Source organism: Chiloscyllium plagiosum, unplaced genomic scaffold (genome assembly GCF_037043375.1).
Source record: "Chiloscyllium plagiosum isolate Xiang-an unplaced genomic scaffold, Cpla_swu_hap1 HiC_scaffold_44, whole genome shotgun sequence".
In the NCBI taxonomy this organism is placed as follows: Eukaryota; Metazoa; Chordata; class Chondrichthyes; order Orectolobiformes; family Hemiscylliidae; genus Chiloscyllium; species Chiloscyllium plagiosum.
In genome coordinates this window covers 49,165,745-49,237,833 of record NW_028270182.1, presented here as the reverse complement: position 1 = coordinate 49,237,833, position 72,089 = coordinate 49,165,745, and the positions used below count along the sequence as shown (strand labels likewise).

Genomic DNA, 72,089 nt, shown 5'->3' with positions numbered 1-72,089 from the left:
GCGGGTGTCCCGGAGATTTTCTCTGAAGAGCTCAGCAAGTAGGCGACCTGTATCCCCAATGTAAAGTAGAGTGCATCGGGAGCAACCGGATACAGTAAATGACATGTGTGGAAGTGCGGCGAAAGCTCTGATGGATGTGGAAGGCTCCTTTGGGGTATTTGGGAAGTAAGAGAGCGTTCGGGGCACAGGTTTTGCAATTCCTGTGGTGACAGAGGAAGGTGCCAGGAGGGGAGGGTGGGTTGGTGGTGTATGGGTTGTGGACGTGACAAGGGAGTTGTGGAGGGAATGGTTTTTACAGAACGTAAATAAGGGTGTGGAGGGAAATATATCTCTGGTGCTGGGGTCCATTTGTAGGTGGCGTAAATGGCGGAGGATGATGAAATGCATCCGGAGGTTAGTGGGGTGGAACATGAAGATCAGCGGGATTCTGTCCTTGTTTAGCTGTGGGAGCCGATGAGTTTGTAGAAGATGTCAGTGTTGAGTCGGTCACTGTTGATGGAGATGGAGAGCCCCAGGAAGGGGAGGGAGGGCAGTGTCCAACTGAATGTATAGCTTTGGAGCTGGTGTATGGGAGAAGGGATCACATTATAGATCACCAGAAGCTCTTCTCGGATAGGAGTGGCCTATACAAGAAGGATGGATTGCACCTGAATTGGAAGGGAACTAATATACTGGCAGGGAGATTGCTGCAGCTGCTTGGGAGGATTTAAAGTAATAAGGTGGGGACGTGGGACCCAGGGAGATAGTGAGCAAAGAGATCAACCTGAGACTGGTACAGTTGGGAAGAAGAGCAAGTCAAACAGTCAGGGCAGGCAGGGACAAAGCAGAGAACAAGGTAGGACCGAAAAATCAAACTGTATTTACATTAATGCAAGGGGCCTAACAGGTAAGGCAGATGAACTCAGGGCATGGTTAGGAAAATGGGACTGGGATATGAGAGCATTTACAGAAACATGGCTCAGGGACGGACAGGACTGGCAGCTTAATGTTCCAGGATACAAATGCTACAGGAAGGATAGAAAAGGAGGCAAGACGGGTGTGTTGTGTGTGTGTGTGTGTGTGTGGGGGGGGGGGGGTGCGTTTTACATAAGGGATAGCATTACAGCTGTACTGAGGAAGATATTTCTGGGAATACATCCAGGAAGTCATTTGGGTGGAAGTGAGAAATCAGAAAGAGATTATTACCTTTTCGGGACTGTACTATAGAGCTCCACATAGTCAGCGGGAAATTGAGAAACAAATTTGTAAGGAGATCACAGTTATCTGGAAGAATAATAGGGTGGTTATGGTAGGGGATTTTAACTTTCTAAGTGTAGACTGGGACTGCCGTAGTGTTAAGGGTTTAGATAGAGAGGAATTTGTTAAGTGTGTACAAGAAGATTTTCTGATTCAGTTTGTGGATGAACCTACAAGAGAAGGTGCAAAACTTGACCTACTCTTGGGAAATAAGGCAGGGCAGGTGAGAGAGGTGTCAGTGGGGGAGCACTTTGGGGCCAGCGACCATAACTGTATTAGTTTCAAAATAGTGATGGAAAAGGATAGACAGGACCAAACTGTTAAAATTCTAAATCGGATAAAGGACAATTTTGGCAGTATTAGGTAAGAATTTTGAAAAGGTGATTGGGTGCGGAGTTTTGCAGGTAAAGGAATGGCTGGTAAATTATGAAGTTTTCAAAAATGAGATAATGAGACAGTGTGTTCCTGTTGGGGTGAAAGGCAAGGCTGGTAGGTGTGAAGAATGCTGGGTGACTATAAAAATTGAGGGTTTGGTCAAGAAAAAGAAGGAAACATACGTTAGGTATAGACAGAATAGATCGAATGAATCCTTAGAGTATAAAGACAGTAGAAGTATACTTAAGAGGGAAATCATGAGTGCAAAAAGGGAGACAATAGGGCCCTTCAAGGATCAGCAAGGCAACCTATGTGTCGAACCGCAAGAGCTGGGGGAGATACAAAAGAAGTATTTGCATCAATGTTTACTGTGGAGAAGGACATGGAAGATATAGAATGTGGGGAAATAGATAGTGACATCTTGAAAAATGTCCAGTTTACAGAGCAGGAGGTGCTGGATGTCTTAAAATACATAAAGGTGGGTAAATCCTCTTGCTGAGATATTTGTATCATCGATAGTCACAGGTGTGGTGCTGGACGACTGGAGGTTGGCTAACGTGGTGCCACTGTTTAAGAAGGGTGGTAAGGACAAGCCAGAGAACTACAGCCCAGTGAGCCTGACCTCGGTGGTGGGCAAGTTGTTGGAGGGAATCCTGAGGGACAGGATGTACATGTATTTGGAAAGGCAAGGACTGATTCGGGATAGTCAACATGGCATTGTGCGTGGGAAATCATGTCTCACAAACTTGATTGAGTTTCTCGAATAAGTAACAAAGAGAATTAGTGAGGCAGAGCGATGGACGTGATTTATATGAACCTAAGTAAGGCATTCGACAAAGCTCCTCATGGGAGCCTGGTTAGCAAGGTTAGATCTCATGGAATAAAGGAAGAACGAGCCACTTGGATGCAGAACTGGCTTGAAGGTAGAAGACAGAGGGTGGTGGTGGATTTTGATTATCGGACTGGTGGCCAGTGACCAGTGATGTGCCACAAGGATCAGTGCTGGATCCACTGCTATAAGATTTGGGTGTGAACATAGAAAGTATATGTAGTAAGTTTGCAGATGACACCAACATTGTACGTGTAATGGACAGGGAAGAAGGTTACCTCAGAGTATAACTGGATCTTGATCAGATGGGCCAAAGATTGGTAGATGGAGTTTAATTTAGATAAATGCAAGGTGCTGCATTTTGGAAAGGTGAGTCAGGGCTGGGCTTGCACACTTCATGGAAATGTCCTGGGGAGTGTTGTTGATCAAAGAAACCTTGGAGTTCATAGATCCGTGGATGTGGAGTCCCAGGAAGACAGCATAGTGAAGAAGACATTGAGTATGCTTCCCTTTGTTGGTCAGAGCATTGAGTATTGGAGTTGGGAGGTCATGTTGCGGCTATACAGGGCAATGGTTAGGCCACTGTTAGAATATTGCGTGCAATTCTGGATTCCCTCCTAAAGGAAGGGAGCTGTGAAACTTGAAAGGGTCCAGAAACGATTTGCAAGGATGTTGCCAGGGTTGGAGGGTTTGAGCGACAAGGAAAGGCTGAAGAAGCTGCAGGTGTTTTTCCTGGAGCATTGGTGGCTGAGGGGTGACCTTATAAAGGTTTGTAAAATCATGAGGGGCATAGTTAGGGTAAATAAGGTTTCTTTGTTTAAAGCAAATGTGACATTGATGTTCCAGGTGCGATTCAGTTGGTTAAGCCACTCTGCATTAAGCCAAACAGAATTTATTTAAACACTACGGATGAAACACAAACAAAAGAAAGTGGCATTAAGAATAATTAAACGATTGGAAAACATAACCGACTACTTGATACAGTAACTTACTCATTTCCTGATCCAATGCTGTAACATCTTATAAACACACCCATTGGCAAAAAGGTAAATTCAAACTCGTATTCTTACAGGCGGAGGGAACAACACCCAGAGAAATGCCCGAGTGCTCAGTTAGGGATCATTTACTGAATTTTGCAACCTTCTCATACTCAAAACATCTTGGAATTGCTGCAGCTAATCCAAAACAAGAAGAACCTGAACTGGAGAACTGTACACTCCTTTTCCATTGTTAAACTGTTTTTAAGAAAAACCTACAGGCACTCTAGACTCTTTGGCACCTCTGCCTTTACAATCCCTCTTCAAAAAAACACAGGCCAAAGTAACCTTTTTAAAGTGACAGCACCCTCACACCACCACAACCCCCACTGCCCCTGCCCCCCCCTGACACACACACACACACTGAGTGTCTCTCTCTCTCTCACACACACACACACACAATCTCTCTCTCTCTCTCTCTCTCTCTCTCTCTCTCTCTCTCTCTCTCTCTCTCTCTCACTCACACACAGGCATGGTTTCTCTCTCTCTCTCTCACACACACACACTCTCACACACACTTAGAAGCATGGTGTTTCTCTTTCTCTCTTTCTCACTCACTTACTCACACACACACTCTCAGCCATAGTGTTTCTCTGTCTCTTATACACACACACATATGATCTTTCTCTGTCTGTCTCTCTCTCTCACACACACGGAGGCATGGTCTTTTTTTCTCTCTCTTTCTCACTCACTCACTCTCACACACACACACTTTCAGGCATAGTGTTTCTCTCTCTCTTACACAAACACACACAGATATATGGTCTTTCTCTCTGTCTCTGTCTCTGTCTCTGTCTCTGTCTGTCTCTCTCTCTCGATCTCTCTCTCTCTCACACGCAATGAACTATTATCTTTTATTCATTTTATGGGTTGTGGGTGTTGCTGGCCGGCCAGCATTTTATGTCTTTCCCTAGTTGTCCTTGAGAAGGTGGAGGTGAGCTGCCGCCTTGAACTACTATGGTCCACCTGCGGTGGGATAACCCCCAATGCCATTAGGGAGGGAATTCCAGGACTTTGACTTAGTGACAGTGATGGAACAGCATTATATTTTCAAGTCAGGATGGTACAGGACTTGGAGGGAAACTTGAAGGTAGTGCAGTTCCCACACATCTGCTGCCCTTGTTCTTCTAGATAGAAGTGGTTGTGGGTTTGGAAGGTGCTGTCTGAGGATCCTCGATGAATTTATGCAGTGCATCATGTAGATAGTAGCAACAGTGTGTACTGAGCATGTGTGGTGGAGGGAGTATACACTTGTGGATGTGGGCTGCTTTTCCTGGATGGTGTCAAACTTCTTGAGTGTTGATGGGGCTGCACCCATCCAGGCAAGTTGGGAGTATTCCATCACACTTCCAACTTGTACATTGTAGATGGTGGACAGGGTGCAGAATTCCTTGCTGCAGTATTCCTAGCTTCTGACACGCTATTGTCGCTATTGTGTTCGTGGAAAGTGCAGTTGAGTTTCTGGTCAATGATAACCCGCAGGATGTTGACATTATGGGATTCAGTGATGGTAATGCCATTGAAAGCCAAGGAGCACGGGTTGGATTGTCTTTTATTTTTGATGGAAATGTTACTTGCCACTTGTCAGCCCACGCCTTGATATTGTCCAGATCTTGTGGCTTTTGAACATGGACATCAGAATCTGAAGAGTCGTGAATTGTGAGCATAATGCAATCATCGTCGAACATCCCCATTTCTGACATTGTGATGGAGGGGAAGGTCATTGATGAAGTAGCTGAAGATGGTCGGGCCGAGGACACTCCCCTGAGGGACTCCTGCAGAGACGTCCTGGCCCTGAGGTGACTGACCTCCAACAACCACGACCATCTTCCTATGTGTCACATATGATTCCAAACGTCAGAGTTTGCACCCATTGATTCCAATTTTCCTATGGTTCCTTGAAGCCACATTCAATCGAGTGCTGCCTTGATGTCAAGGACTGTCACTCTCACCTTCCCTCAAGCATCCAGCTGTTTTGTCCATATTTGGAACAAGGCTGTAATGAGGTCGGGAGCTGACTGGCCCTGGCAGAACCCAAACTGGGCATCACTGAGCAGCTTATTGCTGAGCAAGTGTTGCTTTATAGCACTGTTCATGACACTTGCCATCACTTTACTGATGATCGAGAATAGACTGATGGGGCGTTAATTGGCTGGGTGGAATTTGTCCTGTTTTCTTTGTGTGTACAGGACATCCCTGGGCAAGTTTCAGCATTGTTGGTTATGTACCAGTGTTGTAATTTTACTGCAACATTAATAAGAGACAAAGATTATTTCATTTTAAAACCCTTAGTCTTAATCTATTATTACGCGACAATACACGCAAATTGCATCAGCTGTAACCATGCATTACTGCATTCTGTTTCAGTTCATGTACTCCTGCAACCAAATCCCTCCATCTTACAACATCCAAGTTGTGACAACACATCAGCAATTACATTTTCTCATCCTGCCACGTGAATAATTTTCAAATTGAACGGCTGCAGTATAAGCTCCATGTAAACCACCTAGAAGTGCAGTCCTTACATTTCTCCAAAAGCTTTAATGGGTTATGATCAGTACATACAATTGTACAAGACCCATTACTAACAATATAAATGTTGTAACGCCAAGCTCAAGGTCTCCTCAATCATGGAATATTTCTGATCAATATTCAGTTTCCTGATGAAATAACCAATGGGGCTTCCTATCTTCTCATCATCGTCTTGTAAGAATACAGCACCAACACCCACATCATTCACATCAATAGCCATCTTGAGTAGCTTTGTGTAATTAGGTGTAGCTAACTCTGGGGCAGTGGTTAACACAGCTTTCAGGCTGGCAAATGCCTTCTGTCATTCTACTGTCCACTAAAATATCCAGCACTTCTTCAATTAGTCAGTCAGTGGAGCAATCACACTACTACAATTTTGTACACATCTGGTAAACTTCTTCACTGCCAGGAATCATAGTCCTGCTATCATTGTCAATGTTATGGTTGGGACCATATGTCCATGCCTGACAACATGCCAGGCACATGACTCGGACTTTGGCGAATTCACACTTAGCCACGTTTATCACAGCCTGCCTCCCAAAGTCAGTTAAATAGTTCCAATAAAGGCTGCAAATATTCCTTCCTTGTGTGACTAAAAGATCACAAGTTTGTCGATGTACACCATACAATTGGATAACCCAGGAGTGACTTTATTGGTTACCCTTTGAAATGTGGCTGACACATTTTCCATACCAACTGGCATGACTTTAAGTTAGTAAAGTCCGTTCAAAAGCCGAAATAGTCTTCACTCCTTCGGATAAAAGTACCTGTCAGTATCCTCTGAGCAAGTACAAATTACAAATCTAAGTTGCTTGTCCTACCTTTTTCAATACAGTCTTCCCAATGTGGAACCGGATATGAATCAGACTCTGCAACCGCATTAACTTTGCCACAGTCTGCACACAACCATGGGTACCATCTGGCTTTGGCACCATTACTATGGCTGAGCTCCAGTTGCTGCAACTCACTTTGATGCTGTTGTTTTTGGAACATCCGTTCAGTCTGTCTTTGAACATATGCCAACTTTCTATGGCGTAAGTGTGTAAGGATATTGCATAATTGGAGCCAACGCCCCTCTCAATTTAATTATTCACAGTTCAAATATTGGTCGTTGAACTCTGACTCACTAATTTCTCCTTATTTATTTTCAGTGGTCCTCTCAGCTCATGCCCTAAAACTCATTGATGTACAAATGGAATTCCTTTATCCAGTCGTTTGGATTGTCTTGACAATAAGACCTCGATATGGTCTTCTCTAAGCTCACCAATGGTCTTTAAAGTTTAACGCCACCTTTCTCACACTCCCTTACTATGCTTGTTGGTAAGCAGTGGATAAGCTACCCATACCTTCCATGCATACATTTGATGCAAAATTTGACCCTTGATCTGATGGTATCTCTGTGGGTGGTCTTTATCGAGTTAAACATTGGGGTAACTCTTCTACAATCCTTCCAGCAGTGGTATTGCACAAATAGAATGGCCTGTGGATATCAAATGGACTCAACTATCATTGTTAAAAATACTGATTCCCACTTTTTGTTTTGTGTAGGGGTGCTACTCAATCAAGTAAGACCCTTGTAAAAGGTTCCTCAAATGCAGGGATGGGCATTAAAGTTGCCGGTTTTATTATTGCCTGACGTTTTCCGGTTACATGACATGTGTGACATTTCTGGCAATTTTCATCTCCATCTAAATGATGTCCAGGCCAGTAAAAATGTTTTTGTATTTTGGCGGGAGTTCTTCTCACTCCTACAATGACCCACAGGTGGCTGATGTGCTACCTGCCACAACTCCTTTCTATAAGCCAACTCCTTTCACTGCTGCCTCACAGCGCCAGGGACCTGGGTTCAATTCCCGCCTCAGGTGACTCTCTGTGTGGAGTTTGCACATTCTCCCCGTGTCTGCGTGGGTTTTCTCCGGGTCCTCCGGTTTCCTCCCACAATCCAAAAATGTGCAGGTTAGGTGAATTGGCCATGCTAAATTGCCCGTGGTGTAAGGTGAAGGGGCAAATGTAGGAGAATGGGTCTGGGTGGGTAACGCTTCGGCGGGTCGGTGTGGACTTGTTGGGCCGAAGGGCCTGTTTCCACACTGTAAGTAATCTAATCTAATCTAATCTAATCTAATCTAATCTAATCTAATCTAATCTAATCTAATCTAAAGCCCCCGGTAATGAATTTCCCCCACTTTCCCATCTGCCTGAATGTCTCAACAAGACATCATGTTTAAGTTAGTAACATTTGGGAATGCACTCAAATTCTCCTTCTGTGTTTGCCTTTCAATGCAATTGCTTCAGTTTTTCATCTTTCTGTTGTAGCTGATTTAATTTCTCTGAACCAAAAATATCCATTTGTTCTCTAGCTGTGTTTTGGTGTTTTGGGCAGGAAACTCCATGAAAGGCTTCTGCCCGAAACGTTGACTCTCCTACTCCTTGGATATACTACCTGACCTGCTGTGCTTTTCCAGCGCCACACGTTTTGACTCTGATCTGCAGTCCTCACTTTCTCCTTTTCCCTCGGTTGTCTTGTCTGGTCTGAAGTAAGCTGAGAGGTACAGATGCACTTGCAAGGAGTTTTGTGGTCCTGGAACATGCAGAGGGAGGAGTGAAAAGGCTGTTGTATGGAGACTTGCAGGGGTTGTTGGGTTTAATTGAGATGTGGGCGAGGGTATCCCAGTTGGAATGCTGAGATTTGGAGGTGACATGACAAATTCTTGAATTCTATGTCCTCTCAAATGGAGAATCCTTAAATCATCCAACAAGTGTGTCTTGGACATGTCAACAGAATGGAAGCATGTGACGTGTGAATTTACTTCCTGCATGGTGAGATTCCTACAGCCAGGCAGCTAGTGATGGACCAAAGGGTTCGCTTCAGAAATGCTGAAGAATGGTATGACAGCCCTGAACATCGACAATACATGGAGAGAGTCCCTACTGGCTGAGAGAAATGAATGGGAAGATTTCCATTGGTTTGACATGAGCTATCAGAGTGACCAGACATCACCTTAGACGCTAAAACTAAAGGCATAAAATGACACTCTGTAAGTGTTAGTGAGAAATCGTTGATAAAAGCTGTCTGTTATGAATTAGTATCTTCGTCAAGCAGGAACTTTACATTGCATGGAGGCACGCAATCTGAAATACATTAAAGCACCTTCCAGCAACTGGAGCATGCTGGTGGCCTCTGACAAAGAAAGTAGTTTCAAGGAAATATGATGTGCTTCACATGGCCACAGACACAGAAGTGTACATCTGCGCGCGCGCGACGCACACGCACACATTCACACTCACACCGAAAAAGAGACAGACACATAGCCATCGATATGCACAGACATACACGCATACACACGCACACACACAGACACACGCACAAATACACATACACACACACACACACACACATTCACACACACACACACACACAGAGAGAGAAATACAGACACACACAAGCAATCACAGAACAAAATTACATCTTGTGTTAAGAATGAACAAAGCTGCACCTCAACCATCACATCTTGACTCTTGGGAGGAGCTGTGTCATTGAAATTTGAGAGGTTATGTCTCCACATTATTTGTCGGGTGGGGTGATGAGTGATACTTAAATGGGAAAGCACTAATAATGTCCACGGTTTTCTCAGGGCAATATCCTCTTAAACATTGAAGATAGGAGCAGGAGACGGCCACTCAGCCCTTTGAGCCTGTTCTGCCATTCATCATGATAATGGCTCATCATCCAGCTCAATAGTCTCGTCCTGTTTGCTCCCCATTACCTTTGATCCTATTTGCTCTAAATGCTACATGTAGCCGCGTCTTCAATACATTCAATGCTTTGGCCTTAACAAGTTCCAGTGGTAATTAATTCCACAGGCTCATCACTCTTTAGGTGAAGAAATATCTCCTCATCTCCATCCTACATGATCCACCCCGAATCCTCAGTCTGTGTCCACTGATTCTGGACACACCCACCATCAGGAGCATCCTCCCTGTATCTACCCTGTCTCGTCCTGCGAGAATGAGATCCCCTCCAATTTCTTTAAACTCCAGCGAAAACAATCCTAACCTAGACAACTTGTCCTGATACGTTAGTTCCACCATCCTCGGAATCAGTCAGGTAAACCTTCACTGTACTCCCTCCAGAGCAAGAGCATCCTTCCTCAAAAAACGAGACCAAATCTGCACACAGTGTTTGTGGTGTGGCCTCACCAAGGCCCTGTATAACTGTAACAACGCATCCCTGCTCCTGTACTCGAAACATCTCTCAATGAAGGTCAATATAGCATTTGCCTTCTTTACTGTCTGCTGCACCTGCATGCGTAGCTTCAGCGACTGGTCACAAGGACATGTGGGCCTGCAGCACACTCCCCTCTCCCAATTTACAGCCAGTCAGGTAGTGATCTACCACCTTCCTTTTGTTTCCAAAGTGAATAGCCTGACATTTATCCAAAATAAACTGCATCTGCCATTGATTTGCCCACTCACCCAATCTGTCCAGATCATACCATAGGATCTCTGTATCCTCGTCAGAGTTCACCCTCCCACCCAACTTGGTATCATTTGCAAACATTGAGATGTTACATTTTATTCCTTCATCCAAATCATTAATATATATTGTTAATAGCTGGAGTCCCTGTGGCACCCCACTAGTTACTGTCTGCCTATTTGATACGGGTCCCTTCAGCCCTCCTCTGTTCCTTTTCTGCCAATCAGTTTTCAATTTATCTCAGTACACTTACCCCAATCCCATGTGCTTTAATCCTGTACAGTGACCTCTTAAATGGGCTTTGTCAAACGCTTTCTGCAAGTACAAATATACCATATTGACCAGTTCCCCTTTGTCAACTCTGATAGTTACATCTTCACAAGAATTCGAATAGATTTGTCAAGCATGATTTCCCCTCCATACCTCCATGCTGACTCTGTTGATTTTGCCACCGCTTTCTCAATGCTCTGCCAGAAAGGATGAAGGATTTGAGAATTTTCCCCACTACTGATCTGAAGCTTACGGGTCTAGAATTCCCTTTCTCTGTATCTTTCTTTCTGAGTGTTGGAGTGACAGTAGCTGCCCTCCAATCTGCAGGGACTGTACCAAAATCTAAAGAATCCTGACAACCAAAGCATCCACTATTTCTAGAATAATTTCCTTAAGTGCTCTGGGATGTAGAATTATCAGGCCCTGGGGATTTATCGGGTTCAATCCCCTCAATTTCCCAGCACCATTTCTCTACTAATATTGACCTCCCTCAGTTCTTCCCTCTCACTAAATCTTGCATTCTCCGGCATTTCTGGTACTTGATTTGTATCTTCGAGTCAGAGATTCCTACAGCACAGACACAGGTCGTTTGGCCCAAATTGGTCCATACTGACCAAATTGTCCACCCATGCTAACCCCATTTCCCTGCATTTGGTCCACATCCTTCTAACTCTTTCCTATCTATGTATTTGTCAAAATGCCTTTAAATGTGGTTAACGTACCCACCTCAACCACTTCCGCTGGCAGCTCATTGCATATGCATACCAGCCTCTGTGTAAACAAATAGCCCCTCAGGTTCCCTTTTGTACTTTTTCCCGCTAACCTTAAACTAATGCCATCTAATCCTCGATTCCCCAACCCTGGCAAAAATACTGAGTGTTTTTGGGCATAATTTGGGCAGATCTGTAAGGTCCCCTCTCAGTCTCCGAGACTGCTGAGAAAAGAAGTTCTAGCTTGTTCAGCCTTTCCTTATAACTCAGACCACTGAGTGCGAGCAAAATCCTTATAGATTTCTTCTGCACTCCTTCCAGTTTAATAACATCCTTCCTCGAGCAAGGTGACCAATACTGAACACATGCTCCAACTCAGCCTCACCAACCTCCTGTACAACTGTCCTTTTTTGTGAAGACAGAACTAATGTATACAATTGCTTAGCCGTTTCATTGTCCTTTGTTATACATTTCCCCATTTCCATCTTTAGGGACCTACATTTGTCTTCATCGATCTCTTTCTCTTCACGTACTGTAGAACCTTGTAGTGCCAGTCTTCATGTTCCCTGCAAGCTTACTTTCTTTTTTACTGTGTTTTCCCCATCTTAATCAATCCCTTGGTCCTTCTTTGCTGAATTCGAAACTGCTCTCAAACATCAGATCAATTATTTTTCTTGGCCAATCTCTATGCTTCTTCCTTCAATTGGATACTATCTAATTTCCTTTATAAGCCATGAATTGGTCCTGTTACCCATTTTGCTTTTGTACCAGACAGGAATAAATAGTTGTTGCAGCTCCCCCATGATTTCCTTGAATATTTGCCAATGCCTATCTACTGTCACACCTTTAAGCAACTTTCATTCATCTATCAACACCAACCCATGCCTTATATACCTTCATAGTTTCCTTTATTAAAATTCAGGACCCTAGTCTCCAAATCAGCTGGCTCACTTTCCATCTTGATAAAGAAGTTCTATCATGTCATGGTCACTCTTCCCCAAGGAGTCTCACGCAGCGAGTTTGGCAATGATTCCCTTCTCATTGCACAGTACCCAGTCTAAGATGGCCTGCTGTCTAGTTGGTTCATCCACATGTTGGTTAAGAAAACCATCCCATATGTAGGCCAGGAATTCCCCCTATTTGACATTGTGGCTAATTTGATTTGTCCAATCTTGAGGAAGATTAAAATCACCCATGATCACAGATGTCTCCATATCATTAGCTTGACTAATTTCCTGTTTAAGGAGAAAGTGAGGACTGCAGATGCTGGAGATCAGAGCTGAAAATGTGTTGCTGGAAAAGCGCAGCAGGTCAGGCAGCATCCAAGGAGCAGGAGAATCGACGTTTCGGGCATGAGCCCTTCTTCAGGAATGAGGAAAGTGTGTCCAGCAGGCTTAGATAAAAGGTAGGAAGGAGGGACTTGGGGAGGGGCGTTAGAAATGCGATAGGTGGAAGGAGGTCAATGTGAGGGTGTTAGGCCGGAGTGGGGGTGGGGGCAGAGAGGTCAGGAAAAAGATTGCAGGTTAGGAAGCCAGTGCTGATTTCGAGGGTTGGGACTGAGACAAGGTGGGGAGAGAGGAAATGAGGAAACTGGAGAAATCGGAGTTCATCCCTTGTGGTTGGAGGGTTCCTAGGGGGAAGATGAGGCGCTCTTCCTCCAGCCGTCGTGTTGCTATGGTCTAGCGATGGAGGAGTTCAAGGACCTGCATGTCCTTGGTGTAGGGGGAGGTGGAGTTGAAGTATTGAGATACGGGGTGGTTGGGTTGGTTGGTCCGGGTGACCCAGAGGTGTTCTGTGAAACGTTCCGCAAGTAGGCGGCCTGTCTCCCCAATATAGAGGAGGCCACATCGGGTGCAGCGGATGCAGTAAATTATGTGTGTGGAGGTGCAGGTAAATTTGTGGCGGATATGGAAGTATCCCTTGGGGCCTTGGAGGGAAGTAAGGGGGGAGGTGTGAACGCAAGTTTTGCATTTCTTGCAGTTGCAGGGGAATGTGCCAGGAGTGGAGGTTGGGTTGGTGGGGGGAGTGGACCTGACAAGGGAGTCACGGAGTGAATGGTCTTTTCGGAACACTGATCGGGGAGGAGAGGGAAATATATCCCTGGTGGTGGGTCCATTTGGACGTGGTGGAAATGATGACGGATGATACGATGTATATGGAGGTTGGTGGAGTGGTAGGTGAGGACTAGTGGGGTTCTGTCCTGGTGGCGATTGGAGGGGTGGGGCTCAAGGGCGGAGGAGCGTCAAGTGGAGGACATGCGGTGGAGGGCATCGTCGAATTTCCTGTTTAATACTATTCCAACATGACCACTGCAGTCTTGGGGTCTTTGTATGACACCCACTAATGTTTTTGTCCCTTGGTATTTCACAGCTCCACCCACACAGACTTCACATTGTCGAAGCTAATGTCCTAAAAAGAGATGAACAAAAATACGTTACCAGGAATTGAGGTATTTCTGCTCAAATATTGATCTTGGTTTGATGCTAATTAGCCTTGTCGACTTTCAATGAATTGCTTCGTAAAATCTGGGACCGCCAGCAGAAGGTGATGTGTTAGAACATTTGTGGAATTGCTTTCTCAGTAAATGAACATTGATACATTTTGTTGAGTTTTCACAGTAGATGACAGTGCTGCTCCAGCAGTTGGAAGTGAGGGCTGATAGTAGATCCTTCACCCAACACCTTCACTCATAAGAAGTTAAGGCACACAAAAGATTGACTGAGGCTACTTCAGGTCCCCCTGCACAGCAACATTCTGTAATGTTTCACCATTTTAAAGTAGACCACTCTGTTATTAATCCTACCAAAATGGATGACCTCACGTTTACTAACATTGTACTCCATCTGCTAGACCCTTGCCCACTCCCTTAACCTGTCTATATCCTTCTGCACACTTTGCTCTATCACTCATTTAAGTGTCTTCTGCGAACTACAACACACTACATTTGGGTCTCTAACGCGAAGCAATCTCCCTGAATTGTAAACAATTGCAGTCCCAACAATTGTAACCAATTGCAGTCTCAACACTGATCCCTGAGACACATCACTAGCTACAGATTGTCAACCAGAAAAACACCCATTTATCCCCAATTTTTGCGTTCTGTTAGTTAACCATTCTTCTGTCCATGTTAATGCATTGCCCGTAACAGTGTGCATCTTCATCTTATGCAGCAGCCTTTTGTGCAGCACCTTGCTGAATGCCTTTTGGAAATCCAGATACACCACGTTCACTAGTTCCCCATTGTCTACCACACTCGTTATAACCTCAAAGAATTCCAATAAATCAGTTGAAGATGACTTGTCTTTCATGAACCCATGCTTCATTAAATAAATGTAGGTGTTGCATTTTTGTCAGGCAAACCAGGGCAGGACTTATACAATTAATGGTTGGGCGTTGGGGAGTGTTGCTGAGCAAAGAAACCAAAGGGTGCAGATGCATCATTACTTGAAAGTGGAGTTGCAGGGAGACAGGGTGGGGAAAAAGGCGTTTGGCACGCTTTCGTTCATTGGTCATGACTTTAAGTGTAGGAGTCGAGATGTCGTGTCTCAGCTGTACAGAACATTTGTGAGGCCACATTTAGAATTAATACAGACAAATCTTGCTAACCGTTTCTATGAAGGATTTTGTGAAAGCTGAGAGGGTGTAGAAATGATTTCCAAGAGTGATGCTGGAACTGGAGTGTTTAAGGTATAAGCTGAAGCTGAATAGGCTGGCGCTTTTCTTTTCCCTGCAGTGAGAGAAAATGAGGCTAAGGAGTGGCCTGAACAAGACTTATAAAATCATGCGGGGCATTGATATGGTGAATAGCCAAGGCCTTTTTCCTCGAGCGGGAGAGTCCAAAACTAGAGGACAGCAGTTTAACGTGAGAGGAGATAAATTTGAAAAGAACCTGAGGGGTAACCTTTTCACGTGTATGTATGGAAAAAGCTGCTAGCGGTAGTGGTGGAGGCGGGTTCAATTACTGCATTTAAAAGGCACTTGGATGGGTGTATGAACAGGTAACATTTAGAGGAAGATTGGCCAAATGTTTGGCAAATGGTACTCAGTCAGATTGGGATATCAGGTCAGTGCAGTTGCACCAAAGAGTCTGTTTCTGTGCTGGATATCTGTATGACTATAACGTTTGTTAAAACTGAAAAGAAGCTCTATTCTTACCACAACTGGAATACTGTGACCTGTTCTTGGGACTCATATCACAAAGAAAAGGTACACTGGACTGTGAGACAATCCACACGAGGTTTAGTCGGCGGATCCTGAGGATGGAGGGACTGTCTTGAGAGTAGAGATTGAGTCGTTTGGGCCTAAACTCATTAGAACATAGAAAATTCAGTACTGACATTCAGAAACATCTATTATTTTCAGGAAACTTGATGGTGTAAATGCAGAAATGTAATTTCCCCTTGTGGGAGAGTTTCGGACCAGGGAGAAGAATCTCTGAATTCGAGGTCACAAATTTCGGGCATAAGAGAATTTTGTCTCCCAGAATGTAGAGAATTTGTGGAATTCTTTACCACAGAAGACTGTCGAGGTTGGGTCATTCAGTATTTTGAATGCTGCAATGGACAGATTTGGATTTAGTAATTGAATCAATGCTGACAGTTAAAACGCTGGAAAGTGGAGGTGAGGATTATCCGTTCAGCCATGATGTCATTGTTTGGAAGACCAAACCCCATTGGCTGAACAGGCTGCTTCTGGTTCCCTATCATTGACCTTTGCTCTAAGTTAGTCTTTTCAGAATTATATAGGCCGCATTTAAATTGACCTCCATTTCATGTTTGAAGCCCAGCTGCTTCAATCCCTCCTCATAATGAAAAAAGACAGGGATCGCCTTTCTCCCTGTTTGATGGCATTGCATTCTGCCTCTAATGCAGTGAGTACATTTATAGTCCTCCAGTTCTGTTGAATATTTGTCAAACACAACCACGGCTGTCACAGAACAGGTTAAAGACAGATGAAAACTACATTTAAACTACTATATCAAACTCAATGTCGGCATGTGTTGAATGGAATACACACATTGCATATTAAAGCTCTCTCAGCACTCATCCATTAAACACTGCAAGGGTTGTTCATAGATGATTTGCTTATGTGTGTATTTATGTCTGTGCCTGTAGATGATAATCTACTTGTCTCACAAAGTTTCGATGCATAGTGTTGTTCCCTTTTTATTCTGGTGTCAAGCATTTCAAAATCAGAAAGACAGTGGTTAGGAGTTCAAGTATATTTACACAGCTACATCAAATGTTTTCTGTGATTGTACAGCTCATGTAATGTGCTGGGTAAATCTCCCTCTATATTGTGCTGTCCAATGAAAACATGTCAAATACATTTTGGTTTAGACACAGTGTAGAGCTGCATCCAGGATTCCCTAAAAAAATCCTCCCAGGGCAGATACAACACAGAGTGGACACAGAATAAATCACCCTCTACAATATTAAACATTCCATGAGATGTGCAGTAAAGGTTAATTATAGACTAAATATGCATTGCACTGACCATTAAAACATTCCTCAGCCAAAACTAATACTGCTGAGTTACAATGAAAACACTATCACAGTAAAGTCTTGCAGCCTCATTACAATCAAGCATTTCCAGATCACTCAATACTCAGACAGATCTTTGAGAAAATCTGACTGTACTGACTCAAATCTCTCAAAAGAAATGGATGAATTTGGCTGAGAGCATATGTTGGTGAGGTGTTGGCTTCATGTTATTAAGGAAAACATTGTCCGATTGTGGAGAGGCAAAACAAGGCATCAGATATAAAGAAAAATGGGGGGAAGGCAGGAGGGGAAGAGAGAAAAAGAGAGACAGAAATATTAGCTGTGCCAATGTACCTCTTAATTGTAGTTTTTTTTTACTAAACATGACAATTGATACCTCTGTCATTCAACAATCATACAACTTATGTATTAGAAAGTCCTAACATCAATTAGTATTGGAATCCATTGAGTTATTTGCATTTTTTCCACAATTCGTGTGCTGTGCTTGTGGGGAAATATAAATTGGGGTTTTGTTGTTCTGTAATTTATTCTGAGAATTCTATTTCTGTGTTTATTTACATAAATGCTTAATTGGTTTCAAGGAAGTGATGGTGACAGCAAAGCCAGATGAAAGAAGTGATTTGTTGGTAAGATTCAAATCGAAACAAGTTTATTTTAAGAATGCTGACCATTTTCAGAAGTGAATACAAATTTATGAAGACAAATTACAACAGATTTTATTTATTTCTGGACGATAAACACAATTTAAAACTTTTATTTAAGTTAAAAATTCAGTGCTGAAAATTCTGCAATTAAACTTCAATGTTGAACTGGATCTACTCTGAATGTCCCACTGATTTATATTGTAGTCCGTTTAGACGGTGCAACATCACTCAAAGTGCATTTTAGAATATTCACGTGAAATACTTGAAATGATATCAGGAACTGCCGCAACAATTACATTTAATTGATATAGTTGTTGTGAGGTTTTGTTACATGTATTACTTTTTGGTTAGGGTCAACAATGAGTCCCTATCCCCAACTGCCCATTGAATAGCTTGCTATAGTCACTTCAGCACACAGTCAATTACTTCCCAGTGGATCTGGAAAGTCATGTCGGCCAGACCATGTAAAGGTGACAGATGCCTTGTCATTCGTGAACCATCTGTTTTTGTATTGTATCCATTGACTCGGGTTACATGGTGACCATTTGGCTTTCTTTCCGATTCCAGGCTTTCTGTGAATTCAAATTTCACCCTGGGCAAACGATGGTATTCCAAACCCCGTCCATTCAGCAGCAAACAGGAGTTTGGGAACACTAGTGTCATGTTTTCCTGTCTTCCTGGTGGTGGAAATTGAATAAAGATTCGTGCACTTTGTGTCTTTCACTGTGTCTCCCACCTGCACACACACACACCATGGGTGCTGGGGAAAAAATAAGCACTACCGCACTTAGGTGGTAGTGTGGGGGTTAATAAGAAAAGAAAAAGAAAAAAAAGGGATTCACACAGCACTGCCCTTTAAGAAAAAAAAATAATCAAAAACAAAAATTACTGGTGTCATGATATCACCACTGTGATCCTAATATTGGAAATGCACAGAAAGCAATCACAAACAGAAATGCAATAAATCTGACACTTTACATCATGAACAAATATTGGAGTGCAATACTGACAAGAACTCTCTTGCTGTTCACAGCAACATCACAGGAGGCTTTGCATCCAATCACCAATCTTAAATGTGTACTGGACTCTGTCTGAAAAGCCTGACTCACCGTCATTTGCATTTTTGAATTCTTCACTGACTTATGAAAAAGTTAGTCACATATCCCAAGAAGGTGGTACCTTTTTGAAGGCCTGCCATCTTGCTCGGCTAATTATGGTTTGATCTTTCTTAAGAAGCTTTATTACAACCAAATGGCTTCTCAGTCGAGACTGCAGTGCTGGAAAAGTACAGCAGCTCAGGCAGCGTCCGAGGAGCAGGAGAATCGACGTTTCGGGCATGAGGCCTTCATTAGGATACCTGATGAAGGGGTTATGCCTGGAACGTTGATTTTCCTGCTCCTCGGATGCTGCCTGACCTGCTGTGCTTTTCCAGCACTACACTCTCAACTCTGATCTCCAGCACCTGCAGTTCTCACTTTTTCCTGATGGGTTTCTTAGTCAGGTTCGGCACAGAAAAGGACCATCGCCTTATTGTTGAACGGGTAGGGCAGGCCAGGTAGGAAGGTCCGACATCCTCCTCTGAAGGACAATACTGAACCATATAACATGCTTCAAACCTTTGGTAGGTCTGCGATTATCGTTCATTATTCCAGCATTTACATTTCATAATCTTTTATTAATTGAAGCTACCATGGTAGGGACTGATTCTGGAACTTTACTCCAAACCTTTTGATTGCTTATTACATACTCATCATGCCTCCTCAACGACTTTATCAAACTGTCATGTTAGCTTCAATGTTTATTTATTGACTCATGGAATATGGTGGTTGCTTTTAGTTGTCCGTAGTTGTCCTTCAGCAGATGGCGGTAAGCTGCCTTTCTGAAATAACATGTTCCAAAATGGCCTGAGGGAGGAAGTTCCAGATTTTGACCCAATTACAGTAAAGTATCGGTGAATATTTCCATGTCAGGATGCCGAGTGTTTTCGAGAGTGGTTTACAGTGGTGCTGTTCCCTTGTATCTGCTGCTCCTGTCCTTCGAGATGCAAGTGGTAGTGGGAAGGTACTGTCTAAGGAAGTGGCTAAGTTACAGCAGTGTATTATTTTAGATAGTGCATATGGCAGGTACTACGAATCAGATTTGGAGGCAATGGACGCTTGTGGATGTGCTGCTGATCAAGTGGGATGCTTTGTCCTGGAGAATGCCAAGCTTCTTGAGTGCAGTTGAAGCTGCTCCTATCCAGTCAAGGGGCGAGCTGTGCTCTTAGCCTCTTGACCTCTGTCTCTTAGACAGTCAATTGGCTTTGCGAGTCAGGAGGGTGTGATACTCGCTGTCGTATTCCTAGCCACTGGCCTGCTCGTACAACATTGTATTTATGTGGAGTGTCCAGCTCAATTTCTAATGAACAATAAAACCCAGAGTGTCAATGGTGAGAGATTCAGTGATGGTAACACTATTGAATGTCAAGGGGTTTTGGTTAGATTGTCTCTCATTGTGAATGGTCATTGTCTCGCAGTTTTGTGGTGTGAATGCTATGTGCCACTTGTCAGCTCAAGTCTGTATGCTGTCCAGATTTTGTTGCGTTTGAATGTGGACTGAGGAGTCACAAAAAGTGCAAGATCAATGCAGATTTCACTTCTGACCTTCTGATGGAGGGACGGTCATTGCTGAAGCAGCTGAACATGATTGGGCCAAGGACACTTTCTTTCGGAACTCCAACAGAGATTTGCTTTGGCTGAGACGACTGACCTCTAACAAGCAGAGCCATCTTTGAATGTGTGAGGTATGACTGCAGGCAGCAGGGAGTTTGTCAACTGATACCCATTGAATCCAGTTTTGCTACGACTCCATAATATCACACTCTGTCGAATGTGAGGGCTGTCACTCTCCCCTCATTTCTGGAATTCAGGTTTTTTGTCCATGTTTAAATCAAGTCTGTAATTCAGACATGAGCTGAGTAGGCCTTGCGTAACCCACATTTACCCAGGTTAATGCTGAGCTAGTGCTGCTTGATTGCACCTTCCTACATCTAACTCATGATTGAGTATGGACTGATGGGGCAGTAATTCGCCAGGGTGGTTTGACCTATTTTCTGTGCACAGAACGTGCCTGGCCTATTTTCCACAATGTCCATGCCAGTGTTTTAGCTGTACCGGGAGTGCTTGGCTAGCACAAGTCGTCAGTATTATTGCCAGAAGTTTGTCAGCTCCCCCCTCCCCCCCCCCCCCCCCCCCCACCCAACAGTGTCTTGATTTCACATAGAGAGAAGGGAAATCCCTGCTAACAGGTATCTGTGATATTGGTGATCTATGGAAGATGCCGAGATGGATCAGACAATTGGCACTTCTGGTTGAAGATTGCTGTGAATGCTTCAGCCTTAACTTTTGCACTGATGTGTTGTGCTCTCCAAAGCAGAGCAAGGGAATATCTGTGGAGCTTATTCCTTCAAAGAGTTGTTTAATTATCAACTTTAATTCACGACTTGATGTGGCAGCACTGTGGGCTGTTTCCTGAATTAATGGTCTAGCCACAATATCTCCAGACTATACCTCCAACCCCCCAATCCATAATGTGGATATTCACAACAGAAGATCTCTTATCCTTTGTATTTGTAGATTCCAACAATGCATCCTATATTCGCTTAAATTGTTAGTCTCGAAAATGCTTTACTTCACAGACTTTAGGATATAATGTTCTGTTTTCAATTCTTCTCTCCGACAGGCAAGGTCATCGATGTCACACTGGCTTTCCTCCTCATTAATTGTAAAACCAAACATTTTTCACCTCATCTTTGAACTTACTGATCAAAATTGTTCCATTCTTGACTAGACCGTTCATATACGATGCAAACAGCAAAGGATCCAGCACCAAGTCATGTAGTAAGCCACTGGACACAAGATGTCTTCACAATGACTACCTTCGACCATTACCTTCTGCCAACAAATAAAACTGCACCAGATCCCATGAACCCTTACCATATTGAAGATGCAAGATCTGGTCAAAAACCTGATTGAAGTGAAGAAGCATTACATCCACTTTTTACACCTGATGTCACATCTAATTGCCTCTCCGGAAAACAGAATCAACCACTTCCAATATGGTATCACTTCTACCAAAGCCATGCTGAATTTTATTGCTTAAATCTTACAATTCCAACTTTTAATGAATGCCGTCTCTTAGATTTACTTATTAACTTCCCTCAAGCTTTCTATTCTTAAACATAGGTTTATGAGTGAAACTACACATTGTTATTTAGCTCCTTTCACCTGATGATAACTCTTCTTATCTCTCTGACAGATAATTTACTCTAGCTGAATAATCTTGTGTCTCTTCTGTTTCATTCTGGAAAATGGGAATGGAATTGAATACAATGTTGAGACCAACAACAATCTGTCCGTTTGTTATTGACACTTTACCTACTCTCAGTGTGTGTTCACCCTCAGAGGTAGGAAGACTGTGCTGATAATACGGAAAGTAGCACCTGATGTATCATCCTCAGCTGGCGCGCAATTTCCTGTTTCTATGTGTCAGCTGCAAGCCACACATCTCACTTCTGATCAGAAAATAAACCCAGGGGATGCAATCTGGCGGAAACATCTGCCAATGTGGCCTATATAAGGACACAGAGTGTGAAGTGATCACATTGAAGTGACATTTACAAATCGACCTTTCGATCTCTGTTTCACGGTCTGGTTCCAGGACGACATTGGACGAATCTCTCGACCATCTAACAAGCTCATTCGATTCACTAACGTCTGGAGCACATCGACATGTACCTTTTCATGTCTTTGATCTTGTACTACTTGTTACTCTCTCTTCGGATTTAATGTTCCAAGTTTTGATTCTGTCTTCTGTATCCATCACCTTCCCAGCCGAATACACTCTGTTTGATCTGCTTCCTAAATTTTGATCAACTAAACAAATAATACAGTTTTGTACAGACAGGTATGTTGGTGTGTCAGATTAACAGAATCAATATATGGAGAAATCACCTTGGCTGTATCTAACTCTGACCGACATTGAATTCAAATAAACCACAGCACTGTATGTTTTCAAACTTTGCAAATCTTCTCTCTTTGAAAGAGCTTGTTCTAACAGTTAATTATTTTCTTGATTATTTCAGAAACTATGACTAAAAATCCCTATTTTTAACAAAGTTTCAAATATTATTACAAGTTGCAGCACTGGCATTTCCTACAGTGAGCTTTGTGGTGTTTAAATGTTCTGGTCAGAAAGAAGCTGAAAATGTGTTGCTGGAAAAGCGCACCAGGTCAGGCAACATCCAGGGAACAGGAGAATCGACGTTTCGGGCATAAGCCCTTCTTCAGGAATGAGGAAAATTTGTCCAGCAGGCTAAGATAAAAGGTAGGGAGGAGGGACTTGGGGGAGGGGCGTCGGAAATGTGATAGGTGGAAAAAAGTCAAGGTGAGGGTGATAGGTCAGACTGGGGTGGGGGCGGAGAGGTAAGGAAGAAGATTGCAGGTTAGGAAGGCGGTGCTGAATTCGATGGATTTGACTGAGACAAGGTGGGGGAAGGGGAAATGAGGAAACTGGTGAAATCCGACTTCATCCCCTGTGGTTGGAGGGTTCCTAGGCGGAAGATGAGGCGCTCTTCCTCCAACCGTCGTGTTGTTGTGGTCTGGCGATGGAGGAGTCCAAAGACCTGCATATCCTTGGTGGCGTGGGAGGGGGAGTTGAAGTGTTGAGCCACAGGGTGGTTGGGTTGGTTGGTCCGGGTGTCCCAGAGGTGTTCTCTGAAACGCTCCGCAAGTAGGCGGCTTGTCTCCCCAATATAGAGGAGGCCACATCGGGTGCAGAGGAACCCACTGCGAATCCTTACAAGGATGCCTTCCTTGAAGAAGCTCTCTTCCTCCCTACCTGCTGCGCTTTTCCAGCAACACATTTTCAGCTCTGACCTCCAGCATGTGCAGGCCTCACTTTCTCCTTGTCAGAAAGAAGACTGAAACATTGGTTTCGATTAGATTACTTACAGTGTGGAAACAGGCCCTTCGGCCCAACAAGTCCACACCGGCCCGCCGAAGCGTAACCCACCCAGACCCATTCTCCTACATTTACCCCTTCACCTAACACTACGGGCAATTTAGCATGGCCAATTCACCTAACCCCTGCACATTTTTGGATTGTGGGAGGAAACCGGAGCACCCGGAGGAAACCCACGCAGACACGGGGAGAATGTGCAAACTCCACACAGAGAGTCGCCTGAGGCGGGAATTGAACCCGGGTCTCTGGCGCTGTGAAGCAGCAGTGCTAACCACTGTGCTACCGTGCCACCCATAAAGTTCCTCGAGTTCCCAGCCATTACTCTTGCAGTTCCATAATAACTGCAAGCTATTGATAAGCCCCAGAATGAACAGAATGTCCAAGCCCTGTACACATCCAAACACCATGATGTAAGCCTCGAAGCCCTCCGTTTCTTCCTGTCACGCCAACCCAAGCAGTACATGCTCAATCTCAACTACATTTCCTTTCAATCCTCCCACTTCCTCCAAACCAAAGAGGTAGCCATGGACACCTGTACGGACCCCAGCTATGCCTGCCTCTTCGTCAGATATGTGGAACAGTCAATCTTCCACAGCTACACTGGTATCATTGCCCACCTTTACCACCGATACATTGATGACTGTATCAACGCCACCTCATGGTACCACTAGGAGGTTGAACAGTTCATCAACTTTACTAAAACCTTCCACCCGGACCTAAACTTCACAGGGACCATCTCGGACACCTCCCTCCCTTTCCTAGACCTCTCCACCTCTATCTCCAGTGACCGACTAAACATTTACTCCAAGCCCACTGACCCCCACAGCTACCTGGACTACACCTCCTCCCACCTGACCTCCTGTAAAAAGGCATCCCTTATTGTCAATTCCTCTGCCTCCACCGCACCTGCTCCCAGGAGGACCAGTTCCACCATAAAACATCCAGATAACCTCCTTTTACAAAGACTGCAATTTCCCCTCCCAAGTGGTCGACGATGCCCTTGAACCCCATCCCTCCAATCGCAACAGGAGGCCTCCTGGTCCTAACCTTCCACCGCACCAACCTCGCATACATCATATCATCCTCCGCTGCTTCCACCAACTGTAAACAGACCCCATCACTCGGGGTATATTTCCCTCCCTACCCCTATCTGCATTCTGCAGACACCATTCCCTCCGCGACTTCCTCGTCAGGTCCACGCCCCTCACCCCACCAGCCCACTCCCCACCCCTGTCACCTTCTCCTGCCACCACAGGAAGTGCAAAACCTGCACCCATACCTCCCCGCTCACCTCCGACAAGGCCCCAAATGATCCTTCCACATTCCAGAGAAATTTATCTATACTTGCACAAATGTCATCCACTGTGTCTGGTACACCTGATGTGGTTTCCTCTACATCAGGGAGACAGAACACTAACTTGCGGATCATTTCAGAGAACATCTCTGGGACACTCGTGCCAAACAACTCCATGGCCCCGTGGCTGAACACTTTAACTCCCTCTCCCACTCCACCAAGATCAAGCCGGTCATATTCCTGTTCAATTTCAATGAATAAATACAAAATCACTGAGCCTGAATTTGGGATGATATTAACAGAATTTATTTTGATCTAAGCATGAACAGATTATTTTGACATAACATGTGGAGAGATTCACTTCCTGAAAATGCAGCTGAAGTGATATAAGCTGGCACCAAACCGTGTTTGGTCAATACTGAGACAAAAATGCAGCATACAGTACTGAGTGAAATAAAGAAAGAAACTATTTTAGCCCCGGAACAAGATAGAGTGTATTAAATATGAACAAAGGCACAAGTATTTTAGGATATAATAGAAAAGTAATTTATAGTATATTGAAATGCAAACAGAGATCTGAATTTGTGTCTCTACATTCTTCCGAGCTCTATTAATCATTTCAGAAATGCCTTTGTTAAATTTCATGTATCACTCGTCGGTCCATTCCACGAACCTTGCTGGGTCCTTGTTAAATTCTGAACCATCACCTTCCTGGTTCACAGTGGTTGCGAGTTTCATGTTACAGCAAATTATGAAGTTTTCCACTGTATGCCAATGTCTTAGTTAAAAATTTAAAGCAATCACAGCTCCAAACATTTACAAAATATCGCTATGGATCTTCCTTGAATCCAGAAAAAAATCCCTTTGATCAATGATTTCTGAAATTTGCTCCCATATCTGTTGTGAAGGACGTTTTCAAATAACTTGAAGTGCAAATGGTTCACATCAATCGGAATACAGTAACATTGCATGTGATACCCCACACAAAAAAAAACAATAAGCAAGTTTGTTGTCACGAGTTGCTCTAAGCAAGTCTATGATGGACTGTTTTATCAAACAAAATTATTTCCAATGTTGTGAGGGCTCGTCTATCTTCTGTGCAATGGTCTGAATTTTGAGTCTGACTGCAGGTGAAACTGTCTGATTTGGGTAAAAGTACGGTTTGTGCCTCTCACATTGTTAATGTATATTTAGTTGAATAAAGTGATGTTGTCCCAGGTATCGTCTGGCACCATTAATTAGACCATTAATTTCCACATCACTTTGGACAGTCAGGTGGAGTGTATTGATCTCATTGAAACGAATGCTTGGAATATTTCCGGTATGAATCATGTGAATTAGAGCCTCTGAACGAGACAAAGTAGGAAAGATGAATTTAGAGTAGTAGAAAGTTTTCACGACAGAGAGAGATCACTTCGCCCATCCCACCTGTATCACGTGAAAACAGAGCCTTCCAGCCAACACCCACTTTATAGCATGCTGTCCATAACCCTGCAGGTGATAGCACTTGAAGTAAACATTCGGGAACATTGTGTAGGGTCAAATCCATTATCAACATAGCTATGATCTCCAATGCTGTAAACCCTGGCTTATGGGCAAAAAGTAGAGGCAGAACTGTATCAATATTCAATATTCAAACAGGTGGTGCAACCCTGAGGAGCTAATAGGCCCATTTCTAAACATTGTTTCTCAGGACATTTTGACAATTTTTGACTTAATAATCAATTTTTGACGTAAACTGACATGAAAAAATTTCAGACACGTTCCCCAGAAATGCTGACAGCAACATACCTTTATTCAGCCAAGATGAGCAACATGAATTAAGAACGTATTAAAAAAAATCCTTTTAACTGATTATTGACAACATAGATTTCACAAAGTGCAAAGTACAGAGGGGAAGGGTGGAGGGGTGGGGGTGGGCGATGTTCACTATTCCCTGATGTCGAGTTGCGTTTGTGAGCAACAGGTGAACCTGCGAACCAGATTCAGGATGGTACTGCAGGTATTTCAGCAGATACTGTGTACACGGCCTTCTCCCATAAATCAGCAATTACATGAACGTTTATTTTTTATGGTATTTGAAGCCAAATAAAATTGAACAATATGGTGGGAAAACTTGCTTTCATTTCTTTGAACTAGTAACAAGGGACGCTCTCTGTGGACCTGGGGTGGCAGGAGGATCTTTAACAGCAGAATATGAGGGAACAGAGTCAGCGTTGGAAATCCAGATAGACTGGAACTTTTTTCACTGGAGGGTAAGAGTGCGGTGGGGCAGGAGGGGGGGGGGGGGGGTCACCTCATATAAGTTTATAAAGTGGAAAGGTGAATGGCTCTAATTGACATGAGCTGAAAATGTGTTGCTGGAAAAGCGCAGCAGGTCAGGCAGCATCCAGGGAACAGGAGAATCGACGTTTCGGGCATAAGCCCTTCTTCAGGATTCTGCCCGAAACGTCGATGCTCCTGTTCCCTGGATGCTGCCTGACCTGCTGCGCTTTTCCAGCAACACATTTTCAGCTCTATCTCCAGCATCTGCAGACTTCACTTTCTCCTCTAATTGACATGATTCATACTGGAAATGTACGAAGCTTTCTTTTCAAAAATATCACATATCAATAAACTCCACCTGACCCTCCGGCTATGATGTGGAAATTAATGGTCTAATTAATGGGTTCAGATGATGCCTGGGACAACATTCCTTTATTCAACTAAAGTCAGCAATATACATTAACAATGTGAAAGGCACAAACTGTACCTTTACCCAGATCAGCCAGTTTCATCTGCAGTCAGACACAACCTAAAATTCAGACCATTGCACAGAAGATAGACGAGCCCTCACAACATTGGAAATGATTTTATTTGATAAAAGAATCCATCATAGACTTCCTCAGAGCAAACCGTGTCAACAAACTTGCTTGTTGTTTTTGTGTGGGGTAACACACGAAATGTTACTTTAATCCGATTGATGTGAACCATTTGCACTTCGGAGTTTATTTGAAACGTCCTTCACAACAGATACACGAGTAAATTTTAGAAATCATTGATCAAAGGGGACAATTATTTGTGGACTCAAGGAAGATCCATATTTTGTAAATGTTTGGAGCTGGGACTATTTTTAATTTTTTGACTAAGATATTGACGTATTTTCCCTATGGTGGGGAATTTCAACAATAGGGAACATGTTTTTACAATGAGAGGAGAAAAACTTTAAAAAACATATCAGAGACAACTTTTTACACAGAGAATGGTTTGTGTATGGGTTGATCTGGTGGTGGATACTTACAACCTTTAGAAGACATTTGGATAAGTAAATGGATATCAAATGTTTGGAAGGATATGGGCTAAATACACACAGGTGGGATTAGTTTAGTTTGGGATTATGACTGGCATGGACTGGTTGGACCGAAGGGTCTGTTTCCATGCTGTATCACTACATGACTCTCTGACTATTTATCAATTTTTCTCAATATTAAACAGTGCTGTAGTGATCCTTGAAAGAACTGTTGATGTTTAGGTTGTGTCTGAGACTCTGCGAATATTTCCTTCAATGAGAAGAGGGACTAGTTCTCCAAGTTACACAACTGAAAAATAAACTTTCCTCCAGCATTGTTGCTGAGTAGATTTGTTTGTGCGGAGGCGGTGGTTATGGTTAGCAGTTGGCTTTCCACCAACTGGTCAACAGTGAGACAAAATATTTTTGATCCACTACAGAAACTCCACCTGCTTCCAGTAAATGAAACTGGGAACTCAAGGACCTTTTCTGCAGTCAGCTTAATTGCTGCCAACTATTGTATCTGGCCGATTAAAGGGAAAATGAATCAACTAAAGTAAAGTCCTACCAAACAAACTACATTTTCCCATTTACTCACATTGGACACATTTCACTTGATATTTCTTCTTTAAAAAGGAAAGTCACTGAATACAGCATTAACTGTATGACTATCAGAAAACAGGACATTGAATGCAGTGACGTTCTGGTTAGTTCAGCCTGTTTACTGAGTATCTTTAAAGCTCCTGAATATGAAGTTAATGGATCCAAAATTCCACATTGCAGTAACATTTGTTATTATCTCAAAGTAAATTAATAAACTTGAATTGGTTCAAACTCACGTCACTTGTTGTACCATTCTCTGATTCATGTATCTCATTAAAACTGAGAGGGCCCTTTATATATGGTTAACACTGGTGTAGTGTAACCGTGAATTTTTGCTGATTTTTATGAGTTAACTGCCCCTGTCAGAGCTATCAGTGAGCAGAGAAATGTACTGTTTATGACCTACATCCGTGGTAATGATTATTGTAATACGCTCTAATTTAACCAACCATGCCTGATGTGCCCAGACAATTACCTGCAATGGTTTAGATGTTGAGGATTTAAAACAAAACTTATGGACTGTCTGTTCTAGTTCATCAGATGCTCTTTCAAACGTTGGCAGAGATACAGGTGTCATGTATCTCTGCCAACTCACATTTTGTTTCAAAGGTTCACAGCTTTCCTTTACTTTGCATTTTAGGGTCGGAGCAATTTGAAAAAAATAATGCAAGGAGAGATATTCTGCAATGTAAGGAGGTGCTTCTAATTTCCGGGTCCAAACTGTTTAGTGACATCCATTCACATTCTGAACATAATCACTTCAGACATGCTCCATATTAGGTTGCCTAAACTGAATTTAGAGACGCAGATTAGAAATGGTATGTTATTTTGTAATGTGAGAGAAACTTTGAGTGTCAGTAAAAATAAAGTCACTAATTTTGTTGGCTAATAATATTATTGAAGTTCTTTTTAGCTTTATCTGCTTGTAGTTGAATGTAGGATTAAAGGGAGTTAATTTCTAATTGAATATTCTAAATATAATCACTTTGGACACACTCTGTTTTCAGTTGCCTAAACTGAATTTTGAAATGTTTCGTATGAATTACGTGTTATTTTGTCATGCGACAGAGACTTGCAGTGTCCAGGAAAAAAAAAAGCTCAATTGTTTTATTAGCTCGTAATATGTTTGAACTTTGATTTTAGTTTTATCTGCTTGGGAATGAATGTTGAAATGAAGGGTGCTAACTTCCAATTGAATTTTTTTAAAACAAAATACTTGCAACTATCATCTGAAACAGACCTGAAGCTACTCAAATTTACTTCCAAAGAAGCTATTCAACAAAACAAATATCCCAAGATGCGTATATGTCCATGTTTAACCGTAACCTCATGTAAATACGTGAGCCGATGTGTTCGGGCTATGCAAGCTGATAACAGGATGCAGTCTCAGCCTCCAGCACAACACCAACATGCGGAATCTGTAAGTCTGCCTCTTCCGATGGCCATATAAATCCTGGGCACTAGACCATAATTCAACACTTTTGGCGGCTTTGTTTAGAAAGATCTTGACAGAACCGTTTCCCATAAGTTATCAGAATGATTGTGTCGACACTTTTTCTCAGTTTGTTACTGACTTTCTTATCATGTGAGTGTTTTTTGTTCAAGTCTCTCTTTGTTACTGTCTCAATGTTAGTCTACCGAGGAATGTAAAAGACTCAGCCATCATTTCATCAGCATTAATGCTCATGGTTTATTTGTTTTCTTTTTAAAGGTGTCCAGTCGGAGGTTGTTCTGACTCAGCCAGAGGCAAAAACTGGCCGCCCCGCAGGCAGCCTGAAACTGACCTGTAAAACCAGTGGGTTAGATCTGAGCAGCAGCTTCATGCACTGGGTCCGACAGGTACCCGGACAGGGTGTGGAGTGGCTGGTTTACTACTATAGTTCATCCGGCAATAACTATGCACAGGCAATTAAGGGTCGATTTACTGCGTCCAAAGACACATCAAAAAACATTTTCGCTTTGGACATGGGGAGCCTGAAGATCGAAGACACCGCCATCTATTACTGTGCAATACAGTGGAGTGGCACTGCAATTCTATTCAATACAAAAACCCATTCAGTCCTATTTGTTTGAAACTAGTCAGCGATTACTTCCTCAAATCATATTAATTTGCAGTGCAGTATTAATTCTGTGGGGTTTTATACAAATATCACTGCTAATTTGTAAAAGTGATGACAATTATTGATACACCAGTTATTCATTTTGAGAATCAGCTCATGAGTTACTCTGTGAAGTATAAAATTATATAAAAACTTATCAAGAATGATCAGTATCTACTGGCGCAATTATAATGTGATGAAAATTTATCGTAACGTTATTTTGCTTGTGGTTCCGAATATGTAAAATAATGTTAGTTTTGTGTTTGTTTTATGCAGAGCTAGTTATTGTGTGAACCAGTCCAGAGACTATCTTGATTACTGTGGCCAAGGGACCATGGTGACAGTGCCTTCAGGTAAGACCCTTGAACTTTCTGAGTAACTTTTTTCTGTTAACGTTCTATCCATCGGAATAATTCCTGAATTAAATTAAACTCAGATTCTGAGCTGAGTTTGATTCGGTTCGGATTGATTTTTGTTCAAGCTGATTAAAGGCTTTAATTAAGGCTCAGCAAATAGTTAAAATGGTGTTGATGGAGTCAGATGCTCAGTGTATCTCATTTTTTGATCAGATGGGCATTCTGTGTGGCTGGGTTACTTGGAATACTTAAAGTCTCTTAATCAGGCAGGTATAAATAATGTTTAATGTCAGTGAAACCCCGACTCTGAGTCTTATTATTGACAACAAATGCTAAGAATTTAAAGATATTCAAACTTTAGCAAACATGATTAAAATATGTTAAAATCTCATTATTGATTTCTTGAGTATATTCCTGGATACATAATGTTCTTACCATGATTGTATTTAGTCATTTATTTTGTTAATTTTATTGATGACAAGCAGGTTAAAAACTGTTATAAAATTTTCTTGCGGTGTTATATTTCATTCTGTTGATTGTTTTATTTGATTCTGTTCAATTGAATGAATTCTGACTTTGTTTTAGAAGATGCGGTTGAACTGAGTTGATTGTTTCTGACTTTGATTTTAGTTGGTTTTGTTGAATTGCGCTGATTGGCTTTTGAAATTATTTTATTTGATTCTGTTGAATCGAATTGTTTGGATTCTGATTATCTTTCATTTTAATCTGTTGCTTTGAGTGGATTGGATTCTGATTTTATTTTCCTTGATTCTGTTATACTGAGTTGCTTGGATTCTATTCAGATTGTGGAATTGATCTGCGTTTTCATGTTTTCTGTAATTGGTGTTTTCTTTCTGGCGAGGAGATGGTCTCTGTGGATTACTTTTAATTACCAATATTTGTGAAGTTATTTGTTTTTCCTGAATCATTTCTGCATTTGTTAAACTTGTACGGCAATATTTTTCTGCTTGATTGAAAACATGATATCCGTTCGTAACTGTCTGAAAACCAACTTTCGGCAGAAACACGGAAGTGTGAGAAATGAAAAAAAAAACCTTTTTAGTGCATTTCAGTTCTAATTGTAAACTAAGTAAAAGTGTGTTTTGAGTAGCCTCATTCAAAATAAAATTTGGGACTAAAATCTAAAACTGCAGAATTGATCAGATTTGTAATTGAAACTAAACTTACAATAACGTAAAATTATAATGTGGCAATATTTATCCATTGAACTGATTTTGTTTTGACCTTAAAGTGATTAATCATTATATGCCTTCAACTGCTCTACTGTGCACTGCACAAGATTGACATGATTAGAAAAGGTGTACTGGGTGGAGGTAAATTGAACTGTTGCCCGAAACTTTAAAGCTTTAAGTGTTGTTAAGTAATTCCCCTCACAAACAAGGCTTCTGTTATGACTTGTTATTTATTCACTTTAATCATTAGTTTGATAGATTAGATTAGATTAGATTAGATTAGATTAGATTAGATTTAATTTGATTTGATTACCTATAGTATGGAAACAGGCCCTTCGGCTCAACAAGTCCACACTAACCCGCTGAAGAACAACACACCCAGACCCATTCCCCTACATTTATCCCTGATTAATACACATAACACTATGGGCAATTTATCATGGTCAATTCACCTAACCTCCGAAGAGCAACACACCCAGACACGTTCCCCAACATTTACCCCTGATTAACACTGACCAATTTTGTTAGATTTCAATTTGAGTTTTTTTTTTTGTGAGGTTACATCATGTTCTTGGTTCTGTTGAAAATGTTTGCAGAGCTAGTTCTGCTGCAAACACATTGGTGTTCCTCAGTGTTGTCATTTGGTGATCTTTTCTCTTTTGAGGAGGGAATATGCTTGGGTAACATTAATTTTTGTTATATTTGGGAAATCTTTTCTGGTTCCTACATTGTTTTTGTACTATTTACATGATTGGCGACAGTGAACCACTCCAGTTTCCTTATTCAATGCAATCAGCATGCGAGTTGAAATTTCATAAAGCCGAATATTATGTGAAATACAAATTGCAAAGGTTTTGGAAATGAAGGGAAAACAGATACCTTCGGGTCCAATTTTAACTTGGAAGTAACAATTAAGGATTAACCTAATCCACTCGTTAGAATCAAAATTCAGAACCGTGGGCAGCACGGTTGGACAGTGGTTAGCACTGCTGCTTCACAGTGCCAGAGACCCACGTTCAATTCCCGCCTCAGGCGACTGTCTGTGTGGAGTTTGCACATTCTCCCGGTGTCAGCGTGGGTTTCCTCCCACAGTCCAAAAATGTGCAGGTTAGGTCAACTGGCCGTGCTAAATTGCCCATACTGTCAGCTGTAGGGGAATGGGTCTGGGTGGGTTGCTCTTTGGAGGGTCGGTGTGGACTTGTTGGACTGAAGGGCCTGTTTCCACAGTGTAAGTGATGTAATCTAATCTAAACCCAGCTATCTGGTTCAATCACAAGGTCTGTCTTTAAACAGTTTATACGTCATCGAGAAATATAAATAGAATTTCAAAAGTATAGTGTTCTAATAGTTCTTACTCTTGAGAAAAAATGCCATGACTGTGTTATAATTGATCAAGAAACACCATTTAATTCCGCTGTACACTACACTCAAGTTTTCTGGCTGGATAATATCATTGGCAAAGACATTTGGAAATTCTGCTCGATTCGATGAAGAACAGATCAATTTCACTAGTTTCACAAGTAACTTGAGTGAAGTAAATTTACGTCCACATTAATCCTCTGGTTAGTTTCTCTGATGAATATAAAAATGTAACGAATATATTTGACGTGAGGAATTGAGCAGATGTATCTGCTAGGATCAAGACTGTTATACAGTTTGTTTCAGTGCTATCTCCGACTAACTTGTCAACTAGTCCTGACCATTTGTAAATTGTCCAGTTCGGATACCTGAATCTCAGACAGTTCCATTTTATGTTGCGCTTCAAAACCACTTTTTTTGCTGCCAGAAATGTAACATTTGATTAGGAGCCCTGACTAAATTGTTTCAATCAGAACCAACACTTCAGGAAAAAAAGGCAGATTGCGAAGAGTTTTGATTGGTTGTTGGCAACAAGGAATATTTGAGTGAGGCAGAGGGAAATGTGCTGCATATTTTCTTTGTGCCTCAGTTATCTGCGATATGTTTAGTGGCATAATATATAATCAGAAATTATTTTGCATCTTATTAGTTGAAAACCTATCGTCAACCTTTAATGTCACTGGCAACGGTTCTAAGAATATCATTTATAACTAATCCATAATGAATTGTTTTCCAAGCATATTTGTTGAGATTATGGATGAAAGCAAATTACTGCGGATGCTGGAATCTGAAACCAAAAGAGAATACCTCAGCAGGTCTCGCAGATCTGTAAGGAGAGAAAAGAGCTGACATTTTGAGTCTAACTGAACCTTTGTCAAATCTCGACATGATGCTGAGCTCTTCTTCCTTCGCCTTTGTGCTCACTTCTTTGGGCAAAAGTCCTCCCCCCGCTCCACAGATCATTTCATATCCCTCCAACATTCCACCTCTAATTCGACACCCCCGACAGAACAATTTCCTGCCCTTGATCTTTTCATTGACAATTGTCAACGGGCCATTGGCCGCCGTAATTTCTCTGCCCCTCTTACCCATTCCAACCTTTCTCCATCTGAACCTTTTGCCCTTCGCTCCGTTAGATCCAACCCAAATCTTGTCATCAAACCTGCTGACCAAGGGGGTGCTGTTGTCGTCTGGTGTACTGACCTCTACCTCACAGAGACTGAGCGCCAACCCTCAGATTCCTCCTCCTACCTCCCCCTGGAGCATGACCACACCACTGAGCCTCAAACCATTGTCTCCAACACCGTGACTGACCTCATTTCCTCCGGATGCCTCCCCCCACAGCTTCCAACCTCATAGTCTCTCAACCCTGGACAGCCCGTTTCTACCTACTCCCCAAACTCCACAAGAAGGACTGTTCCGGCAGGCCCATTGTATCAGCATGCTCCTGACCCACTGAACTTATTTCCTCCTACCTTGACTCCATCCTTACTCCTCTGGTTCACTCCCTCCCCACTTACATCTGGGATTTCTCTGATGCCCTGCGACACATTGACAACTTTCAATTCGCAGGTCCTAACCACCTTCTAGTCACCATGGATGTGCAATCTCTTTACGCCTCCATCCCACACCAAGATGACTTGAAAGCTCTTCGCTTCTTTCTCGAAAAGAGGCCCTAACCATTTCCATCCACCACCAATCTCCTCTGCCTGGCTGAACTTGTTCTCTCTCTCAACAACTTCTCCTTCAACTCATCCCATTTTCTCCAAACCAAAGGTGTAGCAATGGATACCCGCATGGGTCCTAGCTATGCCTGCCATTTCTTGTTCCCAGCCTACCCGGGTCCCCTCCCACAACTGCTTGATCGGTTCTTTCGATGACTATTTCGGTGCAGCTTCATGCACTCGTCCTGACATGGAAAAGTTCATAGACTTCTCTTTCAGTTTCCATCCCTCCATCAACTTCACCTGGTCCATCTCCGACGCTTGCCTTCCTTTCCTTGACCTTTCTGTCACCATTTCTGGCAATAGTCTATCCACTAATATTCATTACAAGCCCACTGACCCCCACAGCTATCTGGACTACAGCTCTTCTCACCCTACGTCCTTGAAGGACTCTATTCCTTTCTCTCAGCTCCTTGGCCTCCGCCGCATTTGTTCTGATGAGGCCACTTTCTAAAGTGGTGCTCGTAATAAGTGGTCCTTCTTCTCCAACCGTGGCTTCCCACCAACAGTTGTTGACAGGGATCTCAACAGCGTGCGGTCCATCTCCAACGCCAGGACCCTCACCCCCTCCCTCCCCTCCCAGACCAAAGTTAGGGTCCCTCTTGTTCTCACCTTTCACCCCACCAGCCTTCACATGCAAAGAATAATCCTTCGCCATTTTCGCCAACTCCAACACGATGCCACCACTAAACACATCTTCCCTTCGCTCCCCCTGTCTGCATTCCGCCGGGATTGTTCCCTCCCAGACAACCTAGTCCACTCCTCCTCCTGCTGCGCTTCTCCAGCAACACATTTCCATCTCTGATCTCCAGCATCTGCAGACCTCATTTTCACTCCTCCATCAGACCTAACACCTCTCCCTTCACAAACGGCACCTTTCCACGCAATCGCAGAAGGTGCAACACCTGCCCCTTTACCTCTTCCATGCTCACCATCCAAGGCCCCAAACACTTATTTCAGATTAAGCAGCGTTTCATTTGTACCTCTTAAATTTGGTCCATTGCATTCATTGCTCCAATGTGGTCTCCTCTATATCAGTGAGACAGAACACCGACTGGTGATCACTTTGCTGAGGACCTTCGATCTGTATGCGATCAGATCCCGGACCTTCCCGTAGCTTCCCACTTCAACACACATACCTGCCCCAACGCCCACATGTCTGTCCATGGCCTGCTGCAATTTTCCAGTGAAGCTCAACGCAAACTGGAGGAACTGCATCTCATCTTCCGACTAGGCACGTTACTGCCTGCTGGTCTCAACATTGAATTCAACAACTTCAGATGATTATCCCATCTCGATCCCTCTGTGTTCATTCTGCTCCGTAATTTTATTTCATTTATTTTATTTATCATTTTTTATTTTTAATTTTTTTTTTGCATTGTTCTGTACCTCTTCTTTAGAGTCATAGAGAGGTACAGCATGGAAACAGACCCTTCGGTCCTACCTGTCCATGCCGACCAGATATCCCAACCCAATGTAGTTCCACCTGGCAGCACCCGGCCCATATCCTTCCAAACCCTTCCTATTTGTATATCCATCCAAATGCCTCTTAAATGTTGCAATTGTACCAACCTCCACCACATCCTCTGGCAGCTCATTCCATTTACGTATCACCCGCTGCGTGAAAAGATTGCCCCTTAGGTCACTTTTATAGCTTTCCCCTCTCACCCTAAACCTATGCCCTCCAGGACTGGACTCCACAACCTCAGGGAAAAGACTTTGCCTATTTATCCTATCCATGCCCCTCATAATTTTGTAAACCTCTGTAAGGTCACCTCTCAGCCTCCGACCCTCCAGGGAAAACAGCCCCAACCTGTTCAGCCTCTCCCTGTAGCTCAGATCCTCCAAACCTGGCAACATCCTTGTAAATCTTTTCTGAACCCTTTCAAGTTTCACAACATCCTTCCGATTGGAAGGAGACCAGAATTGCACACAATATTCCAACAGTGGCCTCACCAATGCCTTGTACAGCCGGAAAATGACCTCCCAACTCCTGTACTCAATACTCAGACCAAGAAAGGAAAGCATACCAAACGCCTTCTTCACTATCCTATCTACCTGCGATTCTACTTTCAAGGAGCTATGAACCTGCACTCCAAGGTCTCTTTGTTCAGCAACACTCCCTAGGACATCCACATTAAGTGTATAAGTCCTGCTAAGATTTGCTTACCCAAAATGCAACACCTCGCATTTATCTGAATTAAACTCCATCTGACACTTCTCAGCCCATTGGCCCATCCGTTCCAGATCCTGTTGTAATCTGAGGTAACCCTCTTCGCTGTCCACTGCACCTCCAAGTTTGGTGTCACCTGCAAACTTACTAACTGTACCCCTTACGCTCGCATCCAAATCATTTATGTAAATGACAAAGAGTAGAGGGCCCAGCACTGATCCTTGTGGAACTCCACTGGTCACAGGCCTCCAGTCTGGAAAACAACCCTCCATCACCACCCGCTGTCTTCTACCTTTTAGTCAGTTCTGCATCCAAATGGCTAGTTTTCCTTGTATTCCGTGAGATCTAACCTTGCTAATCAGTCTCCCATGGGGAACCTTGTCGAACGCCTTACTGAAGTCCATATAGATCACATCTACTGCTCTGCCCTCATCAATCTTCTTTGTTACTTCTTCAAAAAACTCAATCAAGTTTGTGAGACATGATTTCCCATGCACAAAGTCATGTTGACTATCCCGAATCAGTCCTCGCCTTTCCAAATACGTATACATCCTGTCCCTCAGGATTCCCTCCAACAACTTGCCCACCACCGAGGTCAGGCTCACTGGGCTATGTGATCCTGACTTCGGTGGTGGGCAAATTGTTGGAGGGAATCCCTGGCTTGTCCTGACCACCCTTCTTAAACTGTAGCACCACGTTTGCCAACCTCCAATCTTCCAGCACCTCACCTGTGACAATTGATGATACAAACATCTCAGCAAGAGGCCCAGCAATCACATCTCTAGTTTCCCACAGAGTTTTCGGGTGCACCTGATCAGGTCCTAGGGATTTATCCACCTTTTACCGTTTCAAGACATCCAGCATTTCCTCCTCTGTAATCTGGACATTTTGCAAGATGTCACCATCTATTTACCTACAGTTTAAATCTTCCATATCCTTTTCCACAGTAAATACTGATGCAAAATATTCATTTAGTATCTCCCCCATTTTCTGTGGCTCTCTCTCTTTCTCTTGCTCCCCACTCTCTCATCATCTTTTTTTCTCTCATATTCCCCCTTTGCCTCTGCTTCACCCATCCAGTTAGACTCGAAACGTTAGCTCTTTTCTCTCCTTACATATGCTGCCAGATCTGCTGAGATTTTCCAGCATTTTCTCTTTTGGTTTGTTGAGATTATGCCTAGGCTGTTTTTGCTTTGTATTAAACCACTGATGTAGCTGAATTTGATTGTTCAATACGGTGGGAGTTCCGCTGAATCCAACACTTGCAGCAAATGGTGCTAGCTCTTCGGTTGGTCTTCAATTGCTATCTCAGAACATCCAGTACCTCTGCTAAGAATCCTTTTCCAACAAGAGTCAAGCAAACATAATCAGTGTCTAACTCAGCAGGTGTGAGCTCTTGTGCCAAAAACATGAAAACAATTTACTAAAGAGGGGGTCTCTGGATACGAAAGGTAAACCTTGCTTTCTCTCCACAGGAGCTGCCAGACCTGTTGAGTTTCTTCAGATATTTCTGTCTTTATTTTGGTTTTTAAAGCATTCAATGTTTGTCCTTTAATTGAAAAAAGTTCTTTTCGATGAAACACGTTCTTCAGAGAGAAGATGCATTTGAACAAATTACGAACGTTCGGAGATATTAAATATCAGAGAATCATTGAATTTGAGCGCCCTGATCTCGAGCTGTTGTTTCACAAAAAACTATTATGAAGTAACAACACCCTCCTGAGTGCAGTGGCTGCTGTAATTGGGTGGAAGTTATTTTGATCACTCAGATAGAGAATATCAATGATCCCGTTCCAAATAATCAACAGAAGTTTTTTTTGAAAGAAAGTGTGAAACAATTAATTTGTAGAAATATTTTAATGAAAAATATTCACGGCCAGTGCTCGCTTATTGAATGACACAATGATATTAAGGTAGGAGCAAGAGGAGGGCACTCAGCCCCTTGAGCTGTTCCACCACTGACTTAGATCATGGTGCATCTGTGAGCTAAATCCACAGGCCTCCCTTTGGCTAAAACTCTTTAACACCTTTGATTAACAAGCAAAAATGATCTCAGATTTACTGATTTGACTGCCCATAACAAAGGGAGATACCATTTCTGAAAGACATTCCAGTGAGTACTGTGACACAATGAGGCTGTAATTAATTGCTCATGAAAGTAAGCTTTTAAATCTCTGACAATTTCCAATTGAAACATCCCAATCATCATATTCCATTAATTTAACACTATACTTCCCTGGAATAAAGAAATATACTGTGTGATTGCCTTGCTAAAAATGAGGGAAGCTTTACTTCCATTATATGATTAAGAAATAGCTCTGCTCACTCAGTGAAAACACAGTCAAATTACACAGAAGGAAACCATGTCATCTTGCGTAGACACACAAGTGCCTCAAATAATTTTCAATTCTTCCAGTGGTTGTTTGAATCTCTAGACAGGTGTGGAAGTGTCCGACTTTTTATATCGCCTTGAGAAACCAGTTATCATCAGTCTATTTGAAATGCTGAAGTTTATGTGGTATTAGTACATTCATAGCGCTGTTAGGAAGTGAGTCCCCTGGCTGTGATCGAAGAAGAGGAAACGGGCAGAGAAATAGTTGAGAGTCAAGTTGAAGTCTGCTTTGGAGAAAAGCTTTCAGGTGAAGCATTTACATGCATGTGCGCCTTTTTCCACAAAGATCACAGTTTTGGGACATGCTGCCGAACAGACATGTCAGCATGTAAAATGGAAGCTGAAGAAGGCAACTCGGCCCTCGAGAATGCTATTCCATTCATGGGATCATCATTAATCTTGCTGCTCATCGATCTTCCTAACACACCGATAACATTGAACCTGATAGTTTACTGTTCAGCAAAAGAATGGTGAACCTTTGGAATTCTCCCCCACAGAAATTGATTGAGGACAAAACCTTAAATGATTTCAAGAAGGAGATAGATTCCTTCAATCCTTAAAAAAATGCTACAGATATATGGGAGAAAGGCAAACAGGCTACAATATTGGTTGAAAGCCATGAAAATATTGAATGGGGCATGGTTTGTAAGTTTGCATGTAAAGCCAGCATTGGTGGTATAATTGGCAGTGAAAGTCATCTAAACGTACAATGGGAGATTGATCAGCTGGGCCAATGGGCTGAGGAGTGGCAGATGGAGTTTAATTTAAATGAGTACGACATATTGCTTTTTGAGAAGACAGATCAGGTCACAACTTACAGAGTTAATGGTAGGGCACTGGGTAGTGATGTTGAACACAGGGCCCTGAGGGTTCAGACTCATAGATTCTTGAAAGCGTTGTCTCAAGTAGCTCGTGTGTTGAAGGTGTTTAGCACATGTACCTTCATTGGTTAGAGTGCAGGAGTTAAGGCTTCATGTTTTAACTGTCCAAAACATTGGAATGAACTGCCAGAGGAAGTTGTTAATGAAGAGATAGGTCGAACATTTAGAAGGCATTTGAACAGCTACAGGAACTGGATAGGTCTGGATGGATATGGGCCAAAGGCAGGCAAGTGGAATTAGTTTAATTTGGGAACTCTGGTCAGCATGGATGAGCTGGACCAAAGGAACTGTTTCTGTGCTGTATGACTTTTTGACTCACTGACTTTATGGTGGAGTAGGCTCAAAGTTGGAAGGTGGTGAGCAAGTGAGGGGCTAGATTGGGCATGTGGGAGAGTTTGGGCTGGTAGGCTGTGAGGTGTTGGCTGGCTGCTGGGTAAGCTTGCATGCACTCTGTCTGGCAAGGTGGCATTAAGGTAAATGGTAATGGTCACATGATAATTTGGTCGAATTGTGCTTGGTAGGTGAGGGGTAGTTTGAGCTGAAATGCAGGAGGTCTGTCTTTGCCAGGCTGGTTTATGGAGTGGTGGGCAGGATGCCAGGCTGGTTAGTGTAGAGGTGGGCAGATTGCCAGGATGTTTCGCGGATGGAAGGTCACTGTAATGAAGTGACAGAGGGACGTGTTGTCAAAATGCAAAGCTCGGAGTCTGGCAAAATGGCGGGTGGTAAAGCACAGATGCGAAAGGAGCTGGGATGCAATGTGCACAGGTTGACTTGGGTAAGATGAGAGGTCAGTGGCCAAGGGCTGAGGTCATGTCTTGGGTAGTGGGCTTTTGTCACAAATTGTGAAAATGATGGTGCCAGGTCCAGTCAGGGCCAGATTCGCCATGGACCAGGTACAGGGTGGCAAGAGTGGAACTGAGTGAAAGGCATTGAGATCATATGTCCATCTGGAATATAGAACAAAGGACATTACAGTGCAGTACAGGCCCTTCAGCCCTCGATGTTGCGCCGACCTGTGGAATCAATCTGAAGCCTATCTATCTTACACTATTCCATTTTCATCCATATGTTTATCCAATGACATTTTAAATGCCCTTAAAGTTGGCGAGTGTACTATTGTTGCAGGCAGTGTGTTCCATGGCCCTACTACTCTCTGAGTAAAGAAACAACCTCTGACATCTGCCATCTATGTCCTCCTGCTAGCCATCACTATCCAAGGAAAAAACTTCCACTCTCCACCCTCTGTTTATGTCTCAATTAAGTCACCTCTCAACCTTCTTCTCTCAACCAAAAACAGCCTAAAGACCCTCATCCTTTCCTCATAAAACCTTCCCGCCATAACAAGCAACATCCTGGTAAACCTCCTCTGAACTCTTCCAAAGCTTCCACATTCTTCCTATAATGTGGTCACCAGAACAGTGCACAATACTCCAAGTGCGGCCACATCAGAGTTTTGTACAGCTGCAGCCTAACCTCGTGGTTCTGAAACTCAGTCCCTCTATCGATGAAAGCCAACACAAAGTATGCCTTCTTAACAACCCTATCAAACTGCCTGGCAAAATTTAGGGATCTGTGTACATGGACACCGAGATCTCTCTGCTCAGCTACACTACCAATATGGATTGCCTTGGATGTGTTTCATATGATAGGGGTTGTGTGTTCCGGGTTTGAATGGGTGTATAGAAGGGAAGGGTTTGTCAATGTGAGTGGAAATTTAGGTCTAGACAGAGTAAGCGCAGTGGTTAGTCTGAGAGATGAGGTTTGGTGGTGAACTGCGTGTCAGTTTGATAGTTATTAAAGTTAAAGATTGCTTGTTCATTTCTCAAATCATATGTACGTAAATACTCAGCTGTAACACTCCAAAGTCTCTGAACCTTAATAGTCCTCCAGAATTCAGAGGCCTCCAGAATTCAGATAATTGTAAATTAGAAGTTTCAACTTCCAGACAATTGGCATGAGTTCAGCCGTGACAGCCATCCTCCCCATCCCAGTGCTCAGCTCCTGCCTGTGCTGCTGCTGCAGTGACCTTCCTCCCTGAGAGAACATTCTGCCTTGCATTGATAACTGAGGAAAGCGCACTGGACCTGATTTCCAAGTATGGGGACGGCAAACACGAGGGGACACAACTTAAAGTTGAGGGGAGATAGGTATAAGACAGATGTCAGAGGTAGTTTCTTTACTCATTGAGTAGTAAGGGTATGGAATGCTTTGCCAGCAACGGTAGTAGATTGGCCAAGTTTAAGTACATTTAAGTCGTCATTGGACAGGCATATGGACGTACATGGAATAGTGTAGGTGGGATGGGCTTCAGATTAGTATGACAGGGCAGCACAACATTGAGAGCCGAAAGGCCTGTACTGCGCAGTAATGTTCTATGTTCCATGTTCCATGATTCTCTCTGCTTTCTCTCGGGGGGTACTGCCAGCTGTTGGGTATTTCCAGCAGTACGGTACCTCGTGGGGCAGCACGCTGGTTCCGTGGTTAGTGCTGCTGCCTCACAGTGCTAGGGACTCGGGTTCCATTCCAGCCTAGGGTGATGGTATGTGTGGAGTTGGCACTTTCTCCCCATGTCTGTGTGCGTTTCCTTCCACAGTCCAAAGATGTACAAGCTGGGGGAATTGCAAATGTTGTGTTCAGGGATTGGGAGGTTGGGTGCATTAGTCAGGGTTAAATGTAGAGTAAGAGGGAAGGGGAATGGGTCTGGATGCGTTACTTTTCAGAGGGTGAGTTTGGACTTGTTGGGCCAAATGGCCTGTTTGCACACTGTAGAATTTCAATGTATTTGCATTTTCTTGGTTTGTATTTTGTGAAACTTCTCTGCTCTTCACTTGCAATCGAGTGAAAGTGTCAGTTGGTGAGATCTTCAAACAGTTACTGGGGTGGGATCAGGATGTTATTCTTCCGAAATTATATGGTAATGGTCAAGGTCGAGGGCATGTTTATAAAGAGAGAACCAATGATCATGATCAGCAACTGGTAGGAAACAAAAACAAACTCCAGTTATGCTGTATACTTCAGCGGGAGCATACTGGCAAACGTTTACAGCTGAGGACACATTGGAGTAACTGATAAGGTCAAATTAACAGAAACTAACATGCTCAATTAGTCATTCTATTGTAGAGACACCGTCTCCCCCCACGCTTTATGGCCTGGTCTCCTCCTGTCAGGAGCACAACACCGGTTCTATAATCTTTGGTTGTTTAGCGATGGACTATTCCCCTGATGTCACCAAGGTAACCTGGAAGAAAGGTGGGGAGCTGATCACGACTGGATTGAAGACTTAGCCATCAGTGAGAAAGAAGAAGGGAACCTACACCCTGAGCAGCCAGTTAACCCTGCCCGAGTCAGCAGTAGATTGCCCCAGCAAAATCTACTGTGAGGTTCAACACAGCAAGTCACACAAGAGCAAAGAAATGCCATGACTGGGTAAGTGTTGTGGGAACTGAGATAAACAGATCATCTGTGATTAACATGAATAAGTTATTATTTAGAACAGTTTTCACAGAATCACCTTATTCAGCAGAGGAAAAAAGCCCTTTGGTCCATCCAGTCCACAGATATCAATAACAGCCACCTAACTATTCCAATATCATGTGCCAGCACTTGATCCATTGCCTTGTGTGACTTGCCTTTGCAAGGATGCATCTAAATTCTTCATACTTATTATGAGGGGCTCAGTCTCTACATGACTTCTAGGCACGGAGCTCCAGACTCACACCACCCTCTGTTTGATTTTGTTTTCCTCCCAGATCCGCTCTAAACCTCCTGGCCTTACCTTTACACTGTGCTCCTGAGGCATTGATCTCTCCATCAAAGGGAAAGGTTTTGTCCAGTTTACCCTGCCTATGCCTAAAATAATTCCAGACATCATGATAATCATCTCCCTAATTCTCTTCTGCTCCAAGGAAGACCCCCGTCTATCTAATCTAGTTTCATAACTAAAACACTCCAACCCAGGCAAAAACCTGACAAATCTCATCAATGCTGTCTTCAGTGTAATCACATTCATAGAGTCATAGAGATGTACAGCATGGAAACAGACCCTTCGATCCTACCCGTCCATGCCGACCAGTTATCCCAATCAAATCTAGTCCCACCTACGAGCACCCGGCCCATATCACTCCAAACTCTTCCTATTCATATACCCATCCAAATGCCTCTTAAACGTTGCAATTGTACCAGCCTCCACCACTTCCTCTGGTAACTCATTCCATACACGTACCACCCTGTGAAAAAGTTACCCGCTAGGTCTCTTTTATCTCTTTCCCCTCTCACCCTATCACTATGTTGTCTAGTTCTGGACTCTCCGACTCCAGGGAAAAGATTTTGTCTATTTACCCTATCCATGCCCCTCATAATTTTGCAACCCTCTATAAGGTTACCCCTCAGCCTCCGACACTCCAGGGAAAACAGCCCCAGCCTGTTCAGCCTCTCCCTATAGCTCAAATCCTCCAAATCTGGCAACATCCTTGAAACTCTTTCTGAGCCCTTTCAAGTTTCACCACATCTTTCCGATAGGAAGGAGACCAGAATTGCACGCAATATTCCAACAGTGGCCTCACCAATGTCCTGTACAGCCGCAACATGACCCCCCAACTCCTGTACTCAATACTCTGACCAAAAAAGGAAAGCATACGAAATGCCTTCTTCACTATCCTACCTATCTGCAACTCAACTTTCAAGGAGCTATGAACCTGCACTCCAAGGTCTCTTTGTTCAGGAATACTCCCTAGGACCTTACCATTAAGTGTATAAGTCCTCCTAAGATTTGCTTTCCCAAAATGCATCACCTCACATTTATCTGAATTCAACTCCATCTGCTATTTCTCAGCCCATTGGCCCATCTCGTCAAGATCCTGTTGTAATCTGAGGTAACCCTCTTCGCTCTCCACTTCACCTCCAATTTTGGTGTCATCTGCAAACTTGCTAACTTTCTTATGCTCGCATCCAAATCATTTATGTAAATGACAAAAGTTAAAGGACCCAACACTGCACATGATCACTACCTTAGATTTTCTTATAAACATTGTCACTGAAACAGCACAAATCACCAGGATAGCAAACAACACCCAATGTATAACACTGTAGGTCCTTCAATAACGTGCACACAACGCTTCAGTATGGTACGGCCTAACCTGAGTTTTATTAAGTTCCAGTATCATCTCCCTATTCTTCATTGTCAATGTCTCGGATAATAAAAGCAAATACTTTCCCCACCTTCTTAGCCTCTTTATCCTGACGACACAGTACTATAGGGGATCGGTGGGTACACCAAAGATCCTCAGTCCTTTCCAGGTTTCCACCATTCAAAATATAATACCTCACAGTTTCTTCTGCCGAATATAATCACCTTACATTTATCTAGAATGATTTCCATTTGCAACTTCTCTTCACATGTAACCAATCCTTGTATATCCTCCTGCAATCTAAAGCCATTATGATCATGACTTACCAACATGACAAGTTTCCTTTCATCTGTGAATTTACTGGTTAACCCTCCTACATTTGAGTCTCAATCATTGGTATATAAGAGAAACAGCAAGGAAATCAACACCAATCCCTGCACAACACCACGAGAAATAGATTTCCATTCACGCAGACACCTAATGACCATTATCTCCTGCTCCCACCACTCAACCACTTCTAGATCCAATCTGTCAAATTAACTTGTATCCCATTGGCTCTGATTATTGCTATCATCTGGACATCGAGTTATCTCTCTGAAAACTACCATCAAATTGTTATACATGCCTTCTTCTCAATAAAACTGTGCTGACAATTGTTGATTGATCTTCCAAATGAAGACTAATTCTGTTTCTCAATAGTTCCAACAGTTTCCTTACCACTGAGACTAGCTTGACAAATCTGTGTTTTCATTGTTTATCCCTTCTTTCGGCCTGCATAACATTGCAACGTTGGCTGATCTACACTCACTTGGCACAACTGCTGTGGCCAGACAGTAACACTAAATTATTGTCAGCGTCCCAACTATTTCATCCTTTGCATCACTCAACAGCTTGGTATACATTTCATCTGCCCTGGAAATATCACCAGTTTTCATTCAGCAAGACAACACAGAACATCACATCATGTGCCCTAATTTCTGAAAGTACATCACAACACTCTTCTATGATTTCTGTCCCCACATTGTCCCTCTTACTAGTCAACACTGACACAACACATTCGTTTCGACTGCAACCTCATCCTCTGGCTCCACTCCAGTAATAACACTTAATGGGCATTACTGTTTCCCCAATTAGTCTTTTATTATGAATGAGCCTGTAACTTTTAAAAGTATTTTCTTTTATTTTGACTGCTATTATTTTCTCATGGTCCCTTTTGCTCTCCTAATACCTCTTCCTTTCAAACTCCCCCTTGCACGTTCTGTACTCCAGAATAGTTTCTCTTGTTTTGAGATTTCAGTATAGACCGGAAGTCTCCCTTGTTTCTCTTTATCTCACCCTCCATTCCTTTGGTCCAGAGCCCGCTACATTCTTGATCCCACGCAGTGGCTTCCTGGGAAACGACCTCCTTGTGCTTTTCTTATTTCTTTCTTAAATGTGTCACACTGCTCTGATTTAGATTTCCGGTCCACTCTGGTCAAATCATTACCTGATCTTCTTAACATTCTCCCTTCAGAACTTTGGGCCAATTTCAATCACTTTCCAGAACAATCTGGAATCCAACAGATCTATGATCACTGTCTGCACTGTCCATTGATGTTTTACCCACTGTGTCGACTTCATTCCCTAAAGTTAATTCCAGGTTCACCCCTCTCTGTATTAAACACATACTTTGTTAAAATATTCTCCTGGGGACATTTTCAGAATTCTGCTCCCTCTAAACTTTTGTCAAAAATGAATATCCAAGCCGACGCTGAGGAAGTTAAAAACCTCTGTTCTCATTCCCCTATTTAATTTACGATTCTCTGAAATTTGCCTGTATATTTGCACTTGGTCTTTTGGACCTACAGTAAGGTCTATCGTGCTCTCCCAGTAGTTATGTTTGCTGTATTTTGGTTTTGAAGTACTGTCCATTTGCCTTTGTTCGAGGAGGTAACCGTGATTTCATTTCTCTTTACAGCCTAAATTACCCTTGTCAGAATTGCGACAGAAGCAACATTCTGTACCACACACCCCCGCCCCCATCCTTTTCCATCTTTCCCTGTCTCCCCTGAAGGCACTAAATCCTGGAATATTGAATAGCCACTCCTGCCCCAATCTCAAAATGTCTCCGTGATAGCAACGGCATCATTTCCTTATTTATGCCGGTAATTCATCTGCCTTGTTCATCAGACTCTGTCATTAAAACGAATACCATCCAACGTTGCTATCTCCCTTCTGATGTTACCGGTCTATATTTTCTGTGCCTCCTTGACTCCCTTGTTGTGTCCTATAATTTTAGCCTTTCACATTGTCCTGCTGATCTTTCTGCGTAGATCCCAGCTTCTCCAGAACTCTGCATAATTATGATTCTTGAATCCATTAGCCACAAGAAACCTTGATATATGAGAACTGATTGTATTTGTTATGAAATTCATCAGATAATTTATACGATGTGTTTCCTAAAGGTCCAGATATTCTCCAAGCAACTCTTCTCCTAACTGTGAGCTCCAGTGAAGAAATCGCAAGCAGCAAGTTTGCAACTGTCGTCTGTTCAATCATCGATTTCCATCCGAAGTCAATCTCCGTGAGTTGGTTGAAAAATGGCCGACCCTTGGATTCTGGCTTCTTCACATCTCCCGGTGTGAGTCACCGAACTTGTCGGTACAGCTTCTCATTTCCCAACATGCCACGTATCTCATTTCAGTTTGAGTGATACATTAGCAATACTCATAATTCAAGATTTTGGCAAAACAGAAAAGCATGTTTCCCCTCTGTTGAAGATAGATATATAGACAGTGAGCTTTGTTAAATAGTTTGCTGCCTCATCATGCTGGGAGCGGCAGTCAGAGTGCTGAATCCTTGCCTGGTAGCCGCTTCAAGGATAAGTTTGGGAGTGGAGGGGGGCTATTGGAGAGATATCTGATTGAAACATAGAAAATACTGAGAGACTGAGGCAGAGTGAACGTGGAATAGATGTTTTGACTGGTAGGTGAGACTAGGACCCAAGGGCAAAGTCTTAGGGTCAAAGGGGCACCGCTTAGAATTGAGATGGTGAGGAATTTCTTCAGCCAGAGGGTGACGAGTCTGTGGAACTTGTTGCTGCAGAGGGCTGTGGAGGCCAGGCCATTGCGTGTATTCAAGCCAGAGATAGATCGGCTCTTGTTTAATACGGGGAGAAGACAGTAGAATCGCTTTAGCCCAAAACGTCGATTTTCCTGCTCGTCGGATGCTGCCTGACCTGCTGTGCTTTTTCAGCACCATTCTGATCTAAACTCAGGATTGGCCGAACAGCCTTATTCTGATCCTCTATCTTATGATGTTGTGGTCTCAAAATGACGTGTTTAAAATATGCAGTGACCCTCACTTGAAAATAAATCAAAATGCGTTCAGTGCTTCATTTCCTGCTCAGGAATAATCTTTTGGCCTTGGACATTGTACGATATCGATTTTTATCTTGTACTGAGCTCTTTAACTTCATTTATGGGATCAGACCACAGAACAAGTGGGTATCACATTTGATTAACTGGGATAAATGTGATCTCACTGAGCTTCTTTAAGATGCTCTCTGTAATTAGTGGATGAGACAGTAGAATAAATTCTGGTAAGAATGCTACAATAGAGATGAATGAACTAGGAACTCGAGACAGGCTGATTTAGCCTGGTTTGGGGTGACGATGTTTACACAGTGAGTAGTGGATGTCTATAAAACTAGTGCACATTTCAATCGCATTTGTAGATTAATTTAAGACACTTTTGCTTGTGTTTTTCTCTCCTGTTCTATGAAGAAATTTAAAAATGTTGCTTGGTAAATAAAGTGAAAGTACAGACCAGTCATGAACTAACTGAATGGAAGGAAAGTCTTAAGGAGATGGGTGTCCTTCTCGATATCCAATGCTGTACTCAGTGTCTTGTTTTCAGATCCATTCTAAACTCAGCCCACGAGGAACAATAACATAAATTAGGGGATGACATCACACCAATGACGCAAAGTATTTTCGATCACTTTAAATATAATGAACAGAATTTCTATGGTGGCCCACCGCTCCTGTAAAACTTTAGAACTCTGCAAAGAGAATAATTATTATTTATTATAATTTGTCCAAAATTTGGGATGTGATTTTGCAAGCAGCATGACCAGCAGCATTTGCACCAAGGGTTATGATCGTGGAAATTGACTCATTATATTCAGATTACTCTTGTCACAAGTATCAATAGATGGTGTTAAGTGAGAGACAACCTCTGGAAGAAAGGTAATTCCTTGGGTTACATGATGGTATCTTCGATGATTTTACTTTTTTCACAGGTTTCACTTGTTACAAAGCCAGTGTTCTTTCGGAATAATTACACAGGGTATGTTATAGGTAATCACAAATGCTTTCACGAATCAAAATACATCAACAATAATAAGCATCGTTTCAGCAATAGTTGGAGTTGCCATTTTGAAGGTGGTGACTTCACCCTGTGAGGGAGTAATCTGAAGATTGGATGTTTGTATCATAAAGAGGCATTTTTCATTGACTTTGATTTTTGTTTCATAGAAGATACCGAGTGCCACCCTAACACCATTAAAATTCTCCCACCGCCAGTAGAACAAGTCTTACTGGAGGCGACGATGACGTGAACCTGCGTTGTGTCCAATCTTCCTTCTGGAGTTAACGTTACCTGGATGCAAGAAAAGAAGCCTCTGAAATCAGAGATTGCTGACCAGCCTGGACAGAATCCCGACAGCATGATCAGCAAATTAGACATTTCTGCTGAAGCCTGGCTGAGTGGCGATACTTATGAATGTGTGGTGTACCATCAGAATCTACCGACTCCGCTGAGAGACTCCATCCACAAGGAGAAAGGTGAGCGGTGGGATTAAAACACAAATCATCCCATGTGTACTCCAGATCCAGTTACATCAATGTCAGGCTTTGATTGGTAATGAACAAACACCATTGGGGGCATTAATGATGCATCTGAAGATAGGATAGTTAGGTAGCTGATTAAGAAAAAGATGGACCAAAGGATATTGTATTCTGATTAAGTCAGATAAGGTGGGAAGAGGCCAGGGTTGTGACGTCACCATCAGCAGTGACAAATGGCCAGAATGTCCTCGTTGTGGACTGGAAACATGGAGGCAACGTTCACATTAAACTTTACTCTTTTTTTACTGAACATAATGTGTACCATTCTGCTCCTTTAGAAAACGGAAGTGAATAAATCCCAAGTTAAAAATGTTGCATTTTAATATTTAGTGAAGTTTAAATTTGATATATATTTGTCTCAAATATTCTGCAGTGATTAATCCGCTGGAGCCATCATTGTCGGTCCCCCTGCCACCAACAGAAGAAATCTCCGCTCAGAGGTTTCTCTCCCTCACCCGTTTCGTGAGAGGATTCTCCCCCCGAGAAATCTTCGTCAAGTGGACAACAATAACAAGCCGGTGAATCCCAGTAACTACCTCCTTCTTCATCTACAGCCTGTTATCCATTACAGCGGAGGAGTGGGCCAGCGATGCTTCTTACTCCTGTGTGGTGGGACATGAAGCGATTCCATTGAAGATCATCAACAGAACAGTCAATAAATCCAGCGGTAAACCGAGTTTCGTAAACATTTCACTTGCACTTATGGAAACTGTTAATACATGTCAATAAAAATCTCAAAGTTGCATTTAATAATTCAACAGAAGTAATAAAGGATTTTGTTTCCTCCAGTTGTGAGTTAAATACTGAATTAATTGTTTCCCACTCTGACTTACATTCTATCTGTGTAGTTAAAGTGGATTATTACAGGTCTAGGACGAGTGTCTTGTGCAGTTAATGTTCTCTGCTCAGATACACCCTGGGTCAGAGACAGAGTAAAGCTCACTCATTGCAGGATTCCGCCAAGTACCTTATCCATCCTAAATCCCTCTGTGATAAAATCTGACAATGTCCATCTTATGTCAAGGGTAGGGCACGAGTTTTGAACTTGGTGCTCTTGATTCCCCCGATTGGACATTCTTACAAAATTCATGTCCGTTTTAAACTGCCACATTGCACCAATTTAAAATGTAAATTTAAGACACTTTAAAATTAAATTTGATTGGAACATACCAATCGTAAAGAGTGCAGAGCAGTTTAAATGTAACCTTTGTTTCTAGGGAACTGCCAGGGATCTTGCGCCAGTGCATGGGTTGACAGAACGTATCTTCACTTTCACACCAAAGAGAATCGATAGATAAGTTGTTGTGGAGCAGAGGGGAGGGGAACGATGAATGGTCTGTCCTCTTGCTCCCTGTGCAGAGTTTTCAAGGGAGATGTCCTCTGTAATGTAACCCAGTTGCTAACAGGAACAGTCAGCTTCTTGCTTACTGTCCGAAGAATTAAAATTTCCAGGCCAAATAATACCTTTGAAACATGTTGGACAAGCTTGGACCTATTAATAAATGATTAACATTGACTCCCATAATCTAAAACAGGTGTTTGCATCGTCCCGGTTTGAATTCCATAGTTTTGTCTCAGTTTTCTGGAGCACATGGGTCAATTCTGGTATTCGAGCACCTGATATCATTTTGTTTCACATACAGAACACAAGTAGACATTTTCTGATAAACATATTCGGAAATGTTATCTCTGGGGCATTGTTGATTTGAACTCAGGCCTTTTGTCTTAGAGACAGAAATTCAATCATTGCAACAGAAGAGTTGCTCATAAAACGTTATCTCTCCACAACGATGGGAAATGTTTCCTACAACACCAAGGTCAGATCTAATTGTAGGCAATCCATTAAAATTAGAACAATAAATTAGAATAATAAAAATTGCAGTCTGGTAAAAGAGCAGAAACACACACAGACACAGAGAGATGATGACAAATACACATGCAAAGACACATATATAGGCTCTCACCTAAAGACATATTTACATGCATACTTAAATGTGAATATAGATAAGACATCACACACGCATACTCGCACAGTGTCACACATGCAAGTGGTACTTGAACACTCACCTAAGCTCTTACAAAAACTTACATACACCAAAAGGAAAGCATTTGCACAAATGAACAGGGGTACTCACACATAACCATGAGAAACATAGACACACGATAACACACAAATGGGCATGAGTACAATACATTCATACAGCACAATCCGTACAGACATACACGCATGAACACACAGATACAAATTACGAAAAATGTCCTCCCACATGTTGACTCGCACAGGCGATGACAGAAGCAGCTTAATTAGTTATTTTTAAACCACATTGATCAGCATGTATACAATATCACACCAACACACAAATTCAGAGTCTCATATGCAGACACACAAGTGCATAGATGAACAAATGGAGGGGCGTTTATTAAATAAGGATAATGGGCACAAGCATCAGCAAGCATCCACAAACAATAGCACAAACAAGCTTATCAGGTGATAGTTTGGGAAAGATTTCCACACAAGCAATCATCATATAAATATAAACATCCATCAAAACATGACATTGCATACTGACATTTATTAAGCATAAACATGAAAATAACCTAGTGTAGGTAGGATCTGAAACAGACACATAAGCACACATTTTAGATAGCACTAATGAAAAGTGAACACTCACAAAGACATTACAAGATAAGCATAGGCAGCAACGAAGTGGCATATTAGCATGATGGATGCTTACACAATGTGAAAAGACCAAAATTTAGGTACACAAACACATGAGCACACCAGCAGTAAAGGAACAGGAATATGTTTATTCATGCACAGACTCCAACATGGGCAAGAGTGAAGTAAGAGACACTCATAACCACATGCAGAAACATTAAAGGAAAACCAAACACACCAAGCTTAGATCAAATAAATTAAGGGATACATGCACAAAAACTTATTCCTAAATATACAGAGCCTACAAACAAAAATGTAAAGCAATATTCTGACTGTGATGTCACTTATATTTATGATTTGTCAAGCAATTGGTCACCAATACATAAAGATGAGAATCACATTTGAACTTTTATTCAGTGATGGCCACAATTTTCAACTAAAGTGCTGTCGCAGCCTATATTTAAATATAATTATTTAATTAAAATAATCATTCGTAATAAGCATTCCTCAAATAATAATATCCTTAAGTAATAGATTAAAAGAAAAAAATAATTTAAAATGTTCTGACATGGACAATGAAGAAAGAATATGTGCAGTTAGTATTTGTAATTTATTGCTGAGAATCAATAATGCACTAATAGATACAGATAAGAGTCACATTTGAGAAATACCTGACTGCTTTATGAAGATGTAATGGTCTCTAATTACATGACTTGGATGCAGATAGATCGATCTGGATCAATAAACAATCTAAATAGGTTTTCTAGGTTTAAATTCATACATTCAATAGATCGCACTTGGATTGAAGACTATAAGGATGATAACAGCAACATCTGGACAACTGCTTCCACGTTCATCACCTTGTTCTTCCTGAGTATTTTCTACAGCGCTGCCGTCACTCTGGTGAAGGTGAGAATGATCACATCCTTCACACGACAAGCAGCCCAATATGTTTTGTGAGATCTCTAAATGTGCCATTGAATAAACATCAAATCTGTAAGTCCCTGATCATAAATATCTGCGCCATTGCTTCATTTCTCTTTTCCAGGTTAAGTGAATGAATTGTGGACCCCTTTGATTTTCCTGCTCTGCTTATCAAGGTCTCTAAATTCCCAATCTACAATCTGTCCTGTTGCTGACTCTAACAGTGAGATTACTTCAATTTATCAGCGTGTAACTGAGACAATTATTGATGGATTTTCGTTTTTACTTTGATATCTTTGAGATGGTTGTGGTTGGGAGAATTTGTAACTTCCCAGTTGTTTGAAGCCCGTTTGTTTTATTTTTATTTGTTCCTTAGTCAGAATGGTTGCCTACCCTTTCTGATGAGCCTTTGTATTCCCTTTCTTGTGACTGTTACTGATGTACAGTAAATTCTCACCTCACAGCGCATGTGTTCTCGTCTCAATGTGGCATCCAGCCATTATATTCACTTCTGTTAGCTTTAACATCAATCTTTTGGATAAAAATGCTTTCTGAAATGGTTAATAAATCTCGAATGCACTAACCTTGAGTTTGATTAATTCTTTAAGGCCAGTCAGTAATAATACATTTTCCCACATCCTTTCCCAGCCAAATACTTTCACTTGTTCTGTTTGGTTGTGTTTCATCCAGTCATTTAGTTTAATGCTGCGCTGCCATGCAGCCCACTAATGTAAATACATCTTTCACGCGATATGCCTGATGGAACACTCCAGAGGTAGAATGATTAGGGAACATTTTCGCTTATGCACCAAGGGTCACGGCCTCGGGTCACGTAATGATGCAAATTAGGAGCTTTGCTCCACCAGAAACCTATAAAAGGCAGGCAACGGAGTTTGAAAGTTTACTCTACACTGTCTAAACCAAAAGTACTCCCAATGTCGGGACAGCCTGGGTTAATAATGCAGAAATCGCCACCTAAAGCACCCAACGAAACATTCATCAGCCAAAAATGTCAACGTTCAGACAGGTAGTCAGACACAACACGTGCACAATCCAAGGGCGGATTCTCAGAACTGGAGTTTTTCTCACACATAAATCTCATGGAGCACAAATCCCGGGATCTATTTGACACATCACACCTGTCAAATCCCAGGGAATGAGACTAAGATCTATCTGATACAGGGATATTACAGAACAGCAACCCTCAAAAAAGAATAAATCAGAGGTCGATGTTGATCAGACAAGGCAGAGCTCAGAAGTAAATATTCAGCCATTGGGATCTACATGACAGAAGATGGAATTGAGAAAAAAAATCATAGGAACTGTTAACAGAGTCTGGAAACTATCAGCAGAGGAGAACAGTTCCAATTTCTCAGAGTTGGTGAGGTGTATCATCCTGGGAATAGTGTTGTCAATCAGACACGCATCTAATCTCATAACTTTGCATTGTTTCAAAAACGTAGCACCTGAAACTGGATGCAATATTCCAGGTGAGACAAGAGACTGTTTTATTTCAGTTTAACATAATTGCTTTGTGTTTGTTCTCTACAGCGTTATTGATGAAGTAGGGTTTATTTGCTCTTCTGTCCCAGTGCCATGGTACATTCCCTGATTTGTGCACATATACATGGAGGATCCTCTGCTCCTTCACACCTTTGAGTTTACACCCTTACTATTGTATGTTCCCCTGAGTTCATCACAAAACAAAGAAGCACGTTACACCTCCCTGAGACTGAGATCTATCTGACACACCGATATTAATGAATAACAATCCTCAAAAATTATAAATCACAGGTTGATTTCGATCAGGGAAGGCAGAGATCAGAAATTCTGGAAATCCTGCTGCTTTCCATGTCCTTTCCTACAACCCCTCTGTCAAACTTGATGCTCTTATCTGTTCTTCCAATATCCTAACATTTTACCTTAAATTGCTATTAATATTTTTCTGTAATTTTGAATTATAGACCAAAGCACAGATTGAAGCAACAAGGACTCCAAACACTGAACTCTGAGAATGTACACGATAAGGCAGCCTGCATTCTGAAACGGCAAGCACCCGTTAACAAATGGTTAACAAGTACAAAACAGTGGGTAAGATTAACTTGAACTTATCAAAATAAAAGGAAAATACTCTGGACGTACAGTGGTGTAGGCAAGACCTGAGCAGACAGAATGGAGTTCGTTTTTTTAAATTATTGTTTATATCCAGAATTTTCCTTCCACACGATGTACCTTTTTTCCCATCACCGAGTCACCCATGGTACCTTTATTTTCAGTTACTAACAATCGCTGGTAAATTGAATAATTTATGTTCAAAGCCCCTCCCACCATCAAAGGTACGGCAGAAGTAGGAAGAGATAGAAGGAGATTGGAGTCAATTTTTCTTGTGGTGAAACATTACTGCTGTTCGAACGCAAGGGATTTCTGAGGGATGGTTCAGTGAAGCTATGTTGATGGAATTCATAAGTAAGAAGAGCATGACTACTTTGATGCGATTGTAATAGTCCCCCCAGTAGTCAGAATGAAATTGAGTAACAAATATGTCGAGAGATCTTATTTATATGTAAGAATAATAGGATTGTAATAATAGCAAATTTTAACCTTCCAAACATAAAGTGGGACAGCCATGGTCTTAAGAGGTTGGATGGAGAGGAATTTGGTAAGTGCTAAAGTCAATTTTCTTCATTAATAGGCAGATGTAACTACCACAGAAGGAGCAAACCTGGCCTTCTCTTGTGATATAAGGCAGGGCAATTGACTGAATGATTAATAGGGGCGCTTTTTGGGGCCGGGGTCATAATTCGATTAGTTGTAAAGTATCTATGGAAAGGATTGGCATTATATATAAGATAAAGTTCTTAATTGGACTAGGGCAAATTTTGATAGTATGAGACCAAAACTTTCAAGCGTTGATTGGAGTAGACTGTTTGCAGTTCAAGGGACGGCCGGCAAGAGTGAAGCTTTCAGAAGTGAGATAACAAGAGTTCGGAGGCGTGATGTTCCTGTTAGTGTGAAGATTAGGCTGGTAAGAGGAGGGAACACTGGGGGAATAGAGATATTGAAGCTCTGGTTCAGATTAAATATGAATCATATATTAGATATAGATAAATGAGATCAAGTGAATCTCGAAGAGTACAAGAGGTGCAGGGACATTCTAAAGAGGGAAATGAGGAGGGCAAGAAAGGAAAATGAGATAGCCTTGGGAGATAATGTTAAAGATAATCCAAAGAGATTCGACTAGTACATTAAGAGCAAAGGGGTAGTCATAGAGATGTACAACTTGAAAACAGATCTTTCAGTCTCACTTGCCCATGCTGACCAGATATCCTAAACTAATCTAGTCCCATTTGCCTGTACTTGGCCCATCTCCCTCTAAACCCTTCCTATTCGTATATGCACTCAGATGCCTTTTAAATGTTGAAATTACACCAGCCTCCACCGCTTCCTCTGGCTTTTCATTCCATACACACCATCCTCTGCATGAAAAAGTTACTCCTTAGGTACTTTCAACTTGTTCCCCTGACAGTTCTAAATTATGAAAGGTTTTGAAAAGAGAAGGTACAGAGAAAACATTTCACTTTGTGGTAGAACATAACTAGAGGTTGTCAATATAAAACGGTACCTCAAGAAATCCAAAATGGAATTCAGAAGAAACCTCTTCACTGGAAGAATTATGAGAACGGAGAATATGTGACCAGACGGAATAGTCGAAAGCAATAGTTTAGATGTATTTCAAGGAAACTAGGCGAGCACTTGGAAGGGATGGGAATAGAGAATTACAATGGGCCATTTAGATGAGGAAAGATGTGAAACATTTTGAGTGGAACGGAAGCACTGGCATTAACTGATTGTGCCAAATGGTCTGTTTTTCCTCTGTAATCCTATGTAGAAAATCACCATTGTATGAAACAAAAAGAGTATTAAGAACATCTAGAAGAATTATAAAGTTTCTCACAAAAAGTCTCAAGTGTTCAACACTGAATGTAAATAATTTTATCACATGGCCACACTTCACTATTTGCTTGATAGCACTGAAACAGCAGTAATCACAGTACTCTTACTAGGAGTAGGAGTAACCCATTGTCCATGCACCAATTGGGGGATCTTAATGACTTATTAATGGCCTCAGTAGGACCTGCCAACCTGGACCTGGGAATGTTGTGAACACTCTAGCCCTCACGGCTTCTTTCACTCACTTACTCTGATTTCCAGTTCCCGTAATGGTCGCCACCATGGACAGGAGACTGTTCCAGTATGCAGATGGGATACCCTGTTGTGAGCCATAAGGTACTTCATTAGGAGGGACATCCTGTAGGCGTGTCTCTAGGATGCAGGAGGTGGTCTCCCACCCAATGGAGGACCCACCTACAGCTAATAAACTGCCAGCATTGACGGGAACAGACTCTACATTGACCACCTGAGTGGCCATCCTTTCCCTAATTTGGGATTAATAAAATATTGGAAATATGAGAGGCACTGAAACTCCTTCCTTCCTTTATCATCTTCCACCCTATTATCCACCTAATGACTTTGCAGCCTGTCCCAGAGGGCTGATAGAGCCCAGTCCCATTCCAATATTCAAGAACATGAAGTGCTAGCAAACTGGTCAACATTGATAAGGCTTTACACAAACAGTCTTGGCCTGACTGTCAAATTCTAAAGTGTAACTTGAGAGGAGTTCAATAATAATGGCAGGAGTACCGAAACAACTACTTCCATCCATCAGAAACAAATTCCTATGATTGGGAATGGGTGGTCCGCTATTTGGAATGGAGCAGTGCATTTGAAGAGTTAATGAGGAGCAGCAAGGTTATGTGATGGATGTGTGCGCAGTTTGAAGCTGTTTGCTGATTCAGTTTTGCTAAAGGTTTGGCAGATACATTCCAATTAGAATCAATTAAATCTGCCAAAGTGGACATTAATACTCACATTTATGAGATGCTTTAACATAGAACATAGAAAGGTACAGCACAAAACAGGCCCTTTGGCGCATGACAGTGTGCCGAGATTTAATCCTAATGTAAAATATAATAACAACTTACACACACCCCAACTCACTGCTAAACATGTGCATGTCCAGCAGTCGCTTAAATGTCCCTAATGACTCTGCTTCCACCACCACCTCTGGCAGTGCATCCCATGCATTCACAACTCTCTGTGTAAAGAACCTACCTCGAACGTCTCCTCTATACCTTTCTCCTAATATCTTAAAACTATGACCCCCTCATACCAGTCAATCCTGCCCTGGGCAAAATTCTCTAGCTATTGACTTTAATTATTCCTCTCATTATTTTGTATACCTCAATCAGATCTCCTTTCTTCCTCCTTCTCTCCAGAGAGAAAAATCTGAGCCGATTCAACCTTTCTTCATAAGGCAAGTCCAGGCAGCATCCTGGTAAACCTTCTTTGCTCGCTGTCCAAAGCCTGTACATCTTTCTTATAGTAGGGAGACCAGAACTGAACACAATATTCCAAGTGTGGTCTCACCAGGGACTTGTAGAGCTGTAGCAAATCATCACAGCTCTCAAACTCGACCCCCCCCCTGTTAATGAAAACCAAAACACCAAATGCTTTCTTAACCATCCTATCCACTTGGGTGACAACTTTGAGGGGTCTATGTACTTGCACATCCAGATCCCTCTGTTCCTCCACACTGCCAAAATTCCTGTCTTTAACCATATATTCACTCGAGTTGGAACTTCCAAACTGGAAAAGGATGCACCGAATGTCAAACAGGAGAAGGTTGTTGGCATGTATCAGAAGAGTTAGGACCAATGACCAGAAACATGAAACAGGCTTTTGAGCAAGCTTTCAATGAGAGAATGAATACCAGAGGGCACCTGATGAAGTTTACCAGAAAAGTACAGGTAATTAAGGGGGCTTGATCATACTCATGGACAAGAAGATGTCAAGCAATCAGAGATACAAAGAACAGAGTGTGTATAATAAGGGGTACAAGAGACAGTGTGGATCAAGGCCTTGAAGAATTTAGAGATAGACATAGGAAATTTGAAAACTAGATTCCATTTTAATCATAGCAGCTGGATGTTGGATACTCCATTAGCAAAAGGTTCCCATATTCAAACGGTTGTTTGCAAATACAGAAATTGGGTATTTCTGTAAAATAGGACATGTTCTTTTTTCTATTTTTTGTCTTGCACACATCAGGATAGCTGCAAGAATTTTGGCATAAAAGGAAACAACATTTTATACTGAACACGAAAAGGGTTCTGATGCTTTGGAAAGTGCACAATGATTGATCGAGATGTTCCCAATGGAAAATGGATTGGTCAGATGGTGACAGACAGTTGACAGCTAAACTTTGTTTAATTTTCAATTGGCAGGTTTCCTGAGTAGACAAGGTACTTTCCTGCCAAATGAGTCAGAGATTGGACATCACCAAATCAGCCGAATCACATTCAGCATTGGCAGTTAACTGCCAACCATTACCTGGTCCATTCTCCATGCCTTTACCAATCAGCGCTCATTACCCAGATAGATTAAATGCTTTCTCCCTTTCCATTGGTATTCTTGAGAGTGTCCTGATAAGTACAATACTAAAGACTTAAATAAAAAAAAACTTTATTTTCATCAATACTCAAATTTCCATGTTGGCAGAGGTGAAACTTAACTATAATGTATCAGTTGTTGAAACTTTATTGCTGGAACAGCACAGCAGGTCAGGCAGCATCCAGGGAACAGGAGATTCGACGTTTCGGGCACAGGCCCTTCTTCAGGAATGAGCAGAGAGTGTTCAGCAGGAGAAGATAAAAGGTAGGGAGGAGGGACTTGGAGGAGGGGAGTTGGAAATGTGATAGGTGGAAAGAGGTCAAGGTGAGGGTGATAGGTCGGAGTAGGGTGGAGGCGGAGAGGTCAAGAAGAAGACTGCAGGTCAGGAAGGCGGTGCCGGGCTGGAAGGATCCGGCTGAGACAAGGTGGGGGGAGGGGGGATGAAGAAACTGGTGAAGTCCAAGTTCATCCCCTGCGGTTGGAGGGTTCCCAGTCGGAAGATAAGACGCTCCTCCTCCGACCGTCGGGTTGTTGTGGTTTGGCGGTGGATGAGTCCAATGACCTGCATATCCTCGGTGGAGTGGGAGGGGGAGTTGAAATGCTGTGCCACAGGTTGGTTGGGTTGGTTCGTCCGGGTGGCCCAGAGGTGCTCCCTGAATCGCTCCGCAAGTAGGCGGCCTGTCTCCCCAATATAGAGGAGGCCACACCGGCTGCAGCGGATGCAGTAGATGATGTGGGTGGAGGTGCAGGTGAATCTGTGGCGGATATGGAAGTTTCCCTTGGGGCCTTGGAGAGAAGTGAGGGGGGAGGTGTGGGCGCAAGTGTTGCACCTCCTGCGGTTGCAAGGGAAGGTGCCGGGAGTGGTGGTTGGGTCGGTGGGGGGTGTGGATCTGACAAGGGAGTCGCGGAGGGAGTGGTCTCTACGGAAAGCTGATAGGGGAGGGGAGGGAAATATATCCTTGGTGCTGGGGTCTGTTTGGAGGTGGCGGAAGTGACGGTGGATGATGCGCTGTACATGGAGATTGGTGGGGTGGTATCAGGCCTACAATGTATCAGGCCTACAATGAACTGGTAAAGTTCTGCACTGGCCTCAGAGGAAAGCCAGCAATAATGTCCTTGTGGAGTCATTACTTTGCCTTTGATCCTATACAGCAACAATTTCAAAGCCATTGAGGAACAGAAATAAATAGAAACAAACCACATGCACATACACGGAAACAAACCACATGCGGATAGGATCAAGGATAACCCAAAGGCATTTTATGCGTATGTGAGAAACATGAGAATGACGAAAACGAGGGTAGGTCCAATCAAGGACAGTAGTGGGAGACTGTGTATTGAGTCGGAAGAGATAGGAGAGGTCTTGAATGAGTACCTTTCTTCAGTATTTACGAATGAGAGGAACCGTATTGTTGAAGAGGAGAGTGTGAAACGGACTGGTAAGCTAGAGGAGATACATGTTAGGAAGGAAGATGTGTTGGACATTTTGAACAACTTGAGGATAGACAAGTTCCCCGGGCCTGATGGGATATATCCTAGGATTATGTGGGAAGCAAGAGAGGAAATTACAGTACCGTTGGCAATGATCTTTTCATCTTCACTGCCAACGGGGATGGTACCAGGGGACTGGAGAGTGGCGAATGTTGTGCCTCTGTTCATAAAAGGGAATAGGGATAACCCCGGGAATTACAGGCCAGTTAGTCTTACTTCGGTGGTAGGTAAAGTAATGGAAAGGGTACTGAGGGATAGGATTTATGAGTATCTGCAAAGGCATTGCTTGATTAGGGACAGCCAGCACGGATTTGTGAAGAGTCGGTCTTGCCTTACAAGTCTGATTGAATTCTTTGAGGAGGTGACCAAGCATGTGGATGAGGGTAGAGCAGTGGATGTAGTATACATGGATTTTAGTAAGGCATTTGATAAGGTTCCCCATGGTAGGCTTATGCGGAAAGTCAAGAGGCATGAGATAGAGGGAAATTTGTCCAATTGGATAGAAAACAGGCTAACCGGTCGAAGTCAGAGAGTGGTGGTAGATGGTAAATATTCAGCCTGGAGCCCAGTTACAAGTGGAGTTCCGCAGGGATCAGTTCTGGGTCCTCTGCTGTTCGTAGTTTTTATTAATGACTTGGATGAGGGAGTCGAAGGATGTGTCAGTAAATTTGCAGATGATACGAAGATTGGTGGAGTTGTGGATAGTGAGGAGGGCTCTTGTCGGCTGCAAAGGGACTTGCATATGATGCAGAGCTGGGCTGAGGAGTGGCAGATGGAGTTCAACCCTGCCAAGTGTGAGGTTGTCCATTTTGGAAAGACAAATAAGAATGCAGAATACAGGGTTAACGGTAGGGTTCTTAGTGAGGTGGAGGAACAGAGGGATCTTGGGGTCTATGTTCATAGGTCTTTGAAAGTTGCCACTCAGGTGGATAGAGCTTGTAAGAAGGCCGATGGTGTATTAGCGTTCATTAGCAGAGGGATTGAATTCAAGAGTCGTGAAGTGATGTTGCAACTGTACAGGACTTTGGTTAGGCCACATTTGGTGTACTGTGTGCAGTTCTGGTCGCCTCACTTTAGGAAAGATGTGGAAGCTTTAGAGAGGGTGCAGGGAAGATTTACCAGGATGTTGCCTGGAATGGAGAATAGGTCGTACGAGGATAGGTTGAGAGTGCTAGGCCTTTTCTCATTGGAACGGCGAAGGATGAGGAGTGACTTGATAGAGGTTTATAAGATGATCAGAGGAATAGATAGAGTAGACACTCTGTTCCCCGGGTACAACAGAGTGTTACAAGGGGACATAAATTTAAGGTGAAGGGTGGAAGGTATAGGGGAGATGTCAGGGGTGGGTTCTTTACCCAGAGAGTGGTGGGGGCATGGAATGCGCTTCCTGTGGGAGTGGTAGAGTCAGAATCTTTGGTGACCTTTAAGCGGCAATTGGATAGGTACATGGATGGGTGCTTAAGCTAGGACAAATGTTCGGCACAACATCGTGGGCCGAAGGGCCTGTTCTGTGCTGTATTGTTCTATGTTCTATGTACACACAGCACACTATTATATAAAGTAACAGAGAGAAATTCTGCACGAGCAGAAAAACTAATTGTTCTTCTGAATAGTGAATGTGGCACCAAAAGCAGCCTTGTGATAATGACAGTTTGAAAATCTAGCCCACATTGGATTGCAGCAGTTGAAGAGTTGGTCATTCTATTATGAGCCCTACTCAGTTCCGACACCAGTATGTGACCATAGATTCAGATTGTTTTTAAAGACAGATATCAATATGAAATTGCACAATGGCAGGAGCACGTCTATCCTATAGACAGCAGTAAGGAGATTAAACAAACTTTGGCTCTTTAATAAAGAAATGGGGCAAACCTCAGAGGTAGGGAAATGTAAATTAAGGAACCACTAACATGATTTCATCCAATTTGATAGTAACTGATACCTGATTGCCAAATTCAGCTGCCACTGGACAGGATGCAAGAAGCCCCAAAAGGGGATACTCCAAATTTCACTTGATTCTGTGTCAAATTATCGCAAGAGAGTTTTGTAGTTGCCTCTTAGCAGACATTATTTGTTTCCACAAACCCCATAGCTTTGACAAAGAAGCATTGGTTCTGATCTCTGATCAGAACCGAATAGTGCAGAACCACATCATAATTCATCTCGGGAAGATGTGTCAATGGGTGTTTGGGTTTACAGTGCCTCTCTGTTCTGAGCTTCGGCCCCAATCTCTCGCTGTTCCCTAGTTACTCTGATAAATTGCCGTTCCAGTCAGTTTGTATTTCATCATTGTCCCCGATTATAGAGGTTTCCGTATCAGTGAGTTCACCAGTATAGCGCGTTGGATTAATCAGCAGTGGCTCCACTGAAAAGGATTTTAAATCCTGAGGTAAATAGAACAGCACATAGTTATCACTGTTAAATGACCGAATAACAATTAACAACATTATATTTGATCTGCTATATTTCCCATTACTGACTGCAATGAATCTACCTCATGGGATACAGATACTCACCAATGTGTATATAAACCTCAAACTTTGGGCAAAACCCAGGCTATTTACTTAAGAGAATAAACTCCATACAATAATGCAACAAAGAAAAGCAGATTGAAGTCAAATGATGCACAGGTTTGATGAAGAGCAAAACCATCTCTACCCTTGCAGGAAGGCAAGTAGAAAAGTTGTGAATTTATGTAACATCTTAATGTAATCTCAGAGTATCCTAAACATCTATTTCCAGATCTCTGAAAACAAGTGCAGAACCCCTGGGGCCACTGTCAACTACATGCTATTAAACCCAGGGAATCATAGATGGAAATATCAGCATGTACCCATGTAACAGGCAAAATGTGTGTTTAATACCTCCACTCGAGTAACTAACAAAATTATTTTGATGTATGAACAATGAACGAGACTAGGTCACTTGGCCCTTCGAGCATGCTCCACCATCCAATAAGACCCTGACTGACCCGATTTGAACACGCTTATAAAACATTCAGCAGACAATATCCCACTTCAGCTTCTCTCATTCTATCATTTTAGTATATTCCACTGCACATCTATTCTAATCTGGAGAATACTTTTCTTGCTGTTAATCACTGATCCACACTGTACTCCTTTCCTTATTCTCAAATTGAAGGAGCTCATAATGCACTGTTGTTTTCCTCTGCCTATTCTTTAGACAAGATAAAATAGATTGGAACAGACTCAACTGTTTGCTGTTACTTGACACAATGTGAACTATTGAAATATTTCAATACACTCCTTTGCTGAAACATATAATTTGTTTTAATCTTTTAAAACTGGTTCAATTTGTTTTATATTTGCATTGAATAGTATTTTAGTTTGATCCAGATGTTAGTACGAATTGAAATATTACAGCACTGAACTTTGTCTCATTCTCCTCTGGTGGAAGTTGTAAAGGAGTGTTTTCTTACAGCAGAGAGTGAAGAGAGTGAAAAATGAACAGCAAAGTTGAGTAACAATACATGCAGGTTCTGACAAAGCCAATTTTCAATCAGAGATGTTCTATACAACCACCGCATGTTGTCACATGTCAGACACGTGATATCTAATTTGTGTATCATGGGAAAACCAGGAAGGAGATGATGACTGGATCATCTGCTCATTGGGATTGAGCAATAAATATTGGCCGGGACACCAAGTATAACCTCCTCACGTTAATTCAAAATAATAAAGATCCCTTTAACGGCCAGAGTGGCTTTGGTTTAATGCCTCATATATGTCTGATGTGTAGGATTATCTGAGGACTGCACTGCTGTGGCAGTATCAATTAGTCTATTCTAACCCCGAAGGTAGATCTTGAACCCTGAACGTTCCGACTTAAAGATCAGCACACTACTCAGTGACACCTTAGCAAAACACAACATTCTGACAAGTGGTTTATTATTTACATCCCCAGGGATTAATGAAGCAATTAAATGTAATTGCATCGATTCTTTCTGAGATGTCAAACAGGCCTCTTATGTTCGAATGATAGTCTCCCTACCCCAGATCAGTAGTTTAAGTTCCTAGGTTAGACTGAGTAGGCTTAACTTCCTGTGCCACCTACTCCACAGGTGTGCCATACATCGATGGACATTTTAATTAAAAAAAAAGGAAAACTTCAACCAATGGGCTGTTGTCATTTGGAAAATGGAACATGTGTAATTAGGAATCAGCACTTTGGGTCATCTAACTAATTCCCTGTGTGTTCTGTGGGAGTCAGTAATTTCTATCAGTGTCCACTGTTAAAGCTACAAAAAACCTCTAATATCTCTCCTCAATGGGTCATTCCTCCCTTTTGAATATGGGCATTCAGTCCTATCTCTTCATTAGTAACAAATGGCTACCTTGCTTCCAGCCTGCTGTCATCAATAGATTGATTTGCACTGTTAACGTGTGGCAAAACTGAGAACAACCCTCCCGCTACATGACCCAGGCTAAGATCACAAGATGCAGCACAAGTCAGTGTTTCTGTTCATAATTAGATAACCAGGAAGGATGTTCTCCATGGCTGCGGAGACTAGAACCAGGGCTCATGATGTAAGGATACAGGCTCGGGCATTTTGGACTGAGATGAGAAAACCTTTCTTCACCCTGACAGTGGTAACCTTTTGGAATTCACTGTCATAGAAATTGATTGAGTCCAAAGCATAATAGTTTTTTTTCGGGCTAAAGGGATCAAAGCTTACAGAAAGAATGATGGAACAGGGTATTGAGTTGGATAATCAGCCATCATCATTTTGAACAGCAGCGCATGCTTAAGGGGCTGAATGGCTTACTGCTCCACCTTTTTCCGTGACCATTCTGTGACTTGAAGAGATGTGTTTTGTTCAAAATCTAATCAAGATGATTGTGAATTGTACATTCCTCAAATTAAATTGAACAATGAGGAAGTTCTGGAAAACTGGGATAAACTGCTGAGTTACCTTCCAGATGAAAATCGGAATGATCTGAAAGCGTTAGTATAATCACATGGTGTGATATGTCGGAATAACCTGGGAATTACTAATCTCACTACACATAATATTGTTTGAGGAAATGCTGTTCCAATCAAGCAACATCCTATAGACTTAACCTTTGAAGGGTGGCACAGGTACAGAAAGAGAATGAACACATGCTGAAGCATAACCTGGTCATACATTGGATCAAACTTACTTTTTGACTGTCACTTTCTTTTCTCGCGAACTTAAATTGTCAACTTCCTCAGAATTTGGACAGAGTTTGGACTCTATGTTTGTTTCACAGCTTCAATTGAACGCAACGACAAATTAAGACACTTCAAGCAAACACTTTCAACTACAATTAAAGAGGCAGCTTGATGTAGCACTTGGGGCAAATTGGATCGAATGTTACGGGGAGAAAGCATGATTAGGCTATTGAGTTGGACAATCAACCATGATCGTGATGAATGGCAGAGCAGGCTCGAAGGTTTGCATGGCCTCCTCCTGCTCCAATTTTCTACGTTTCTAAACCGGCTTATATACCCAAGAAAACTGAAGATTCAGAATTATAAGCCTTCATCAGATGATTTAGGTAAACAGATTACACATTAGATTTTTTTAGTCAGCATATAAAGTTAGTCCATATGATCTCCCAGTTTTGTTTCTTGATGCTGAGATTACAGTTCATTAGAAACTTTCCCACCACTAAGATGAATCTGGTTGCTGGATTTATCCAGACAATTTTGAACAAAAGTATTTTAAATGTTGTGATTCTCCAGTCTCTGATTCCATGTCTGTATTTGAACAGGATAAGGTTGTTGTGGACATTACCAGTGCAGCTTCAATGCTCCTCTTCTCTGTATCCTCAGGTGTCTCCAATTCAGTTGTTATCAGCTACCAACACTCAGTGACAATCAGCCTTTCTAATTGAAGCAGAAGTTGCTGGAGAGGCTCAATGTATCACAGGACTCAAGAACATTAACTCTGCTTACCCGCCACAGATGTTGCCAGACCTGCTGAGATTCTCCAGCAGTTATATTTTTGTTTCAGATTTCCAGCATCTGCAATTTTGTTTTATTTTAGCCTTTCTAAAATTCTGTCAAATTTCATCTCATCCAAGTCCCAACTACATTTTTTTCACCATGAACTGGACATCAAATTCCTCTACATCATACCTCAGCCAGGTCCCTGCCCCTATGAAGTTTAAACAGAGATTTATGATAATTGTCCCCACTCATTCTTTTGCTCACCTTTCACTGTTTATGATTAAGGATGACTTTTGGATTCCCTTTTAAAGTTAGCTGCCAGTCTCCCTTACTCTTTATTTCCTCTCTGAACAGTCTTTATTTAGCACGGTTATCACTCGGGTTAACAATAATCCATATCCTTTGTAACATCATGTAGGGAATTAGATTATGGTTTTTGCCGCCATTTCCTGCTTGTGGAAATGTTAAGCTGAAGCTTAACATTGCCCAGATTTGTGCTCAAATGTCCTTTCTTAAATGCCCTCTTGCCCCATTTAACTCAGCCCTCCTCCAACTCAGAATTATTCTGGATTGTTCCTTGTTCATTTTATACACAAGCTAAACACTTTTGATACAATGAGCAATGCTTTCTTAAACGATCCCAGTCTAATATTTAATGAATTTTATACATATTGTGTGTATGCACACAAATTATGAAGTTGGCAGAGCAGATTGAAGATATCATTAGGATTCTGAACATTATAAATATGACCATCGCATGCAAAATAAGAAAATTATGACAAATCGTTATAAACAGTCCTGCTTTTCCCTCATGTCTAGTTTTTATGCAGCACGCTTCAGGAAGGGATTTGAGAAGGTGCACAAAGGATACACAAAAATGGTACCAGACATGAGCGAACTGGACATCTATATGGATAGTTTGAAGAAGCTTGGGCTGCTCTTTATGGAGGACAGAAGATGAAGAAGACATATTACACGTGTTCAAAATCATGAGGGATTTGGATATAGTAGAGTAAAAGGGTAGGAGAATGCATTTGGATTGGTTACTCTGTGGAGGGTTGGTCTGGACTTGTTGGGCCAAGTGGCCTATTTCCATACTGTACGGATTCTATTTTAAAAAGGCTTGAGAAGAAAAGGAACTGATTTAAGATGATCAGCAAAATAAAACAATGATTACAAGGAATCCTTTTTAAAAAAAAAACACCATAGTTCGGAAACTGGAATGATCTGCCTAATAGTGTAGTGGTGGAGGCAGCTTCAACTGAGGTTTTCAAAACGCAATCTACAATTTTCACCAGGAGAGGTTTTGCAGTATCACATAGTAAAATGACGTGGGAGTGAACAGAGGCAATTTTCTCTTTGAGAGCTGATCAAATCATTGCCTCCGAGTTGTTACCATTGATCGTTGCACATTTACATTGCACAAACTACCAGCTCACCATTTATTTTCTAGTGGTTTGTCATATTCTGATATAATGACTAACTTAGTCATGCATGCAACTAAACTTACTTTGCAATTACTTCACTTGATCCAGGAGAACCTGCATTCCCATTTTCCTCACTGTTTGCACTGACAATGTTTCCAGAACTGCAATTCATCAAAGAGCACAAATTAAGTCATTTAACATCAGGAGACTTATCCAGAATCAAGTCCAAAGCAATTTAACAAAAAACAATCGCAGACTTGAGATTCAATATTCCAAGCCTGGTCAACCAGTTTTCTTAGAGGAGAAAGTGAGGTCTGCAGATGCTGGAGATCAGAGATGGAAATGTGTTGCTGGAAAAGCGCAGCAGGTCAGGCAGCATCTAGGGAACAGGAGAATCGACGTTTCGGGCATTAGCCCTTCTTCAGGAATTCTTGAAGAAGGGCTAATGCCCGAAACGTCGATTCTCCTGTTCCCTAGATGCTGCCTGACCTGCTGCGCTTTTCCAGCAATACATTTCCATCTCAACCAGTTTTCTTAAGTTAGTCAATGACTGCAATTTTAATAAATTGCATTATTTTGCCATCGTGATAAGAAAAGAACAGAGATATCCATGCTTGGTCAGAATCAGGAGTAACAGACCTTTAGCTGATCGTTGTCCTCCTCAGAAATAGAGACTATAGGCAGGAAAGGCCCTTTCAGTGTAAGTCTAATTAGTTGTTGTAGTTCATTCCGTATAGTGTAAGTGCTAGGTAGCCCAACATCGTAGCTCAGTGGTGGTTAAGGGAGTGGAAATGAGGTAGGTTAGTTCTTTTGGCAGTCAATCAAACTGCTCTCTCTTTGATCATATTGAGTTTCTTGTCTATTGTTGCAATTAAACCAATCACCAGGTGAGCAGTGAAGATTCCAATGCTCCTGATTTTAGCCTTGTAATGGTGAAGTTAATGAGGGGGTTATGACAAAGCAATATACCTTGTATCCCAGTCTTGTAATCTTGCTAATGTAACTAATTATTGCTGCCTTCACCACCCATCCCCCTAGAGTGTATTGACAATGCTGTCCTATGATCTAAAAAATGTTGCTGGGACTTTATTTGTTTTCGAGATGCATCATGGACCATCGTGGTCGTGTTGGCATGGGGTTCTTTTGATTTCCACAGGATTTCTACAGTACACCACAATGAGGGATTGCTGGGGTTGGGGTGTGGAAGAGACAGTACAGAGTGAAAAGAAGAGAAAACCATTTCAGTAGCATGTCACCATTGTTTATAGCCATTTCTGGGTTATGCAAGACCTTCATACTGAAAGCCAAGCAAAATTCAACCGACCATTGAAAAACTTTGGATGTTTTATGCTGATCCATGATTGGTCTCTCAAAATAAGCTAAGCATTTCTGAACCAGTCAAGCAGTTGTTTTCTGTGATTGTTCTCATCTGTGTTAGTGTTCACCACGCTGCCATGGGATGCCTTCGTGAGGCAACCCTGACATAATCTTACAACTGCCAGCACTTCCCTTTCACATTATTGGATCCCTAACATAGCAGATTTAAATCTGACATTAGACCAAACTTAATTGCCAACTTGTTCCCTTTAGTTTCTGACAAATTTAGGTTTCCATCTAATTCAAAGTGAGGTGTCAACATTTTCGCAGCTGCAACTGGTAATAAAGTACCAGTTAAATCATTTTAAATATGTGCATGGTCACAAAGTTAGTATTTGGCACTTCTTATCAACATCGGGAGTTTTGGCTGTGAGGGCAGGAGCTGGTGGGTGGGGAGTAAAGAGGTCAAATAAAGACTTGTCTGCTCTGGGACGGAGGGAAAACATCCCAAATGCAAGGATTCAAGTTTAACTTCTTTATCTCTGAAAAAGAAACTCAAAGTTTAAATTAGCAATACCTTATTGCTAATTTAACCCTTACAAGCACAATTTGTAACTCAATGTTTGATTCAGAATCTGAATATTGTAATTTCTCATTATTCTAATTCATTGAAGGTTCATGTCATATTAGTCAGTATTGGCTGTTTTGTTGAAAAGAGTTTTTTTTTTCCTTTTCCTTCCTTACTCCTTCATCCGTTCGGAGTTTACTGAAAGATCTGACCATAATAAACCCAGGAGTAATTACAGGTCTCTGACCCAGAGCACTGTAAAGACCTAAGTATTTAGGCTTCTATTCGTTG

The 72,089-nt window shown here is 42.2% G+C and overlaps 1 pseudogene; it reads left to right on the top strand.

Moving 5' to 3' along the window:
• The first annotated feature begins 30,312 nt into the window (after positions 1 to 30,312).
• On the top strand, positions 30,313 to 51,697 carry LOC148137399 (Ig heavy chain C region-like; annotated as a pseudogene).
• The last annotated feature ends 20,392 nt before the right edge of the window (positions 51,698 to 72,089 follow it).